Source organism: Cololabis saira, chromosome 6, assembly GCF_033807715.1.
Source record: "Cololabis saira isolate AMF1-May2022 chromosome 6, fColSai1.1, whole genome shotgun sequence".
Taxonomy (NCBI): Eukaryota; Metazoa; Chordata; class Actinopteri; order Beloniformes; family Belonidae; genus Cololabis; species Cololabis saira.
In genome coordinates, this window is record NC_084592.1 from 16,604,414 (window position 1) to 16,675,505 (window position 71,092).

General features: G+C 43.3%; 4 protein-coding genes across 4 annotated transcripts; 3 read left to right on the forward strand and 1 right to left on the reverse strand.

Annotated features, from left to right (window-relative positions):
* Positions 1–3,893: 3,893 nt before the first annotated feature.
* On the reverse strand, positions 3,894–12,356 carry LOC133445576 (immunoglobulin superfamily member 3-like). The gene is made up of 9 exons (XM_061722900.1): positions 12,224–12,356; positions 10,643–11,014; positions 10,094–10,528; positions 8,830–9,234; positions 8,400–8,750; positions 6,304–7,167; positions 5,254–5,667; positions 4,367–4,756; positions 3,894–4,287 (listed from the first exon to the last, which is right to left on the reverse strand). The coding sequence occupies exons 1-9, from the start codon at positions 12,354–12,356 to the stop codon at positions 4,091–4,093; spliced, it is 3,561 nt and encodes a 1,186-aa protein (XP_061578884.1). The 3' UTR covers positions 3,894–4,090.
* Positions 12,357–15,527: 3,171 nt separating this feature from the next.
* On the forward strand, positions 15,528–23,665 carry klhl6 (kelch-like family member 6). Its single transcript, XM_061724440.1, has 7 exons — positions 15,528–15,961; positions 16,042–16,207; positions 18,971–19,420; positions 19,515–19,752; positions 20,259–20,461; positions 20,589–20,802; positions 23,126–23,665. Exons 1-7 carry the CDS (start codon positions 15,705–15,707, stop codon positions 23,422–23,424), a joined length of 1,827 nt encoding a protein of 608 aa, XP_061580424.1. The 5' UTR covers positions 15,528–15,704; the 3' UTR covers positions 23,425–23,665.
* A 448-nt stretch (positions 23,666–24,113) lies between these two features.
* LOC133445578 (uncharacterized) lies at positions 24,114–45,447 on the forward strand. Its single transcript, XM_061722901.1, has 9 exons — positions 24,114–24,399; positions 29,855–30,151; positions 34,934–35,227; positions 35,511–35,603; positions 38,243–38,305; positions 38,415–38,552; positions 38,836–38,883; positions 43,431–43,462; positions 45,304–45,447. Exons 1-9 carry the CDS (start codon positions 24,351–24,353, stop codon positions 45,445–45,447), a joined length of 1,158 nt encoding a protein of 385 aa, XP_061578885.1. The 5' UTR covers positions 24,114–24,350.
* Positions 45,242–48,838, forward strand: LOC133446419 (serine/arginine repetitive matrix protein 1-like). The gene is made up of 3 exons (XM_061724441.1): positions 45,242–45,453; positions 46,012–46,164; positions 47,995–48,838. The coding sequence occupies exons 2-3, from the start codon at positions 46,047–46,049 to the stop codon at positions 48,465–48,467; spliced, it is 591 nt and encodes a 196-aa protein (XP_061580425.1). The 5' UTR covers positions 45,242–45,453; positions 46,012–46,046; the 3' UTR covers positions 48,468–48,838.
* Positions 48,839–71,092: the final 22,254 nt, after the last annotated feature.

Here is a 71,092-nt window from a genome sequence, read left to right on the forward strand (position 1 = left end):
AACTCATCACTGAATTGCATCCCGCTACGCCTTCACCTCAAGCCCTGAGGATCCCATTCTTTTTATTTTTGACTGGGTTTTACAGTCGAGGGTGACTTTAAATGACAGGACTGTGTTTTGGTTGTGCTTGTGACTCTCCGTGTGGCGAGGATCACATTTTCCCGTGATGACACAAGCACCATGCCAGCTATGAGCTGGCTCCTAAAAAATGCCTGCACAGTTTCGATATGTAGATATATTCCATCCCATCGAGGAGGCGCAGGAGGGTCACGGCATCAAGCTGATCATCAAATCAGATCTGGAATACGACCACACCGACAGAGATAACCGGCTGAAAACCTCCAGCCTCGTGCAGCCAAACATCCGTGGGTTTAGAGAAGAGGGGGATTATAGATGTGGCATTGTAAATCCCACTCTCCACATGCAACAGCTCTACTGACGAAATCAAAACTATTACTTTGTTCCTGCAATATGTTAATGTCGAGACTTCCTTTGGGAATATAGGACACCAGGGGGGGGGGGGGGTAGTTGCACGCTGCAAATACAGCCCTTCTTCAAATAAGCCCAGTAGTCCATAAATCTGGTTAAAATTGCCTTATTTTCAGCAAAATATCTTTGCCGGTGTGGTAAGAACAGTTGTCTTGGCTAGGATTAATAGAATAGACCTCTAGTTTTCTTGAAGCAAAGCTTTCTTTTTTGCTGTCTTAGGAATGAGTAGCCCCCCCCCACCCCCCCCACCGTCTCTGCTGCACAACCACGAGCATCGATTTGCCTAAGTCGGTGTTCTTTGTGTACTCTGATAAACAGTGCCATGGAAACACGAGGGAGTGTGGATCACAGTCAAGTCGAGACACAGACAGTCCAACAGCCTGCGAAGGGGCTCGTATGGTTCAAGAATAAAGGCAGCGCAACATCATCCGAGCGTTTCTCCCACGCTGGGAGGAGTGCAGCGAGATTAAGGTTCCTAAGTGTACTTTTAGTCCCTCACATCTCCCGGAGAAAGAAACACAAAGTCTTACTTAAAGTTATGCATAAATGTACCGTCATCAAACAAGAGCTTTCCTCTGTTTTTGAGTAATCTAGTGTCGTGGCCTCCAGTGAAGTAAAAGCTGCAACTGAAATCTGTTATAGTGTCTTAAACAGATAGGGTGTTAAACATTGATGCAGCAGAGAAACGAACACAGGGAAGGAAGCGTTCTGTTCTTAAGTGTGCTTTGCTGGATGTGCACCACGGTGACTCACAGCGGAGATGGAGAACCACACCTGAATTTACAAGCAGCACATTGCAGTCGGGAAGCGTCACCAATGAGCACAACATCTTCTTTTTTTTTTGTCACGTCGTGAAGAAATTCACAGCCAACTTGAGAAAGGATTGTTGCTTCATTACAATAGATATTCTCCTGGCCATTTTGACCTTTTCCCTCTGAGTGGAGGGTGGAGCGGATCAATGCAGTCTGCAGATTGTTAGGCTGTTAGGCTTCCTGATACAACAAGGACAACAAACTCCACATAGAACGACCCTCTTGCTGTCACCAAACAGTCAGTACGTTTATACGCACTTACAGAAAGTCGAAATGACCCTTTGTCAGCCTTCTGATTGGTCCCTGACTGACCAATCAGAAAAATCATCCTCTGTTGCAACATCCGGGTCAGAATATCTGGTTGGACAAAAAAGCCGTCTCTCTCATTCACATCAATGGAAAAAAATTGTTTTTAGTTGACTTGTATCAAAATTTAAATCACTGGATTATTTTTTCTTTACTTTGTATTAGTAAAAATGCCCGCCGATAGGGGGGGACAAACGGGTCTGTTGTCCCAGGTAGGGGGGGTAGGGGGGGGGGGGGGGGCCCAGAACCGAAAAAAGAAAACATTTTTTTTATTTTTTTTTTTTTATTCTCATTAAATTATGGAATCATTTTTCAAAATGTTTCAAAATATGCCTATTTGTGGAAAAATATGTAGTATTTGAGTTACATAAAAGCTTGTTATTTGTTTTCTTCCTAATTGTCCTTGTGGTCAAGAACCCCAACACAAAAATGGTTTGGCCGCTGATCAAAATTTGATGTTATCATTTAATTTAACCATTGGAATGGTCAAAATGGTCAAAATGGTCAAAATGTCGGTGTCGGACGTCCAGTGCTCAGAAAAGAAGAGAAAAGAGAAGAAGAGAAGAAGAAAATAGAGGCCTCAGAGATTCTCTACACAAATATTTTAAAAAGGGTGGTGACGGTGAAGCTGGAATTAATAAAGTCAGCGTAGAGCAAGGTAAGAAACAGCGCAGCCAACGTTTACCAACCTTGTAACTTAACCTAACTGGCTAGCTCTAATGTTAACGTCCATAAGCTTGTATAAAAACCTGAAGAGCAGAGGGAGAGGAAGAGGGAGAAGGAGAAGGAGAGATCCGGGCGCAGGGGGGCCCATCTTAGATTATTTTGTCCGGGGCCCCGGCAAGACTGTCAGCTGGCTTGCTTCGGAACACACTGCACACAGTGTAGTGAGGGTGCAGCGTATTTTTATCCCCAAACAAGCAGAAATCCGAATTGTGCTACCAAAACAAAGTCGGCTCAGCAGCAGGCTACAACCCATGGCTACAAACGTTTATTTATTCATCTTAAAATAGTTAACCGGGGCACTTGTAAAAGTGACACCTGCTACCCTTAGAGAATCAGAGGAATACATTTCATCCCAAATTACGACAAATGTCTGCTTTGGATAACGCTATATGGACAGCCTTCCTCTGTGCTATCCTAGCAAGGGCTTGACACAGGGTACATTTTTGCCTTAATCCGACCGATATCAAATTTTTAAAAGCCATGTAAACACCTTAGCCGGGCTGTAGTCGGACCGAACTGAAGCTCTTGAGATCGAGCTTTTAGTGCCAGATAATGCTCCTAATTAGAGTTATTCCGGCATATATATGCAACCCACGCTAAACCGAGCTAGTGACCGCCCCAGGACCCCCCCTTCTGGTAAGTGACGACACCACGAAAGCCAGATTATCAACACAGTAGGAGTAGAAGAACTAACCTGATCCACCCTGACGCAAAGGTGCGTGTGGCGCCACCAAGCGTCGCAAAGTCGAACACACCTCACTCAATAATCGATTGTCTTCTACGCATGTTTACTTGGATTTCTCTGAAACTCCAGTTTAATCCTTTGCTAGATTGTTGCCAATAGCTTGATTAAGATGTGCATGTAACTGCACTGAGTGCCAATTTTAATGAGATGAATATTCTAAACATTTGGAATTGGCTGCAAATATAGTTTTGGAGCGATGCCCTTTAACGGGCACAGAGCAGATATGTTGTGTACAAGCATATTATCTGGTGCTGCTCCGTCAGATATGGCTGTTGGCCGGGGGTTTTCTCCGTGTTTGGACTTCACGACGTCTCTTTGACCTTATCAGATGTTGTTTTTCTTCCAACGTGAAAGCCAAGCTCGCGTAATGAGGTCCCCAGTTTAAATTATCTCTCCTTATATAGAGGTGCTACTCAAAGTCATTGAAATGAGCATATATTTACACCCTGGCAGCAGAACTAATGTTTAGATTAGCGGTTTCTCAACCCCCCTGCAAGACTCCACCAGACAACGTGAGTCAGTCTGCGAGACGCCGGATCTCACCTCAGCAGATTTGCAGACCACGTCCTGTGCAGAAACCGCAGAGCACTTCCTTCGTGTTCACTGCAACTTTACTGACAGAAAAAAGGTACTGAGTTTTACCGCATTTCGTGCAAAGCTTGTGAACGGTTCCCTCCAAAGACGCAGCATGAACATAAAGATCTGCGACTGATCGTTAACTTTTCTGATTCAGCAACGAAACTGGAGAACTTATATAAACAAGTTTTAGCAGTAAAATAACAAGTTTGTTTGTAATTTCAAAGATTTAATGAGCTTCAATATTTCATAAAAGTAAAACTTATCCTTTTTTTTATTTTACATAATAAACAGAGTTGATAAAAAAGAAATGTTTACCTGAGACTAAAAAAGATATGTACAAGTGCATTTGTTTGTTGTTTTAAATACAATGAGACATTTTGCAGGTGTTGCGTGACGTAACAAAGACGGTTTCCTCTCTTCCGGTGTCGGGGCTTCAGTCTGCACTGGGTTTGGCCGTCAGAGGCTGTTCAGCCCAGAGATTTGAGTTTAATTTCTTCTCTCCTGAGTTTCTTCTCCTACACAACTTCACCAGGAGAAGGACTATGACCACAAGCGAGACAGCGACGACGGCTACAAGAACCAGGATCAAGGTGCTTTCCAAGCACTCCGAACCCGAGACGGCGTCCGATTCTGCAAACAACACAATTCAGCATCAGCAACTTCACAAGATTTGCAGATGAAAAGACTCGTTGCGTTGAGGCGTGCGTACCCTGCATGGAAACGACGACCGTCAAGTTTCCTGACTCTTCCACCGCGACCTTTCTCCACCCCCGCGACGGCGACGGCAGCCACTCCTCCACTTCACAGAAGTACAGGCCACTGTTTCCCGGTCCAGGCTTTGACAGCGTCAGGTTGAACAGGGTGGGTAGAGGGTGACCGAAGCTCAGCTCGCCCGCCCAAACCCGGGTCTGGAGGGTTGAGTTTCGGTAAAATGTGAACACAGGCTGCCGTGTGCTGATGGTGCTCCTCCGCCAAAACCACGTGACCTGGAATGTGGATTCACTGCTGGTTTGCTGGGTGATGCGACAGGGGACGGAGAAGTCCTGGGCCTTGCTCACGTTCAACTCCACCTCCTCCTTCGCAACGGACAGATTTGTGTCTGTAAGAAGGCACACGAGTAAAAACCAACAACCTTTTATGCTATGAAACTGACATTAAAGAAGACAAAGCATTCGGCCAGTCTCATTAGATTAAAGGGGGACACAGATTATGCAGAAGGAAATCAATAAACGGGGACGATAATGAGGCTTTGCAAAGTGCAGGACTTAAACGTGCTAAAAAAACTGATCTGTAAAAGAATGAGTCAGGAACCCACCGACCAAAATGTTGCACCAACTACCTGGAGGAGAAGTGGTTAGTCCGATGTTGCAACACAAAGGTTTACAGACATGTAAATACAAAGTCATACGATACTCTGACTAAACCGCTCCGCTGCAAAAGCTGAAGTCATCATTTTAGGAAGCGGGTTTATTTACTTTTCTGATGGTAAGATAGACCAGATTATGGATCCCTGGGAACCGAGCTGGAAGTGGTGGAGATGATTATCCAGAGAGCAGAACTTAAAACACACATGCAACTTGTCTAAATGAAAAGTACCTGCAACCTTGACAGTGAGCGTAACAGCGTTTCCACTCTCTGTGGCCTTTTGCTGCCAGACACCTTCGGTGCTCAGCTGGTGCTGCTCCACTTGGCACTGGTAGGCCCCCCCGTCCTCTTCCTGCACGTCCTGGATGCTGAGGCAGAAACTGCGCTGAGTCGGCCTGGAGAGGCGGAGCCGCCCCCGGAGCCCGCCGAGCTCCGGGTTGGCTGGGTAGCTCAGCAGGCCAGTGTGGTCCAGCTCGACCAGCGGCGCCCTGATGGCGGGGGAAGTGCGCGGCGTGTAGAGCCAGGTGACCTTGTAAAAGTAGGAACCGTCGGTGGCGCCCGACGCAATGTTGCACTTGTGCTGCACTTGGTCCCCCTCCTGGGCCGTCATCTGCGGGTCTGTCTTTTCTAAAAGGAAATCGTTTGCTGGAAAATGAGAGAAAAGTGCAAAAGAGTAAAGTCAGGAATGAAACAATATATTTTGTGTTAGAGACAATTTTGTATTGTGTTGTGCTCCCCATTTAATAACTTGTGTGGGTATGTGAATTGTTCTAGTGCCATCTTTGCACAGTAGGTGGTATATGGAGTTTGAGTATAGGTTTCAGAAAGTTGAGGCTAATCACGGGCAGGTGTGCTGGTTGCACACAGGTTTTTTACTTATGTTGTGACTTGACTTGATTAGACCCAAACAAACAAGAAAAAACCTCCAAGTCATTGAGGTTTACCGGTAACAGATGACGCGTCTTACCTTTGGTGTCGCATTGTTGCAGTTTTGGTCTTACAGCTTTACTGATTTCATGCAAGTTATAGCTTTATAAGTGCATGTAGTTCTCTGTATGGAAAGGAGCTTGTGTGTATAAATAAATACCTCTTTTTGAGCAACACACAGGATGTTTACGGACAATCATTCATTCAACTGACATGGAGACGCGTCATCTGGAGACGCGTCATCTGTTTCCGGTGAATCAGCGCCTCAGTGACTTGGAGGTTTTTTCTTGTTTGTTTGGGTCAAATCAAGTCAAGTCACAACAATTTGTAAAAGTAAAGTAAACATCCTCTCACCAGGCTCAGTGACGGCGAGCTGGGTCGTTGTTGTGGACCCGGTGGGGAGGGAAAACCAGTCCCCGCGCGGGTCCGGCAGCCACTCCACCACCCGGCACACGTACGACCCCGCGTCCGAGGTCCTCGCCCGCTGAATAGTCAGCAGGAACGCTGGCCCGTCGGTGCGGCGCACACTGACGCGCTGCCCGGAGCTCGGCCCGGAGCTCGGCCCGGTCTGGGGCCCAGAGGTCATGAACCCGTTCCGATCGGTGCTCACGATCGTCTCGTTCGCCGCCCCCCGATTGAGCAGCCAGGTGACGGCAAACAGAGATGAGGCGGAGGATTTGGAGACGACGGAGCAGTTTATCTGCACGTCAGCGTTGATGCTCTGCGTCATGGTGGGAGGGGAGGATAGCTGGAGCTTGCTCGCTAAGAGAGGGAGACGAAGGTTGGTGAGAAAAAAGAAAAACAAACCAGTTTTCTTCCAGAAAGGTTCCTGAACACCTCCGTTACCTGGGAGCTGCACCGTCACCGTCAGCTGGTTGGACGGCGGCAGTCTCCGGTACACTTCCTCCAGGAAGACGGAGACGCTGCACTGGTAGAGCCCCTCCTCCCTGGGGCTGATGCCGATGATCTGCAGATAGTAAATGAAAGCATCTCTGTGGCTTTCCACCTTGACCTGGTAGTGGTGCTGGTTTCCGGACCAGCTGATGGCACCATCGGCGTTCAGCGTCACGATGTTGCTCAGCGTGCCGGCGCCGCTCTTCCGGGTCCAGGCCAGGCTCATCGGCATGCGCGGCCCTTTCACCAGGCACATCAACTCCACGTTGTCGCCCACGGTCACCCAGGCCTTGCGACTCTTCAGGGACACTTTCACCAGGGATTCTGGGCCGCAAGATAATACAAGACACCTCAATACTGGCTGGAAGCAAGGGAAGTGGTTCTACTGGATAGACCGGACCAGAACTTCCCGTTCTCGTGGACTCGGTAACACATGCGGCCCGAGAGAGATTTTCATGCAGCCAGCGAGAAGTTTCCAACGCAAAAAAACGAAATGTTAATTTACTAAAAAGGAAGGCATAAATAATTGCCATGAATCGCAGCATATCCGATAATATATTTATTCTATAAATCCATCGTTATTCCACAAATAGAGCAGTTTTCGACATTTTTTTAGTTTTCTAGAATGCATTTTGCCGATTTTATTTCTTTGTAAACGGTCGTTTATTTTTATTAACTGACTACTATTATATATTTTCGCAGGAAAAATATCACTGCTAAAAAAGATGATAGAAGATATTTATTCTGAGAATTTCAGTTTTGAATACGAGGATAGTGACAAAGTAAAACAGTTAAAAAAGAAGTGCTCACTTTTTCGGCACACTGGCGTAAATATCCGCGCCAATTTTTAAAAATAAATACACTTAGACCCCGTCCACACGTAGCCGGGTATTTTTAAAAACGAATATTTCCCCCCTCCGTTTATAAAAAAATTTGCATCCACATTACATCATTTAAAAAAAAAACCCCTTCCACACATAACCGAAGATCTGCGTTTTCGACCACATTCATAAGCATTCTAACCTGTAGATCATCCGCTTCTCCGCGGGGTTCCGCGGCTCCGCGGGGCTCCGCGGTACTGTACTGGAAAAACTGTACTGGAAAAATCTCTAAATCACAAAGAAACACTCTCGGATTTAATAAAAAAATTTTGCTTTTAATTAAATTTCCTATAAAAAAGCGAAATATAAAAAAAAAACATACTTGTTTCTGTTTACAAAGATAAACAGAAACAAGTATGCTTTTTATTAAAAGAATCTTTTATAATTTGAAAAAAAAAATTTCAAGAAAAGATCCTGAAGAAATATATTTTACATAATTAGAGTGTAAACAAAGTGCATATTTCCTTTAAAATAAACTAAACTGATATTGGATTAGATAACAATAGTAAAAAAAAAAGAATTAGAAAAAAAAAATTTTGCACCGTTTTTGTTATTTTGAGCGTGCGGCCCGCGAGAAAAAAATTGGTCAAATCCGGCCCGCCAAGCAAAATGAGTTTGACACCCCTGCGGTAACATATAGGTTTCCAAATATGAGACACTTATGACGTCTCTTACCAACGGGAGTCACAGTCACAGTGGTCGATTGCGACTGGCTGTGGATCTTGTCGCTGGTTTCCCACTCGGACACGTCACACCAGTAGAGACCGGAATCAGTGGGCGTGGCCTCGTCAAGCTCTAAGACGAAGCTCTCCGACGTCGGGCGCATCGCTCTCGCTCGTCGGCTCGCATACTCGGCCTCCTTCGCCATGACGCCGTCCCGACTTAGGCTGATGATGCTGCTGGAGCCACGTCGCCAGGTGACTGAGACCTGACCTTTGACCCCGTCCACTCTGCAAGCGAGCCTTAGACGGTCCCCTTCGTTGACGGTCGGGTCAGCGTCCTGCATCGTGACTGACAGCCCGGTTTCTGAGGAGACGACAAGAGCCGAAAGGAAGTGAGAGATTGTTCCTAGGTAGTTTCGTCTCTGAGTGTGTCGTCAACGGACCTGAGGCTGAGACGGTGATCAGCTGGGACCCGGAGTCCTGCTCTTTTCTCTGAGTGAAGGCTCCGTCGGCGCCCTGGTCCTGAGGCCACACCCGGCACTTATACTCGCCCTGGTCCTGCATTTTGACCGGCTTCAGAACGAGGCGGTACTCCCTGCTCCCGGCCCGCGTGGCTCTGAGCTCGCCCTTCTTCTCCCGGTCGCTGTACTCGGACCCCACGCTCAGGATCCCCGTGGGGCCGACCCTGGCCAGCTCGGTGTCGCCCGAGAACCATGCCAACGAGAAGAACTTCTTCTCCAGGTCCTGCGTGTCAACGGTGCAGGACAGCGACAGCTCCTGCCCCTCCTGGAGCGCTGTCTGCTGCGCCAGGATCTTCACAGCCAGAGACGTGGTATCTGGCAACACTTCTACACACAAACCAGAGAGACGGATGTGTCAGATATGTGCCGACCCATATCAGAAGCAGAAACCGGCTGTTTCCAACTTCCAATCTAGGTTAACGAGGCTGACACCACCTCCACCTTTAAAACTAAACTTAAAACATTTCTGTTTAGTAAAGCCTATAGTTAGTGTTTAGTAAACCTCTAGCTGGTGTTGGTAAATCTCTAGGTAGTGTAAACTTTAGTGTGTCAGAGTCGCTCCTGTAGTTTCTTGTGCTGGCCCTCCCTTCTCTTCTCTTTTTTCTCTTTTGTTCACGATGCAGCATCCCCTGCCGGTGGCGAAGAGCATCTCTGAATGCAAAACACCGGATCCTGCAGTGTGGGAGTGAGAGGGGCATGGTAACGGCCCCTTTTGGGCGGGGGAGAAGGTTCGTCCCTCAAGACTCCTCTCCCTGGCCCTGTCCCTTTTCAACCTTTCCCCGACCCTGCACCCCAACCTGGGACTTGCTGATTGGGCCGGAGCTTCGGGAGCTGCGTGCTGGCCTGCGGTCCCCACCCCTGGTCATCCCGCTGCTGCTTCCACCTGCCTGCTGTGCTGTTGCCGTCCCTGACCCCCAGTCTGGCCCTCGGCAAGAGGGTCCCCTCTTATGAGCCTGGTCCTGCTCAAGGTTTCTTCCCTCCTAAAGGGGAGTTTTTCCTTGCCACTGTTTGGCTTAAGGTTTTTCTCGCACTAGGGGAGTTTTTATCTGCCATTGTTTATGTAATAACTGCTCAGGGGTCATGTTCTGGGTATGGGTCTTTGGAAAGCATCTAGAGACAACTTTTGTTGTATTAGACGCTATATAAATAAAATTGAATTGAATTGAATTGAAAAATTGTTTCTCACCTCTGGCTTCGACTGTCAGGGGAAAAACCTGCTCCGTGTCCTTCTGGGCGATCTTGTACCAGGAGCCATCGGGATCCTGGATCCACTCCTGCGCCTGGCAGTAGATCTCACCCTGGTCGGACTCCTGGAGCCGGGCCACCTTCAGCCTGTACGTGGCCTCTCCAATCTTATCCAGGCTGATGAGTCCGTCCTGGTACCGCTGAGCGAACGCCCGGCCCGGGCTCAGGGTGAAGTCCCGGTCCAGGGAGATGATGGGCTCGCCCTCGCCCTCGCCCTCGCCCGCCCCGTCCCTGCGGAGGTACCAGACGAAGGCCAGGTGGGTGTGCTGGATGGTGTTGGTTGAGGCCCGGCACGTCAGCCCCAGAGCTTCGCCTTCTTTACGGCTCAGCGAGGTGACGGAGTTGAGCAGCGAGACGCTCAGGGAGCCGTCGATCACTGCGCGCCGCCACGTCGGACAGAAACACAAGAAAGGTCACTTACTGAAGCAAATACAGTACGTGCAAACACACACAGGTTTGGTGACTGACGAAAGGAAGAGCGACGGGTTACCTTTAACTGCTGCCTTTGCAGTATAGATGCCGTTATACACGTTCTCTAAGTTGACCACAGAACACTCGTACATCCCTTCGTCATCTTTGAGCAGTCGTTGGATGTTGAAGAGGACTGAGTTTGGGTTCACGCGCGTTACGGAGATATCGTTGCTTTTCACGCGGTCTTTGTGGCTGGAGTAGCTGAAACCTGGGTTTGCTGTGCTGAAGATCTGAATTTCGAGATTTGGCATGGCGGGCTTCACCACGCGGAACTCAAACTGTTTCTCCGTGTCCTCGTTGTTGAAGCCACTCACGTTGCAGGAGATGTGGAGCGGAGAGCCCGCCGTGCGGTACAGAGGCCCGGCCTGGATCTCGGTGTGAACCACGGCGTCTGCCGGGTGACACAGACACAGAGGTTAGAGGTCAGCTTCCACTCATATTGGTTTATAAAATCAAATCTGCGTTGCTTCCTTGATTTCCTGCTCAATAAAATACAGATTGAGCAAATAAAAAGGTGCAGACTGCAGTGTAACAGGGAGTAAACATATATGTATCTTTTGTGCATTAAAATACTTTTTTTTTCTTTATTTATATATTTTTTTACTTATTTTGCACTTTATATAATGACCAGCACTTGCGATGAAGCACCTGTAATTTCATTGTATATGAAATATGAACAATGACAATAAAGAATCTTGAATCTTGAATATTGAATATAAACTACTGCAGATTTAAAGTAAAACAGAAACCAGTTTAATCTATCTATATGCAGGTAAATATAACTTCTTTCAATTTGGTTCTATTATTATAAACCCATTATTGTCCAATTAATTATCATTGTCCAATAAAATATGTACAATGACAATAAAGAATCTTGAATCTTGAATCCTGAATATAAACTACTGCAGGTTTAAAGTAAAACAGAAACCAGTTTAATCTATCTACAGTATATGCAGGTAAATATAACTACTTTCAATTTGGTTCTATTATTATAAACCCATTATTGTCTGATAAAGTCGAATTCATCATATTCCAGATCACTAATACAATTTGTTATGTTTTTACTCATTTTATACAAATGCTTCAATATTAAACCGGATAATAAAACAGATAGTTGTAAAAGTTGTAGAAGTTATAGAAGTTTGACAAACACATCAGCTCATGTGTTTATTTCCATGTTTATAGATGATATAACTAAAGATTAAAACAAACTAATCTATGTACATCTACGTCATGCCTCCTTTGATTTAAGGTCTGTTAAGATGAGATAGTTGTTATAAAAAAAACCCCAACTTTTTAGACTAGTTAGTTTCAGATCCAAAAACTGTCATAAAGCTCAGAAGAAGTGATGCAACTCTGAAGGCTGATTTATGGTTCCGCGTTACACGGACGCAGAGCCTTACGTACTCTACGCCGTAGGCTCTGCGTCGATTTAACGCGGGACCATAATTCAGGCTTGAGGTGAACATCCTCCATCCCCAACTTTCTTTCTTTCTAACTTCCTGCTCACATTTCGTGGAAAAGGATGACAACAAATCTGTTTTCTTAAAAAAGACAGAGGACGCAGATGAAATAGTTGCGGGGAGGTTTTCCCACTCACCGGAGGCCAGGAGCCCCGCGGCCGCCAGGAGCCAGCAGCTCCTCCAGCAGCTCATCCAGCAGCTCATCCACACGCAGCGCAGGGAGCAGCGCATCCTGGACACTGTCAGCGTGTTGTCGGCGCGCTGCCGCATTCACTCTGACTGAAAGTTGAAACTTCTACTTCTTCTTCCCGGAGCTGCTCAGGAAGAGGAAGTCTGTCGTTTACATCACTGTGAGTGTTGTCACCCAGCTGCGTGTGCTGGTGGTTTGTGGTCAGCTCCAGACGCACAAAACGCATCATCAGTCGCACTGATTTATCTAACCTCCATGGAGGTTAGATAAACACTTGTGTGACAGCTGCAACGGTGCAAGTGATATTCAAGCTGACTTTTTCTGTTTCTAAGGATTTGTTTCATTTTTTCCTCTTTGACCCGACTGGAAATACATCTACATAATCCGATCATACAGTAGTCGGCCGAAGAGCACGCGCATGGTTTGGGTTGCCAAGGTAACAGATTGGGTTCAAGAGTGATCGACAGACAGTGGTTGTGTGAAAAAAGGTGCAACAGCGCCGCTTAGTGGAGGAAGTGAAAACAACATCCTGCTTCTCCAGAGATGCACATCTATCTACACTACAGGACTGTCTCAGAAAATGAGAATATTGTGATAAAGTTCTTTATTTTCTGTAATTCAATTAAAAAAACAAAAATGGCATACATTCTGGATTCATTACAAATCAACTGAAATATTGCAAGCCTTTTATTATTTTAATATTGCTGATCATGGTTTACAGTTTAAGATTAAGATTCCCAGAATATTCAAATTTTTTGAGATAGGATATTTGAGTTTTCTTAAGCTGTAAGCCATGATCAGTAATATTAAAATAATAAAAGGCTTTCAATATTTCAGTTGATTTGTAATGAATACAGAATGTATGACGTTTTTGTAATTGCATTACAGAAAATCACAATATTCTAATTTTCTGAGACAGTCCTGTATCTATCTATCTATCTATCCATCCATCCATCCATCCATCCATCCATCCATCTATCTATCTATCTATCTATCTATCTATCTATCTATCTATCTATCTATCTATCTATCTATCTATCTATCTATCTATCTATCTATCTATCTATCTATCTATCTATCTATCTATCTATCTATCTATCTATCTATCTATCTATCTATCTATCTATCTATCTATCTATCTATCTATCTATCTATCTATCTATCTATCTAAAGTTAAAAATAAAGCTTCAGGCTCGAACAAGCAAGTGCTGGAAATCCAAAAGATAAATAGATACGGTTTTTTGCATTTTTCTAAAAAATAAATAAATACAAAAAAAGAGAAAACCAACAGTTTGGAAGTACAGAAATGAAGAAAATGAAGCGGTTCCTGTCCCCCCCACACACTTTCCAGGCATGTTTGAGGCCGAGAAATCACCGAGACAGAATGAGACTCTGGCGCCGAGGCTCCTCTCGCCCTCACAGAGGCACAAATGTAGGTGGGAGGAAGAATTACGGCTTTACAAATACAGCAAATCTTGTTATCAGCTCCACCAAATACTAGTAATTTCCCTGCAAAGCTTGTCCGTTTTCCTCTTCCATTAATCTCCCCATGACCCATCTCTATCTGGCGTGTATTGTTGTTGAAATTGGCTCCACCTACACCTAAAGAAATGCTGCAAAAATGCAAAAAAGAAGTTAAATCTTTTAAAGCTTTTGATGCAGATATTTTGCTTTATTTTTTCTTTAAATTACGTAAGTGTAATATTTAATGAGAAAATATGATAATACTGCAGATAAAACAACAGCAGTATCATCCTATCGTCTCTGAGTTTGATTCATACGACGTCAGTCTGAGGGTTCAACACGGGTGTGGGTGACGGCCCAGATCAGTGCCCCGGCTCTGGTGAGTGTGGGAGTGGGAACGTTGCACCTTTCATGCCCAAGGCAAGGCAAGTTTATTTGTATAGCACAATTCAACACAAGGTAATTCAAAGTGCTTTACATCAACATTAAAAGCGGCAAGACACAATTAAACAGTAAATAACAAATAAAATGATAAGAAAAGAGGTAAAATAATAAAAAGCACAAGTTGTTAAAAAGTAAGGGCAGTAGAATACAGCAGGTACACATCTCATTCTTACAATGGCAAGAATTACGTTTCTATACGGTCAAAATGTACAAAGACCGGGTCAAATACACTATTACAAAACTAATCTGTAACAATTCGTAAACCAATTTGACTATTCTATGTCACAATGCCTGTTTCCAGGTCTTATTTCTCCATGGCGTGTGTGTCTCAGATGTAAAGTATTTTTCTGCACTATAAGGCGCACCTTTTATTTTCTCAAAAACCGGCAGTGCGCCTTATAATGCAGTGCGCCTTATATATGATCATTACGGTAATTTCTGTTACTGTAGTCAGTAGGATTGTAGCTACTGTAGTTGGTGTCGCCGAAATAATGGCGCTAAAAACGTCAGGAATCGTTATAGACGTTCAAGACAACAGCAGCAACGCTGACTCGCATAATGGCGACTTTGAGGAGACGGAGCAAAGCATGTTTTTATTTTGTTAATAAAGTTTGACATACAGTACTTTTCTTCTTGGTTTTTTTTTTGCATTTGGTGTAGGATTTTGTAGCATTTCCTGTAGCACAGCTCCATCAGGTAGATACGTAACTCAACCCCAGCCACTATAGTATGGTATTTTACCATATATTTAGTGCGCCTTATATATGGAAAAAGTTTTAAAATATGTCATTCATTGACGGTGCCTTATAATGGGTGCACCTTATAGTGCGGAAAATACGGTAAGTCGCTTTGGATAAAAACGTCTGTTAAATGACAGTAGTATTTCACACAACTGACGAGAATTACATTTCTATACGGACAAAACGTACAAAGACCAGGTCAAATACAGTATTACAAAAGTAATCTGTGCCGATTCGTGCAGTGAATCAGACAAGAACTATGCCCTACATGGAAATTCAGCCTTTCAGGTCAGAGGTAAAGCTGCAGGCTCCTGAGAAACAAGCCTGCTCCTCACTACTAGCAGCAGGTCTGGCCCGCCGAGGCCTCGGTCAGAGCTGCACATGCGTCCGAGATCATGCACCCCTCGTAGGTTTCGGTCCTATTTAACCACTTCTGTCGAGGCCTGCAGTCTCGCTGCTTGTCATAAAAGTGGAAAACTGAATAATTCAGGGGAAATTTACTCAGCGCAAAGAGAGGAAGTGTTTAGAAACACTGCTAAATGCGCATGTTCCTTTCAGAGCAGGAATAGGAAGTCTAAAGAGGACAGGAAAAAGAAAAAAGAGAAACACATATCCCCGTCTCAAAGGAGCGTAACTGTTTTTTGGCGTTGCACCACAATGGTTTCTTTTCGTTCCCTTCGCCGCTGCAGGTGGTTGTGAAGCAGCAGCTGCTCGCTGCTCTTCCTCGACGGGAAGAAAACACACACCAGACTTTTACTGAAAGGACCTGCGGTGAGGAACATGAGCGACTCGCTGGAGAGGACCACAGAATGTCCTCTGCTGAACCTGGAAGACGGACCCGGCCCGAGCGAGGAGACGGGGAAGGCGGCGGACGGCGGGGAGCTTCCCTGGCAGGATGAAGGTCTACCTGTGGAGCTGCAGAGGGGGATGGAGAACCTGCGGGTGAACAGAGAGCTGACCGATGTCACGCTGTGCGTCCAGGGACACGATTTCCCCTGCCACAGAGCCGTCCTCGCCGCCGCCAGCCAGTACTTCAGGTGAGGGTTGGTTTTGACCCCCGTGACCCCGTTGTGACGGGGCTGCAGCTTTTATTGACCCCGGTACGTTCCTGCCACAGGGCCATGTTTCGCAGCGGCCTCAAGGAGAGCCACGAGGAGCGGGTGGAAATCAAAGGTCTGGACAGCGGGACGATGAGCTCCCTGCTGGAGTATACGTACACCAGCCGAGCCCTCCTCACCCAGGCCAACGTTCAGAGGGTGCTGGAGGCCGCCAGCCAGTTCCAGGTAAAACAACAACACATTAAACCAAGTTTAAAGACTTAATGGCACCTGTATACGAGCACAAACCTCATCTCTAGGTTAGAAGACATCGATCAGAACTGCAATTATGTGAAAAGGTTTTCTCCACAAGCAGCTGTCGAGTAAGAGCCGTTTGAAGTCAACGATTTTAATCTCACTTAAGCAGAAGTAGTCGGTTTAAGTCAGTTTCCGTCATCATGGTGAATGATTATGAACAAAAACTGAAATAAATAACAATGAGAGCTGCTAATTTACATCTTTTAACACCTTTTAATGTCTCCAAGGTTCTCATGTGACAGGGTTATCTGGATGGGTAAAAAGAAAAAAAAAAAAGAAATGAGCTGCTCGTAGAGGGAAGTGAAAGTTGGCCAGTTGTTTACACTCAGGATCAATTTTCCATAAGGCCTTAAATTAACTCGACAGCTGTGTCGGCCGGTGGCGGAGGCAGGTGTTTGTGTTGTTGTTCTGTTTTTTTGCAAAAAGCCAGTTAGGTGTTAGATTTAGAAGATAAAGAGATAAAGAGATCTGTTTTCAGTGCCTGGACCTGTTTTAACAAGAAAGTGAACTCAGAATAAAAAAAAAAAATGCTTCTTCTTTTTTTTATTTTAAAAAAAGGATATCTTAATAGAGTTTTCAGGTATATCCATGAAGACACTGGATAAAGATTTTTCTCCTTGCTGTTGGGATTCCTCGGTCACACTTGGCTAGCATCCCCAATCTTTCCGTCATAAACGTATTTTCAAAACTTGCGGCTTCTGAAGTCTGGTGGGTGAGACCGGTATTTTCCACTACAGTTACAACCATTTTCTACACAAAATCCCCCTTTTTTTCTTTTTATAGACAAGTGAAATCATGTCAGGCCCACTTGACATGGACTTTTAAAAAAAATCAGCGTCAGGCCTCAGGCAGCCCCGCTTCAAAAACAAGACACGGTTGTGTAGTTACGATGAGTGTGAGGGTTCAGGAACCGCCACCGTTGAGTGTACGGGTTCAGCCCAGCTCATAATGCAGCCCTGCTGTTTCTGCTTTACTGAAGCAAAGTATTAAAAGTTCCTGATGAAAAGAGCATCTTTCTGCATCTTTGAGACTGAAATAGAAAGAGCCCATTGGGTTTGTTGCAGGGATGGGTGTTGCCAAGGACCTCACGATACGATACACATCACGATACACATCACGATACACATCACGATACACATCACGATACTTGAGTCCCGATACGATTGTCCAATATCCAAATTCTACTATGTATTACGATGTTATACATAGTTCACTGAAAACTGTAAAATGCCTTATGCATCTTAAAATACGAATACATCAGATTATAGTGATGATTCAAACTGAATCAAAACAAAATAATTAAAGTTATCCATGTTGTTTTATTCTTAAGTATACAAGCTAAAGTTACAACATATTTGCATATGTTTTTGATATTATTTACATAATGACATGAACATGAACTATATTATTTAAGCCCATGTATACAATAAAGTCGTACTGGATTTATAACACATTTGAAAAAATGAATAAATAAATCAATATTCAAATTTTAAATATCGATATCGAATCGACCGGCAAAGTATCGCCATATATTGCCATATCGAAATTTTTGCCCACTCCTAGCTTGTTTTCAAAAAAACAACATCTTGTTACACTAGTTAGTCTCCGATCCAAAAACTGTCATTAAGCTCAGAAGAAGAAGTGAAGCAGCTCTGATGTGAACATCTTCCATCCGCAACTTTCTTCCTTTTTAACTTGTTGCTCTCATTTCGTAGAAGAGGATGACAACACATCTGTTTTTTTTAAAAAGACAGAGGACGCATTCCTTCCTTTTCCCTTTCGTTCCTTTCTGAGGTTCAAGAATGATGCAGATGTCACTTCCAAGTGTGCAGAATCTGTTGTTCTTTATTTCTATTGAAAAAAATGTGGACAAATCTCCAGGAGAAAAGTTTTAGAGCAACATCACTGTCTAGAAGTAAACACTGGCAGTTTTTACCTGCCAGTGTTTATGTTATGTTTATGTAATAATTGCTCGGGGGTCATGTTCTGGGTCTCTGGAAAGATTCTAGAGAGAACTTATGTTGTTAGAATGAATAAAATGGAATTCAATTGAATTCAATTGAAGTAATTTACCCTGTAATGTACATTTTGGGGTATGTAATTGTGGCAGGGTGGAGGAGCAGCCACTCAGCCGATTGGGCACACCTGTGCCCAATCAACCTCTCTACCCTGCCTGTCTACATAAGAAGTGGCTGCACACCAGCAAGAGGTCTGCTGGGAGAAGGTTCTGCTGGTGCACGTGTGGCGGTGTGATTGAATAAAGGAGTTCCTGCGCTAAACCGTGTGTCCTCTGTCCTGTCGGTCGGCCCCAGTGGCAACGAGCTTGCTACACTGCCTCTTGCTGGTGTGCAGCTACTTCTTATGTAGCCAGGCAGGGTGGAGAGGTTGATTGGGCACAGGTGTGCCCAATCAGCTGAGTGGCTGATCCTCCACCCTGCCACAGTAATATTGTTTTTTTGTGTTGGAATTCGTCCAAATATTTCTCAGGGCACCTGATGCATGTAGGGTATTCAAAAAAGTCTGCCTCTCATGTATATTTAAAAAAAAGGATTCAAAAGTTTAAATGACTTCTCAGCTTGTGCAGACACATCTTCTCTTCTCTATTCCAGCCGGCCAAACTTGAATTTCCAGCTCTGGATTATCTTTATTGGATAAATCAGTGCACGTCTTTTGTCTTCTGTTTTCCTTTAGTTCCTCCGTGTCGTAGATGCATGTGCCACTTTTCTGAGCAAAGCTTTGCATCTGGAAAGCTGCATCGGGATCCTGAACCTCGCCGACAGCCACGCCCTGCCAGCACTGAGGACCAGGACTCAGGACTACATCACCTCTCACTTCTCTCAGGTGATCCAGCTGGAGGACTTCCTGCAGCTGCCGGCCGAGTCCCTGGAGGCCATCCTGCAGAGGGACAGCCTGGACGTGAAGTGCGAGGAGTGTGTTTTTGAGGCGCTGATGCGCTGGGTGAGAGCCCAGCGGGACGAACGCTTCCCACTGCTGGCCAGGCTGCTCTCACACGTGCGACTGCCGCTGCTGGAGCCGGCGTACTTTGTTGAAAAAGTAGAGTCGGACGAGCTGATCCGCAGCTGCAGCGAGGCCTTCCCTTTTCTGCAGGAGGCCCGCACTTATCACCTCTCCGGTCGGGAGGTCAGTATGCGCGAGAGGGCCAGAAGTGACACATTTTTCCCTCAGTCGGTTGTCTTTTAGTCCGATAACTCCTGCATGATTCACCTGTCTCTAGGTGGTCTCAGAGCGAACCAAACCTCGCGAGCAGCACTTTCTCTCTGAGGTCTTCCTGATCATTGGAGGCTGCACCAAAGATGAGCGTTTCGTTTCCACTGTCACGTGTTTAGACCCGCTCCGACGCAGCCGGCTGGAGGTCGCCAGGCTGCCGATGACGGACATGGACGATGAGTCCCAAAGCAGAAAGTGGGTGGAGTTTGCTTGTATCACCTTCCACAATGAAGTTTACATATCCGGTAAGAGGATAAAGTCACGTTTGTCACAGACAGACTTACTAACATGTGTATCTGACATTCTGTAACTATGAGAAAAGTTAAATTGGCTGGCGGTCTGATGGTTCCCTCGTTTGCATCCTTTCCCTAAAGATCAGTCATACCTCGAGTCAATAAATTAAACTGGTGCCCTGGGTTGTTACGGTTTCTGAGTCGTGCAGGATTCAAATTAAATGTTTTAGTTGGTCATTTGAGGCAAGCGAACAGAAAAACAGGAAGATGTGACACAGTTTGAACAGACGAACGCTGTGGTTTTAGGTGTTTCACAACCCAGGAACTGACGTCTCAGCTTATCAACTGTTTTCAGAGTTCTGCACCCTGCAAAGAAAAGTCAGACTAGGTCATGGGATGTTACATCCTCAATCCCCTCCAGAGCAGAACCACAGACTCGATTAGGCATCAGTGTTTGCTAACGAAAGCTCGTCTGCAGGGAAGGTGCCAGTTGTTCTGAGATACCATTGTTGTCGTAGGGGGTAAGGAGACGCAACATGATGTTTGGAAGTACAACGGGGCCCTGGACAAGTGGATCCAGATCGAGCCCCTGTCCACTGGCCGCTGGAGACACAAGATGGCGGTTCACAGCGGGAAGGTGTACGCCATTGGCGGATTTGATGGGGTTCAGAGACACACAAGTGTGGAGGCTTATGATCCCTTTCACAATCGCTGGACGCAGGTTATTCTTCATTCATTTATTTTGATATATGAATTTTGATTCAACTTTCTGTTTCTCATTTTAATGTTACGTCTCATCACTCAGATATAATCACATAAATACCTTTTATTCGATGTATTCACTGCAGGTAACGCCTCTTGCGATGGGCGTCAGCTCCTTTGCCGCCGCCAACTTCGACAGATGGATCTACGTGATTGGTGGAGGTCCGAATGGAAAACTGGCCACCGATAAAGTCCAGTGCTGGGAACCCGGGACCGACAGCTGGGAGCTGCGGGCGCCAATTCCCACGGAAACTAAGTGCACTAACGCTGTAACGTTCAAAGACTCCATCTACATAGTTGGTAAGTTGGAACATGCAGAAACTGTAAATTTAAAAATAACTGTAGATTTTTTTTTTTTGAATTTTATGCATCCAATGTTTTCCTGGAAAACTGTTGAAAACAGATCAATAAAAGAGTGAGAAATAAGAAAAGAAAAAGCACCAAAAATTAAATATCTTTGTTTTTATGTTAATTGGCATCAGGTTAGTAATATAACTAGGTGTTTAAAGATAATCACAAGGACAATAGTAGTCGAGATCAGGTACTGTAGGTGTGAGATGAGATGAGATGAGATGAGATGAGATGAGATGAGATGGTCCTTATGGTCATTGCCACTTCTTTATCCAAAGGTACAACAGAATTGAAGGTGCTGTTGACTCAAGGAGGTATACATAAAAATGAACATAAAGTTAAGACCAATAAATAGTAAAGTAAAAATGTAAACTGAGAATTGCACAGATAAAGAATATATACAGACACAAATTCACTTTCATTGCATTTAGAGCCAAGGTTGCCTTCAGGTAAAAGCTTTTGTTTTTAGGCGGCTTGTACTGGTTCTCATAGTCTTGTATCTCTTGCTTGATGGCAAAAGCTGGAAGTGGCCCCGGGTGTGAATCGGCGCGTTTCCACGAGCAGGAGTTCAGGGTAAATCTGCCAGACAGAAACCCTTCACAGGCCTGACCGTCTCCTCAGCCCCTTCAGCCGGCGTGTCTCCATGACACTTAGCCGTCTTCCACCAAACCGGTTCCAGAGCTGGTTCTGGGCAAGTGCTGGTGCTGGTTCACAACTCGTTCAAGTTGGTGCTACCTTGGAACCAGTTTTTCTGGCCAGGAGCCAGTTAGTTGTCCGTGGAAACAGAAAGCCCTGTTTTTTTAAAACATACACTGCGGTCGTAGTGATTGAGATTAATCGCTACAACACCCCTTCCACCAGAACTCTTTATTGATGTAAAAAATTAACTGATGTATGGTCACGTGATTTAAGTTCAGGGCTGAACGTAATTTCCTGCTTTTGGAAAACCCAATCAGCAGACACCCCCCACCAGGTAGCCACTCGAGGCCGAAAAACGTCCCTCTCCTACTACAGGGCCGTTTTTGGCCCCCGCAAATGTTCCTGAAGACCACATTACAGGGCTGTTCCTGGTAATGGAAACACTTACAAACATAGTCAAGTAATTTAAGAATCTGTCCTTATATCATTAGAAAATCGCAAAGAATTTTTGGATGTTGTTACTGACAATACCATACACGTATTGATTGATAGTTCACAATACTGTTCTTTAAAACATAACATTACATAACAACATGAGAAAGCTAGACAAGAGCCAACATCAATGAGGACGTCGTTGCAGATGGGATGGGTAACACTCCTTTGGTGCACACATTGCATATTTTTTAGGGAAGGTCTTGCATATTTCAGCAAGACAGCGCAATGCTACATTCTGCACATACTGTAACACCATTTCTCTGTAATTGTCCAGGCCTTCTTGTAATCAAGACCACTGATACAAACATCCATCCATCCATCCATCCATCCATCCATCCATCCATCCATCCATCCATCCATCCATCCATCCATCCATCCATCCATCCATCCATCCATCCATCCATCCATCCATCCATCCATCCATCCATCGGGTGGGGAGTGGGGTGCACCCTGGACATGTCACGTATGCATCAAAGCTCCCAATCAAAACATTTGACACATTAATAACAAAAATAAACAAAAAAAGGGCCCTGAACTAACTAACTAAAACTGAAATAAATGTGAAAATATACAACTAAAGTATCTGGAGGTAAGTGGAAGAGGAGATTATACAGAGGACAACACCAGAGAACCAAGTCTGGGCCCTTATTCTGTCACAGATGGTGAGGGTTGGGATTATGATTTAAAAAATAATAATAATTAAAAACAATACTTTGGCCTGCACAAAACAACATGTAAAGTAAAATTCTAGCATCTCATGATTTCTGGGCCTAAAAACCGTGCTTCAAACCCAAGGTTTTTTTGGTTTATATATATATATATATATATATATATATATATATATATATATATATATATATATATATATGTATATATATATATATATATATATATATATATATATATATACATATATATAATAGGATCTATTTTATTTAAAAATTTGAATCTTCATTTGTGGTTTCGGTACAACATATGAGGATTTATTTCTTTATTTTTTTACTGACAGAATAGTATAGGCCCTAGTGTTACAAACATGAAGGCATCGAGAATAGAGTCTTTTATTTCTGTGAATGGTTCGATGTTGGAAATGATAAAATAATTATAAATCACTGACAAATCTTCCTTGTGGTTCCAGGTGGGGCCATGCATGCCATGTACTGCTACTCCCCCCACTCCGACTCCTGGTCTCTCGTGACCCGTCTGGGCGAGAGGGCGAGTTGCGCCATCGCCGCTTGCAACAACAAACTTTTCATCACAGGAGGAAGAGATAACAAGAACCAAGTGATCTCCACAGTCATGTGCTGGGACGTCGCCAGAGCGACGTTGACGGAGGAGTGTGTTCTGCCCATGGGCGTGTCACACCACGGCAGCGTGACCCTCATGAAGTCCTACACACACATACACAGAATAACACTTCCGTCAGAGTCTCAGTGACAGGTTACACCCTTTACGAACTGTGGCTGGTATAAAAATGATGCAGGAAGCTTGCGCACACGTGCATATACATGCTTGAACTTGTCCCTAAACTTTGCACTCAATCCTTGAGCCATATTTTTATTTTTTTTTTGTAACTGTTCTTATTGAATAAAAGGTTTTCAAATCCTGCAAGATTTTCAAAATAAAGGTACAATAGAAATGAATAAGTCAATAAATAAATAAAACAGAAGAAAGAAAATCATTATAACTGTGATATTTAACGATGCATACAGGAAAATAATCAAATATGTGTTTCCAAACCATCGGATTTGATAAGTGTGTTTTTCTAAAGTTCTACTTTAAATGATGGACACACCGCCAACTCATAAACATCTGGATTGAAATAGTTTATATTTGCTATTTGAATGTTGTGGTTTCCACTTATTTGGTTTCAAAATGTTTCCTCAGACATTTTATGCTTTTTACACAGCAACTGAAGATGATTAGTATAAAAATAAACAATCACTGGGATGTGATGAACATGCAGGCCGTGCAGGTTTCAAATCCGTGTTTCAAACATGAACAAATTGATTTATTCTGCCTCTTTTTTTTAAACGACTGAGCTTCAACAAGCATTATGATTGGATGTGTGACAACAGCGCCCCCGTGCGGCCAGTCAGGAAAACTCCACATTCTAGTTGAACACCTGCAGCTCAGGTAGGCGCTGCCTACGTCACTGTCTGATACGGGCTGAAACCAAAACTCCTCTCTGCGCTGGTTTCCATGTCGGATCAAGTATTCTCCATAGTTTAGTTTCAAGCCCTTTTCCAGACTCGCTGTAGGAAAACTAGGATGATTTTGGACTTGTTCCGCGGTCGTTTACTCACTAATCCCGGCAGGAAGAGTTGATCTGAAGTCACGAAGAGAAAGCAAGTTCCCACGACATGATTCGTGGTTATTTCCTCGTTTTCTCGGTCTTGTCCTCCTATCAAGGTGAGTTTTTCTGTAGAAAAACCTTTTTTTTAAAGAAAAAAACAAGCTTTTTAGTGTTTATTGTATGTAAGTGAATGTTATTATGGAGGAAAGGTCCTGGCACGCAGCCAGTGGGAGGAGCAGCACATTCCCCTGCTGCTGCAGGTACAAGGTCGAGCCAGTTCATTCTGTCTGATTTGGAGTTTTTAAACTTCCTAGACGGAATGCAACTGTGACATAAATGTGAAAACAGTCATGCAAAGAGAGGAGAATGTGTAATTAATGAGCATAAACTCTAAATACGTCATTATCTGCTCTATTTAAATATGTGAGTAAATGTGTGCAGGTGTTCCACCTGCTGAGGTAAACTGGTAACTGTGTTTAGTAGACTGGTAGTCAAGACCGCCTAAGACCAAGACTAGTTCAGCTCAAGACTGAGACCAAAAACAAACCTAGTTATTTATTTCCTGATCCTGCGTGATCGTAGAACATCATCCTGGTTCAGCTAGTTTCCATATGAGGTTGTATTCAACTACAGCACAATAACAGAGAGACGTGGATGATGATGTTGAACTCTCTATAAATGTTTTCATCCATCAGCTGAGATCAGATATTTGTGGCGACTGCACTACCGCTATTTCTACACTATTGGAGGATTGAATCCAGTGCTTTTAAGGATTGACACGACTATTAACTAGTCCCAAAATCCTCTAACAGAATAACCAGCCTCCAACACCCCCCTCCACCCCCAAGGAATGAATAGTAAATATTACTGATTTAAATTGGACTTAATTTGAAGATGAAACGTGAATTTAAAATATTAAAGTTACGCACAATTATCAACTTGCATATTTACCATTATAGTAGCCAAATTACACCGTATATCAGCATCACTGAAATGGTCCTGATGCTTAATCAATCACAACGATATGCAAAAATTATTCAAAGGCCAATGATGCCATATTTATTTAAACAAGGCCATTATAAACACAATACTGTAATTAAATACAGACACATGCATATGCACCAAAACATTAAATCAAATGCAAAATACAAGTCAGAATTAGAATCAGAATCAGAAAGAAGTTTATTGCCAAGTAGTACACTCACAAGGAATTTGTTGTGGTGATTTGGTGCAATACAAAAGAACAAATAATATTAAGTGAGATATGAAATATAAAGTAAAAAGAAAAGATGAACATCATGTTGGTTTTAAACTGCCGGTGTCACGGGTGGGGTTGTTTAGGACCCAGATGCAGGAGAGCGAGAGGCAGGAGTTCCAAAAAACAGGGTTTATTTCACAGAAACCAAAAACCAAAGCGCTGCTTAGCAGGACCAAAAATTCAGAACTAGGATCAAAAACTAAACACATGGAAACACGGAGGGAGCAAACAGTACGGAATGACCAGGAGCAAGGGAAAGACAAGACCAGATATACACAAGGGGGTAAGACACAGGTGTGAACAATCAGGGCAGATGGAAGACAGCGGGGCAGAACAGAAACAGAAACTGACACAAAGCTGACAGCCGGAGTAATGAGTCTTCACAGAGGTGACCCAGGATGTGCGTTAATGTGAAGCATAAGGTCAGAAGTGGGGTCTTTATGTTAATCATGTAACGTAGAGTGGGGGGGCAGTCTGTGGTAGACGGGGGACAGGGGGGTCCGGGGCCTTGATGACGAGGCCAGCTGCAGTCGGGAAGAAACTGTTTTTATGGCGTGAGGTTTTGGTCCTGATGGACCGCAGCCTCCTGCCAGAGGGAAGAGTCTGGAACAGTTTGTGTCCGGGGTGGGAGGGGTCTGCCGCCATCTTTCCTGCCATCTTTCCTGCACGCTTCAGGGTCCTGGAGAGATGGGAGATTGCAGCCAATCACCTTCTCTGCATAGCGGCTGATACGCTGCTGCAGTGTACAGTTTACAAAACTGTACATTAACAAGAGGCAGAACTGCTGATCACAAGATTCTGTCACCTTGGTGTGCAATGACCTGGCGAAACCGAGAAACCCGAGACGAGACCGAGACCGTAGACTGTCGAGGCCGTGACAAGACCAAGACCACAAAAAAGTGGGCTTGAGACCAAGAGCACTCTTGAGAACTACAAGTCTAGCGTTTAGTAGCAAACGTACAGGATTCGTTGACATTAATACAATAAACATGCTGTTACTGCAAGAACTCATCAGAATCAGAAATACATTTACTGCCAAGTAGTTTAACACATACAAGGAATTTGTTGTGGTGATTGGTGCAATACAAAAGAACAAATAATATTAAAAGAAACAATGTACAACATGTTGGTTTTAAAGGGCCGAGGTCAGATCAAGAGACATTTCTGAGAGACATTTCAGACATTTCTGAGAAGGGGAGCAGTTTTTCCGGCTGGTTTTGGGGTGTTGTTAAGCGCTACTTCAGGTTTCAGCAGAAATGGCTTTATCTTGATCAAGGAACTAGTGAATAATCTTGATAGTAGCTGTTGTAAACACTATTTTATCTTTAGACCTGCTGTAAACAAAGGCAGGGCCTCCTTTTATACACAACCACACCTGGGACATGTTTTCCAGTCATTTATCTGTCTGTTTTTGCTCTGAGCTTCAAAATGAATGAAAATTAAAGCAGGTTTAAGTCCATGCCTCCAGTTGTACAAGATCAATACCCGTGTTTTGCAGGACAGGACTCTATCATACTCCTCCAGCCACCCGTCTGCTTAGTCGGGCAGTAAAGTGTCCAGAGCTGATCCCATAGTGACCCCGATTCCTCAGTGAAATCTGCTGGGATCTCGTGGGCTTGTAGGATGTTAAATATTAGTGAGATAAGTTAATATTCATGAGCAAGTTGTGTTTGGGAGGCCCCTGCTGCAACTTCAGGCTCAGTTTATCGTGGACAGGTCACGGACGGCAAACAGTAAGTGGGATGAAAGAGCAGCTGCATCGGTCTCTGGATGTTTTTAAAAAGCATACACTGTTTATATCAGTTTTAACACTAAAAGTTGAGAATAAACAAGTGAGTTTGTGCAATAAAATTGTACCTGCTTAATATAAGTATCCTACTAAACTACACACTTGTAGATAAATACGATGAGCCACCATGAAGATGTAGGACATACCCCCAAAATACTGATCAATGTCAATGTCAATGTCAATTTTATTTATAAAGCACATTTAAAAACGACCGAGGTCGACCAAAGTGCTGTACAGCATACACGAAAATAAAACAATACCAAAAGAAAAACACAGTACACAGTGTAGAAACAATAAAATCACTAACATACTAAAATGATCAATGTTTACTCAGTGTTTATTTCCATGTTTGGTTAACTTACTAATGAAAAATAACCATTTTAATTGTCTACATCAAAAGTTTGGTGAAAGTTATTAGCAGCTTTTCCTCTGAAAGTTCCCCGAACACGTGAAGGTTACTGGAGGAACTTGCGAGGAGGGCTCAGGCCACTCAAACACTCGGCTGAGAGACCGTTTCCTCCCCTCCTGACTGCCAGTGGCGGAACACAAAGTGGACGTGACTTCTCGCGCTCCTTTCAGGTTGAGTTTTTATGTGAACAAAGTCCCGAATGTGACCCGGCGGCTAAACCGGACCCACCAGATCTCCTCGTGCCAAGCAGGAGTGACCTCTGTGACTGGCTGTCATCCAGGGACTCGCAGGACCTTAGTTACCTCCGTTGAGCAGTGATATCACCATGGCAACGGTGAAGAAATGAGCCTGAACCCTGGGCAGAAGATAGAGGATGCTCATGTTTACTGTCATGTCTACTGTCTAAACCAGGGGTCTCCAACCCTGCTCCTGGAGAGCACCTATCCAGCATGTTTTAGGTGTCTCCCTGCATGAACACACGTGATTCTAATCAATGGTCGTCATTAACTTGTCATCAAGGTCTGGACCGTTCTGTTGTTGACACAGCTCCTTGTATCATTGTGTGCTGAAGCAGGGAAACATCTAAAACATGCTGGATAGGTGCTCTCCAGGACCAGGGTTGGAGAGCCCTGGTCTAAACATTTCATTATGACGAGAACAGATGTGTCTCTGGAATTGGCCTGTGTTGAAAAAATCGATTTTCTGATTCTAAATCGATTCTCATATTAATTACTAAAAATCGATTCGTATGTCTAAAGATCGATTTTTTTTTTTTAATTTTTTTTTCATCATTACATTACAACTTTTGGTATTTTTTTGTTTATGCCCAAAAAAGGAATTATTTGTTGGACACGAGAATAACTGGTACCATGTTTTTGCCTTTAAATATGTTTAAAGGTATGAAAACATACAATTTTTTAGTTATAATGCATAAATTGTATATATATTTCTTTGCTTTATATACAGTCTTGGGGATACATTTGCATAAAATGCTAAAAACCAAATTCTCAAAAATGGGAAGAAATTAAACCGATTTCATACTGATTTCTGTTTGCTGCCCTGGATCTGTTTGGTAATTCTGACCCACATGATGTTTCTGAAAGCAGTTCTACCAGCATTCTGGGAGGTGATTGGTCCTTACAGCATCATTAGCTGCCAATACTTGCTGTTGAATCTCAATATAATACTAGTATTAATATGTTGTATAACTACACAGTCATATAATTCATGCAACAGCTGAAAAAACAGTTTTAATAACACTAACCCAAATCAATATCGGAATGGAATCGAATCGGATTGAATCAAAGCGTGATAATGGATTCTGAATCTTAAGAATCGGAATCAAATCGATTCTTGACATTTGAATCCATCCCCAGCCCTACTCTGGAAACTACTCGGGGACAGAATCTGGTAAGACCAAAGCTGCTGGTCAAGAGTGCAACATTTCCCCATCTTAGGACGGGATAAGAGTGAAAAATGTTGACTAGAACCCCTGGATGTTTGCAAAGATTGTTTCTGGACAAGATGCTTCACCCAAGATTGTTGTGAGGAGCCTTCATTAAGGTGACATTAAAGGTTCGGGGGGAGTCTGCTGCCGCTGTAGCTTTAGGACCGAGACAGAGTGATCTTCTAGAAGCCCAGATTTTAATCTTATGGTGGGAATTTATGGTCGATGCCCATTCAGGGGAATCACTCAGAAAACTGGGCTGAAAACCCACAACTGACTTGGTTACTAGGAACTACTTACATAGGAACTAAAAGGCCCCTCGGTAAATAAAAGCTCAATTAAATTTTATTTATATAGCATCTATTACAACAGAAGTTATCTTTAGGCATTTTCCAGAGACCCAGAGCATGACCCCCGAGCAATTATTACATAAACATAACATAAACAGTGGCAGGTAAAAAACTCCCGTAGTGAGAGAAAAACCTTAAGCCAAAAAGTTGCAAGGAAAAACTCCCCAGCTACACTTGTGATCAGTCTTGATGAAGGTATTTATGGGCACTGCTCAGATCTACTTGTACTTGTACTTGTCATCGTTGTATCCAGAAGCATTAAGAACAAGAAATAAAATCCTCTCTAATTTGTCTGATGTCTGTATTCTGTTCGTCTAGTGGCCGCGGAGCCTCCTACGTACGCACTCCTGGGACAAGCCGCCAACATTGACCCGAACTTAAGAAAGCAACCTGATGAAATTCTGTGGAAGCACAATGGCGACAAAGTGGTGGAGTTTACCGGCATGGAGCAGCTGGAGTTCGGCTCGTACCAGGGACGGGTCACCCTCCACTGGGATTCTGCAGAGGTGGAAATCAGAGAGCTGAGCTCTGACGACAGCGGCCTGTACGTCCTGGAGGCTTTCCACCGGAAGCATAAATTCATGGAAACCTTTAAATTTACTTTACAGGTCATAGGTAAGTTTGTTTCTTTTACTCTTTTACTTTTTTTTACTAACGTCTAGATTCTTTAGCTGGGAATTGATGCGTTACTATAGCAACAACAGCTGCAAAGAGTTTGCTGCTGAAACGTCAACGTGTGGGTTGGTTGATGATGCTGATGCTGCTGATGAGGCTGCTGATAATGTTCTTCCCATTTAATGTTCTTCCCTCAGGTGTTAATTTTACCTTACGGGTGGTATATTTTGCAGTTTTTTTGGTTATTTTTTTGTACTCTGTCTTCAAAGCGGCACAAATATTCACCATTTAAGAATCATTCTGGTTTGAATACCATCATGATGACGTGTTTATTGAACTTCGAGGAAATAAAAGAGGGTTTATCAGTACTAAACCCGTTTTATTTACCATTTACATTTCTGGTAGCTGTTTTTACTAGTATTCCTCACCAGTGAATTCAGAGTTCCAGCAGGAAGCTGCATTGCCATCCAGTCCAGGCCACGTTGCAGACGGAGGTGTATCTGGTTGCGCTCCGCTGTGCTATCAAGGGTGAAGGGATTTTCCTGCAGGGGCCTGGTTCTGTTGATGGGTGGAACGCGTCCGGGAATGTTTCACCTGAAGCATGAAGCCTGCTCTCCTGCTTTGTCAACACGGACGAGCAGGTTGCTGGTGTTTCCAGTAATACAATACAAAAGAGCAAATAATATTAAAGGAAAAAATGTACAAGTTGGTTCTAAAGTGCCGGAGTAATGAGTGTGTAGGAAAAAAATTTGCATGAGGTGATCTGGGATGTGTGTTGATGTGACTTGTATATTGACCTAAGAAAGAATATCTAATTATAAATGAGAGAGCAAGAGATGTCAATAAATACAGGGGAAATTGACTGAAGAGAAAAGAAAATTATTGCAAAACGAAGCAGCCAAAACATAAAGGTTTAAGGCTCACATGGGGAAAATATGGCTCGAGGGTTGGATGTAGTGAGTAAGTAAGGAAGTTTATTTATATACAGTAGCATCTTTCACAGACAACGGAATGTCACAAGATGCTTCACAAAAAACAAAACAACATCAATAATAACACAAATAAAACATGATGCTTTTTTTTACTCCATATTTGCTTACTGAATGAGCCACAAAGGAGAAGACAAAACATGTAAAAAAAGTGGAGTTGTCATACAAATATGTATAATTTCTATGAATACAATAGACCACATATTTCAACATATTTTGTTATTGTGTGCGTTTCTCTTCAGAATCAGAATCAGAATCAGAAAGAAGTTTATTGCCAAGTAGTTTAACAAACGCAAGGAATTTGTTGTGGTGATTGGTGCAATACAAAAGAGCAGATAATATTATATGTGGTGGAGACAGTGCTGGGGGGGGGGGGTGGCGGTGGGTTTTTCCTAAAGTCCACTGTCATCTCCACAGTCTTGAGCGGTTCAGGTGGTTCTGACTGCACCAGAGGACCAGCTGTTCCATCTCCTGTCTGTAGACGGACCCGTCACCCTCCCGGATCAGGCCGGTGACGGTGGTGTCATCCGCATATTTCAGGAGTTTCACAGAAGAGTCCCCTGAGGTGCAGTCGTTGGTGTAGAGGAATCCTGCCTGAGAAGAGTCCTCGGGTTAAGGATCCGCTGACTTCTGACACAACCCCCGAGGAGGAATGGCTTTTCATTCCTCCGTTGTTTTTGTAACTTACGTTGTAGTTATTTTAAAAATGAAAGCAAGTGAAGAGGTGAAAACTGCCCCCGCGCAGGCTCCAAGTCATTTGCTGCATACGCTTACTTTCAAAGATCATGAATAAAACATCCGTCAGATCATTTTTTTTTCCAAAGTTTTGTTGACACCAGGAGTAAAACATCAGAGTTTCCCGTCAGATGATCTTCAATAAGAAAGCAGCTTTATCTTTTAATATGTCACCTATCATCCTCCGGGTTGGTGGACTTTGATCTTCAGTTCAAAAGCCGAACACACAACAAATGTACATTTGGGGCCAGAGTGGAAATAACTAAAATAGTTTTTAATACAGTAAAAGAATGTAAAAAAATACTATGTTATCTCTGTTGAATTTATTGATTTTGTTGTCATCTCGCTTAAATGTTGTTTTTTTTGTCTAATATTTACAGTAGATATGAGAAGTCAAAAGTGCATTTTTTCATATTTAAATAACCGTTAGTATAAAAAGATAAAAGCCAGATGTGTTACATCTTTAATGCATTATTCCAACAAACATTAGCTGAAACATCCGTAGAAGCATCGCATCCCTTTATTACAGCCTCACAGTTTTAATTGTTTTGCATGACAAGTCGGGTTTACTGCAACCCGTGATCACCAGCCTCTGAAAACTGAGCAACCGGCTGCACCTGAACTTTCTGGTTGTTTCGGTCAGCTAGAGAAATATGCTGCCTGTTTCGGCCCCTTTGAGTTATTTATTCATCCTGGTGCTTGAAAACTTGGTGAACTGATGACATTCTGTTACAAAATCGACAACAGAATGTCAAGTTTCATTACAATTTTAAATCTGCTAACGCCATCATGTTTGTCTGAACTTCCCAGCACTTAGATCAGTGTCTCCCAACCTGGGGTCTGGGCCCCCTCTGGGGGGGAGCCAGAGATCTCTGGGGGGGTGCGAAACTTTGTCTGCTTTGAGGATATGCAGTTGTAAAAATGATATTTGCGCACGTTAAATAAATAAAAAATCATAACACACCTAATGGAATACTGTAATCCAAGTCTGTATAAACCCACTTAGTATTTTAAAATGACCAAAATATATTTCAAAGTTATTTAGCAGGATAAAAACTTAATAACTTATTATTATATCATTATTCAACATTTAATCATACTACTACTCCGACAGGTTGTTAAAGGAAAAAAGGAAAAAATGTTTGCTCTCATATTAAAAGAGACATTTTTCAGAAATTATTTTATGTCCTTGCAATTATTTTCTGTGCGAATTTTATACATTGGTGACACAAAATGAAGGTGAGAAAGACAAAGTCATATGTGCAGGGTAAACCAAAGAGAAATGTTTCACAAAAAACATAATTATTGTTCATTTTTCCAATTAAAGATTTGTAATGAATCACTTTACTCTTTTGGTGCCAGTATGTACGGGTCGGGGGGCCCGGCTGGTCTTAGAGACAAGTAGGGGGAGGGACAAGGAAACAAGGTTGGGAACCACTGACTTAGATGACCCAGACGGTTCTCTTATACCCCTTTTCCACCAAACCGGTTCCAGGGCTGGTTCTGGGCCAGTGCTGAGTTTGGAACCGAGCTTTCTGTTTCCACTGACAAAGAACTGGCTCCTGGGCCAGAAAAAGCGGTTCCAAGGTAGCACCAACTCTTTGCTGGTTTAGAGGAAAGAACCGCTTACGTAAGCGGAGGGGGCAGAGTTATTAAGACCAACGGCAATAGCAAGACTGCGAGATGGTGACATTTTTAAATAAGTGATTAATTAATCTGGATGCAGCAAAGCAGCAGTGCTCTGAGGAGGAGACAACCTGTGTTATAGAGATATGGTCCATGGTGCTACGTGGAACAAGTCTGTATTAGAGCAAATACGTGGTTGGGGCGCCAACGCAAACGCAGCGGCGTAACTGACGTTTGCAGCAACGTGATGACTTGGCTCCCCTTAGCACCCGAGCTGTGGAAAATCAAACCGGTTCTCAGCTGGTTTGCAAGTTGAACGAGTTGTGAAACCAGCACCAGCCCTGGAACCAGTTTGGTGGAAAAGGGGTAATAGTTCCCACATCCAGACTGGTAAACGGAGGTGACCGGTTGCCTTTTCGGAAGCGGACCCGGTTCTCTTGAGCAAAACTGGAGCAGCTCCAACTGCTGCATCTAAATCTCTGCTGAAAAGCCACTTTTACTCGCTGGGTGTAGCTTCAGATACGAGTGCACGCCATTAACCTGCAGGCCGAGCTCCGAATGTCAAGTAATTTTCCCCTATCCATCCGTCTTCTATCACTTCTCTTGTGTCTGGTCGCGGGGGCAGTACCCCTACCAGGAAAACTTATGGCGCTTTTACACTAGTCCCTACTCAGCCCGACTCGCCTTGCCCTCGTTTCTTTTCAATACCCATATCAGACGGGGTTGGAGCGAAGCTGCTGTGACGTTTGTAGCCTTGAGCAGACATGGACTGAGAAAGCTCCTGGTATACTTTTTCATTCCTCTTGCTCTCTCTGGATATTTTCCTCAGCCACCAAGTTTAAGAAGGTCTCCACTTCGGAATTTGACCACGGAACAGATTTCTGCGCTGCCATTGTTCTTCAAAAAAAATGAACAAGAAGCCGCGAGTCGCTCTTGAAATTATGTCACATCCTGACTCATTGGTCAACCGCCTGACCAATCGGTGGCATGTAGTGCGATGACGTCAGATACAGCCCTAGAACCTCGGCAGAGTAGTTACAGAAAAAGTATCTACTCGGCACAGCTAGACCCCTAGTGGAAAGGCACCAAACTGAGTGGAGGCGAGCTGAGTCGGGCTGAGTAGGTACTAGTGGAAAAGCGCCATTAGTGTTACCTCTCCCCGGCCACTTTGTCCATCTAATCTTGGTGGATCCCAGTACGTCCCCAGGCCGGCCAAGATGTACAATCCCTCCAGCGTGTCCTGGGTCTCCTCCCAGTGGGATGTCGCTGGAAAACCTTGCCTAGACCAGCTGCGTCCTCTGACTCCTCGCTGTAGTTGTTTTGGGGTTAGGGTTAGGGTTAACCTTTTTATGTCCACTGTACTTTTGTCTCCTTGATCTGCTGTTTCCCTTTAAATCCGAGTGAAATAAAAATACATTTCCTGTTAATTCAGACAGAGTCCAGAAGCCAACCATAACCTGTGAGATGAACGCGGACGCGAGCTCAGAGGAATCTGCAAAGACGGCCACGCTGACGTGCTCTGCAGAGCCGCAGCAGCAGTCTGGCTCCCTGCTGAAGTTCAACTGGACCTCGCTTGGAAAGCAGACGCAGCAGATCCAGCACCAGCACCGCCCAAGCCTGACCATAGCCCTCGGGGACGAGCGCGACCGTGAAGTGTACAACTGCAGCGTGAGCAATCCCCTCAGTGAAGACTCTGCAGCGTTCACGGCTGGGGACTGCTACCCTGGTAAGACTCAGATAATAACCCATATTTGTCAGAGATGTCGTGGAAGCTGACAGTTTTAACCAAACGTACCATGGAAGTTAATCTATATTAACCAACGGCCACGAGGTTGATAAAACAACAAGAGCTCCACTGCGTGGGAAACCTGAACTGTTGAATGATGCATAAACAATCATAGTTAAACAGATCCATTTGGAATCATTGTCCTGTAGGTATTTGTATTTTTCACTGTTCGTGTGTTTGACTGCTAAAAACCTCCTTTATGTGTGTTTCTGTTCATGCACAGGCATTTCAACGGGACTGGTTGCTGGTATTTGTTGTGGCGTTTTAATATTCATACTCCTGGGTCTTTTGGTCCTCTGGATACTCAGGTCTAAAGGTACAGTTACAAAATAATCTCACCTGTCCTTAAATACGAATGTTTTTGTCCTAAAACGTTAGAAATGAACCCCGCGATAAGCCAGCCAGGACTGGCAGACAGAAGGTGGCACATGGACTTCCTCCTTCTATAAGAGCTTGACGTAGCGTTCTCCCCTCAAGTTATCCGGTAATTAGGGTATTTTAACGTGTTAACCAAGGGTCGGGAGAATAATAGACCCCAAACTGTTTGTGATCATTACAAATAAAAAAATAAATAATTTCCCATATCCATGGGCCGTAACAGCTGTTTCTCTAAAATCATAACTAATGTCGTTACTTCTTGGCATTGTGTGCTTTTCTATGATCACACGTGTGTTAGATTAGCGGCAGCTGCCTTTACGATCCTTTTAGAAGCAGTCTGCCGTTTTTAAACTTTAAAAACACTTTCTGCATCTTTTTATTAGTTCTTGTTCACTTGACGAGTATGGAGGATTTTTTGTGCCAAAATTAAATAAATAAATACATCATTAATTAATTAAATTGGGAATTAAATATATCATTAATTAATTAAATGTGTCATTAATTAATTAAAATTAGAATGAAATATGTCATTAATTAATTAAAATAAAATTCATTTTAAGTAAAAATATATATTTATTGTTTCAGCATTTAATTAATTAATGACACATTTAATTAATGATTTCGTGTTGCGTGTGAATCATGAAATGTAAAACTGCATTTAATTAATTAATGACACATTTAATTAATGATTTCGTGTTGCTGAATCATGAAATGTAAATGTAAAACTGTCAGTTTCACTCGTCAAACTCAGTGGGCGGAGCTAACGCAAATCTAGTGGAATCCACTGCTTTGGTCTGTACGGAGCCCTAGGTGACATGGAAATTATTATTGCTATCTCGTGCGCACGACTTTTTATCTCGCACGTGCAACTTACTGTATCTCGTGGGCACGACTTATTATCTCATGCCATTCACTTCAACATATACAGCTATTGATGCCAAGCATTTATCTAGTCGTCGAAGTCCGATCTCGGGAAACTGGCTTCACAAACGACGTTTTAAAAGTGGAACTATTTCCAGAGGCGGAGTTGACACAAAGTGCTTCGACATTGTCACGTGAGCGTGCTGGACCAATCAGAGTGGCCGCTGGTCCAAGATCGCTGCCTACAGTGCTGATTTTATTTGTAGAAATAAGCTTTAAATTGCACTAAAATGACTACAAACAATGTTATATGTAAACGAAAATTAATCTGAATTATAAACCTAAGAGACCTGCTGAAACAGTGATAATTCTGTCATTAGATAGAACATTAGACAGTGATGATTCTGCCATAGGGGTTCTCCCTAATGATGGAAATATAATACCCATATGCTCAAAACCTATGTTAAACCTGCAATAATAACATGTTTTCTATTTTCTATTTTAATAGAGTTGTATTATAGTTATTATATATATATATATATATATATATATATATATATATATATATATATATATATATATAGTTATATATATTATATAGTTATTATATATTATTATAGTTATAATATTTCTGGTTTGTTTTGTTAACTCTGAGCTTTGTTGGTTGGTTTGTTAGTTTGCTGGTGGTTTTGTTCTGAACACTTTTCTCTGTTTCTCATTTTGCTGGGACGTCGGGTCCCTCCGAGACACGGCGGTATGCGTTCATTGTTATGTCTAAAAATGATGCGCAGTGCCGACCCAATCAGAAACGGTACAGATATTTTGGGATTTTTTAATATATATAAAGAAAATACATGACTTCACACAATACATGCGCTGGGTGACGCCTCCGCTCCGACGTCGTTGCTACGGCAACCCGTCAGATCAGTCAATGATGTGGCCCAGTCTGAACAGAGCCAGATCCGATTTGGACACTTGCTAAAAACAGTGTGGACAGTCAGCCCTGAAAATCGGATATGAGAAGGAATCAGATATGAATCAGATTTGCCTGCAGTCTGAACGTGGCCCTAGTTTATCGGAATGTGTCCCGAAGCCCTGCAACAATCCATTATGTGGATTCGATTTGCCTTGACTTGATGTGCAGGGGAACCAATCAGGTGTTTGGAATCCGCCCACTGAGTTTGACGAGTGAAACTGACAGTTTTACATTTACATTTCATGATTCAGAAACACGAAATCATTAATTAAATGTGTCATTAATTAATTAAATGCAGTTTTACATTTCATGATTCACACACAACACGAAATCATTAATTAAATGTGTCATTAATTAATTAAATGCTGAAACAATAAATATATATTTTTACTTAAAATGAATTGTATTTTGATTAATTAATGACATATTTCATTCTAATTTTAATTAATTAATCACACATTTAATTAATTAATGATATATTTCATTCCCAATTTAATTAATTAATGATGTATTTATTTATTTAATTTTGGCACAAAAAATCCTCCATAGACGAGGAAGCTGAGTGATGTGTTGATATTTATCTCCAGCTTATTTTGAGACCTGGTAACGGTGGGTGGGAGGAGTTCAGTTTCGTGTGCTCACTTGATCTTTGCACTGCTGAACTTCACCAAACAAGCTGCTGCTGTTGTTTGTGATGAAGAAGATGAAACTGAATCATGTTTGTGTTTTCTCGCTTCCAGGATGCTTTTCAAGAGGAAACGAGAGCGATGTGGAAAAGCAGCCGAGTGACTCTGAAACAGGAGGCACGACGATGGATTTTCTTCTGAAGCATTTTTAGAACGGAATATTTGTGATGAAACAACGACCGAACGACCGTTAATTATTTTCCATTTGACTGTTTTTCCATGTCAGAAGCTGCAGAAAGCGCGCTGTTGCGCTTCGACCGGGCGCCTACGCTGCCTTCCCATCAGCGACTGCCATCTGCCAGCCATTCTGACCCGAGGAACAGAAAGTCTGTACACGATGGCGCGGCGCAGGGTGATGGGAATGGTAAAGTCTCACGGGCTCTAAGTTTTATAGAAACATTCCTTTTGGAAGAAATGTGAAAAATTGAAAAAAATTCTGTTTTCCATAATTAGCAGAAAAATCACTTTGCAATGATGATACAAGTTCAGTAATCCATGTCTCTTAAGTTGCAACTGAAACTATTAATATGAATCAAAAGTCCGTCTTTAATTTGTGCCTCTTCCTTAAATTCAACAACGTTGTTCTTTTAATCACTTGCGTCTTCTATAATTGTGTTGCATTTAATTTTGTGGGTTTTTTTTTGCAGCTTTCATGAATGAGTTAAAACAAAGCATCAAACGCCGAAACTCAGCAGGTAATTTTTGTTTCTCTTGGTACATACTGTACGTACACACATACGTACATACATACATACATACATACATACATACATACATACATACATACATACATACATACATACATACATACATACATACATACATACGTACGCAAAAAGAAATTCAGATGTACAAAACTGTGCATACGCCCAAATCCACGCAGGTTTCTTCAATCAGCGTGGATTTGAGCGCACATGCGGGAGCACAACACTCCGCCCTGTCTCCTCCCTCAAATACATATATTTGAATATGATAATGAAGATAATTATCCATTAAAAAACGCTCATCCTAACAAGGAACTTGCAAAAACAAATAAAAAAAAAACATCGGCTGTGAGCTGGAGACAGTCCTGTCAAAAGTTGAGGCCTGGAAAAAATAATTTATTTGGGGGCATTTCTTCCGATTTAAGCTGCAATGCGTTAACTTACGGGTAATGTTGTTCTTTGCTTTGTGTTGCGTTCCGTGAATCCGTTTGGTTTTATTATGATCGTACGGGTTTGTAATTGTTTATGGGCAGCGTTAGTGCATCATTACACTCTCCTTTTCTTGTTTGTATTTTAAGAACCGACACCAGAACTTGGTGGGACGAAAAACGGCTCCTCGTTCAGCTTTACTGTCACGCGTATTATATACTGACGGATTAACCTCCATCACCGGAGAAACACTTTCTGATATACTGACGGATGAACCTCCATCACCGGAGAAACACTTTCTGCAGTCCTGCAGCACCTGCAGCTGACTTGGTATCGGACTCTGAAAGTTGCCTAAACATTCAATAAAAACTTTATTCATCATTGCTGAGTCACATCAGTTCGTACCAACCAACCTTTCCGTGACATCTTAGTTTTATTTTAAAAGACACCTTTACACAACCGGTTCTTCGCTGCAAAATGTATTTTAATGTTTTTCTGTCCAGACACAGTTATGGGATGTTTTAGGATCTGGCTTTAATCTCCAGTAGTCGTCCCATACGGTTGTCATGGTGACAGAGAGATGTCCGACCTGAAAGCATCATGCTGGTCTGAACCGGAGCAGCTGGTCCAGTTCAGGGCAGAGATCCAGAAGGATCCTCTTGGTACCTGAACCAGCTGATGGTCCAGTCTTACTCCTGGACCAGCAGATCGGTGTGATCTGATGCATCAGCAGGTTCCTCTAACGGAGCCAAAGCTCCATCAGGATTTGCAGGTTCCATCGTTGAGCTCCCGGCTTGATTGTTGCAGCTCCACTCGTGTGTAACTTATCTGGTGATGTGGGGACTGTCGTGTCCTTCACGTGGTCGTGAACTTATTGTTGACGTCACGTTTCCTCATATTCTGCACTTCACTGCATCACCAGTGAGTGTCACCAACGGACAAAATCTCAGAAAAGTGCGTACGCCAGCCTTGGTGTGTGCGTGAAACACAGCAACTTTCTACGTTCAAATCATTCTTTGTATATCCAACCGTGAGCGTAAAATGTGGCGTACACATGTTTTTTGTGCGCCGCATGTTTTGTACATGAGGCCCCAGGCATGTAGAGTCCTTCCGTTCACCTCTTCTGTGTCGCACAAAGACATGGTGGTTGGAACCAAAGATCTCAAATTTGGACTCATCAGAGCAAAGCACAGATTGCCATTAGTATGTATGCGATTTCCAATGGTCTAATTTCCATTCCTTGAGTTCTTTAGCCGAAACAAGTCTCTTCTGGTTGTTGCCTGTCCTTAGCAGTGGTTTCCTAGCAACTATTCTACCACGAAAGCCTGATTCACACAGTCTCCTCTGAACAGTTGAGCTGCTGTTAACCTGCCATTTCTGAGGCTGGTGACCTGGATGAACTTATCCTCTGCAGCAGAGGTGACTCTTGGTCTTCCTTTCCGGCCCTCATGTGAGCCAGTTTCTTTGTCGCGCTTGATGGTTTTTGTGACTGCACTTGGGGGACAGTTTCAAAGTTTTCCCAATTTTTCGGACTGACTGACCTTCATTTCTTAAAGTAATGATGGTCACTCTTTTTTCTTTAGTTAGCTGCTTTTTTACTTGCCATAATACAAATCCTAACAGTCTATTCAGTAGGACTATCAGCTGTGCATCCGCCTGACTCCTGCACAACACAACTGATGGTCCCAACCCCATTTATAAGGCAAAAAATCCACTTATTAAAGCACACCTGTGAATGAAAACCATTTCAGGTGACTATCTCTTGAAGCTCATCAAGAGAATGCCAAGAGAAACAGTAATCACAGCAAAAGGTGGCTACTTTGAAGAACCTAGAATATAAGTCATATTTTCAGTTGTTTCACACTTTTTTGTTAAGTATATAATTCCACATGTGTTAACTCATAGTGTTGATGCCTTCAGTGTGAAACTACAATTTTCATAGGTCATGAAAATAAAGACAACTCTTGAAGTAGAATAAGAAGGTGTGTCCAAACTTTTGGACACACACACACAGACACACACACACACACACACACACACACATACATACTTGCATACTTTCATACGTACATACATTGTCACTGGGATTATGCACTATGAGTATGTTAGATACTTTAACAGCCACTTGAGCCCAAACGATCATTTCGGTTGGTGGTTTTCACAGATAAGATCAGATAAGACTTTCGTCAATGATCTGCTTCTCTTCTGGTATCTCTTAATAGTTTATGGCATCACGCTGAAGTTCTGTCTTTGTTTCTTTTTAAAGGTCTCATTGTCGGGTGAAACTCTGGCGGTGAAAGCAAGCGTATTTATTTCTCTTTAAGCGACTCATTGTGGTTCTGACACGCCGTAAACAGAAAGCCTCGACCTTCCCGCTCACCGACTTCCACCCAGCGTCACTGTTTATTGGCCCCATCTCAGATTAATCTCCGAGCACAGCTCGGTTATCAGCGGGCCGCTGAGAGATCAGCTGTTCTGAATTCAGAGGAGATCGTGGATCACGACCCGGTCCACCAGTCCTCCTTAAATCCTCATCTATCTCCATCTGAACCCGGCTCCACAAAATAAATAACTACAACCGAGTTCATCATCAGCTACGCTAAAATGATCACATGATGGATTCTGTCCTTGATTAACTTCGACTTTCCCGCCCTAACAAAGACGGATGGTTCCGTTGTTACTTCCTTCGGTGATACGGCGCTTTAATTATTGCGGCTCAAGAGGTTTCGGTAGAAAACAAACCGCTCCATCGAGAGAAAAAGCTCAAAATAACTCAACTGGGAGCAAACGCACTCAAAAACTTTCATGTTGGTTTTGTCTTGTCTTGTCAACATGTTCCACATGATTTATCAGTTGAAAACAGTAGGTGGAATTAAACTGTCTATAAAGAGCAGCCCTGTTTCTTTCTCTCTTTTTATTTGGAGAGCAGAAATGATACTGGTCAGTATTCTGACCTTGTGGTTGTTCCTTATGGACCAAAAGACCAAAACTGACATAATTAAAGATAAAAGCAGAAATACTGTTCTGTTTATCCTTTTCCTTATACGTGCATTTGTTGTTTTTACATTCCTTCCTCTCATATTTTTACTTTACCTGATGCAGCTGGTGCAGCTCCTTTGCTATTGCTCAATAAACAGGAAGGGGCAGGATCGGGTCAAAATGAAGACTGTTGCGTAACCGGCGGTGACACACTGGGATAAACATACACACCCCTCACATTCCTTAAACTGTAGTATGATGCTGCTCTCACTTCCTTTTTGTTTACTCAATCAGCTTCACTGAGGACTGAATATTGTCTAATGGGTGAATTTCTAAAATAATCTATTAATGTTATGTGGTGTAAGGTTAGGTCAGGGGTCGGCAACCCAAAATGTTGAAAGAGCCATATTGGACCAAAAACAAATATGTCTGGAGCCGCAAAAAATTAAAAGTCTTGTACGAGCCTTAGAATGAAGGCAAATGGCGAAAGGCAAAATGTCGAGAAAAAAGTCAAAGTTTCAAGAAAAAAGTCGAAATGTCGAGGAAAAGGTCGAAAAGTCCAGATTAATGTTGAAGTACAATCTCAAGAAAAAAATTGTCGAAATGTCGAGAAAAAAATCGAAATGTTGATAAAAAAGTCGAAATGTCGAGATTAAAAAGGAAAGGAAAATGGAAGAAAAAAAGAGAAAAAAAGGAAAAAAGAAGAAAAAAAGAAAAAAGCAGGAAAAAAGGAAAAACCAAAAAAAGAAGAAAAAAAGAAAAAAAAGAGAAAAAAAGAAGAAAAAAAGGAAAAAAAAGGTAAAACATTTTTGAAAAAGCTCCAGGGAGCCACTAGGGCGGCACTAAAGAGCCGCATGCGGCTCTAGTCTAGAGCCGCGGGTTGCCGACCCCTGGGTTAGGTCAATGGGACATAAAAAAAAACAACTAAGAAGCTAGTGTACAGTATATTGACTATAAATCTGGACATTATTATTATTAGTTTTAGTCTTTAGGTTGCTCAATAGTTTTAATTTTGGCCCCATCTTTCTCCTTCCTGTTTATTGACCAATAGTAGAGGAGCTGGACCAGGAAGGACTCAAAATACATATTTCTGCTTTTATTTTTAATTACGTCAGTTTTGTCCTCCTTAGTTCCTCAGGCGTTGTACCGAAGCCCGGCACTGGTGAGAGGTTCTTCTTCTGCAGCCTCATGGCAGGTTGCTGCTATGTGGCGTGAATAACAACACAAGTGCAGGTTAAAACAAGTTGTATGTCTCCTCATTTTTACTGTGAAAGCCCTTCAGAGTCTATTCACTAAAACCAACTTACTGTCTGTTCTTTTACAGTTAAGAGCCACTGCAACATTTGAGCTTAAATCCCTTTCAGTGTTTCTGTGAGCAAATTTTTTCATCGCCATAGCAACCAGTGATTTTTCACAGTGACAAGGATCAGAGCACAGAAAACTCTCCGGCTGAAGAAAATACTTTTTTGAGCTTTGTGCAGGTTTAAGGGTGTTTTTTAAAAGGTTTTCTCGAGTCTAAATGGATCAAAGAGAGAGACCTGGATCAGAAGCAGGATTTCATGGATCTTCTCTCGCTGATTTCTGGGTTTAATTCAAGTAATTCTGGTTTCTGTTGCGGCCTCACTGACGTCTGAAGAGACGCATCGTTTTCATCACAGAGTTTGACCTCCTGCTCTTGTTTTTAGGCTCATTTGAACCTCAGAATCACTGGAACTGTTAATCTTGAAGATGCAACATAGATGTCATGTTTAAGTTTAACATTAAGCCGTTTTATAGTGTTAAACAGGACCGCCCCTCCCTAAACGCAGAACACGCGCTGTGCGTACGGCCTCATCTTCCAACGGGGGCCACATTTTGTGCGAGGGGACGCATTTGCACGGTAACGCATGTGCACTACCGGGAGGAGAGAAAAGAGACCTCTAATCTGATCGCGCAATGATTGCCAGCACTCGACATCTGATCAATCAGAGGGGTGCGCCTGCAGGAAGGCTCTTGCAGAGCTACAGAAAGTGAGATTTCAACATGTCGTTCAAAAGACATCACGAATCAGGAGCGCGAGAAGAAAAAAAGGCAAAACATGAGGAAACAATGAGGATGTTATTGAAATAAAACATTTTAGCACAAACACCTACTGTAAGTTGCCACTCATTAGATAGGAATCTCTGTCTAGACTGGAGAATTGTTTTTGATGAACATTTATTGAACGCCTAGTTAACGCCCTCTGCATTCATCTCTGTTGAAAAAGAATTGTCACATGACCAGTTGGTCGTATATAAGCTATAATTTCCAGCCAATATATAACATATTGGTTATAGTTTTTTATCAATTTATGTTGTGAAGAAGTTTGACTATTTTTAAGGAGATGAACGTGCGTCTGTAAAAGGCACACATGCGTGTTTAGTTCTGATTTCAGACCTAGACCTGCATTGAGGCGTTTTGTGGTGGTTTTGGGGTTTTGAGGTGGTGGAAGTAACTTTTCTTTTGATGAGTAATCAATCGCTATTTGTGACTCGGATTTGTTTATTTTAGTTTATAAAGTTTTTATTTAATATTTATTTTTTGCAGGCTGATTTAAAAAAATGTTTTTGATTCATACAGTCAAACTACTTTATCTATATAGTTTTACAGTTTCACACCATAAAACTGCTTAATGTTGAACTTAAACATGACATCTATGTACATTTGTTATGATTGATAAAGGTTGTCAAGTTAAATGGTGTGTTATATAATCATTTCGTACCAAGGATACATTTGGGATGGAGACAGGTGTGAGGCTTCCAAATAGCATGTCGCTTAGGGCCCCAATTCAGTCAGGGTTTAATTAAGTCCTTTTCCTTTCTACTGAATGTAATTTCTTTATTGTAAAAGGATCATTTAAAACGTTGTGACAAAGAAATGCAAATAACAAACGAGAACGTTGTCGGCTTTAAACCCTGGAGTAAGGCGATTCTGTCCAGACGAAGCACTGAATTTAAGGTGAGCTAACTTTTCGCTTTGTTTCAGAGTCAGAAAAGACGAGAGAGGATGACGGGGATGCAGAGCTCGAGTCTGAAGACGTGGCTCTGCTCCCTGCTGCTCATCCACCCTCGACCCGGAACTCCCCGACCCCTCCAGCAGACGCTGAGCACCAAGAGAACAGCAGCTTAGATGAAGGTACTGAAGAGCCAACGGAGAGAGTTTCTTTCAATGCAATGTCAGAGAGACGCCGCCCCTCATGCCTGAAACACGCAGAGGCGCTCCCTGCTGCTCCGTTATTTTATTTGGTGATAGAGCTCTTTAATTATTGCGGCTCAAGAGGTTTCGGTAGAAAACAAACCGCTCCATCAAGAGACAAAGGTCAAAATAACTCAACTGGGAGCAAACACACTCAAAAACATTCATGTTGGTTATGTTTTGTCTTGTCAACATGTTCCACATGATTTATTAGTTGAAAACAGTAGGTGGAATTAAACTGTCTATGAAGAACAGCCCTGTTTCTTTCTCTATTTTTATTTGGAGAGCAGAAAGGACACTGGTCAGTTTTCTGACCTGTCCGCACTGTCACCAAACCCGCATGGCGGGAGGTCAAGTCCTGTTTCACTCTCAACTTCGTGGTTGTTCCTTATGGAGGACCAAAACTGACAATTAATGAAAAATAAAATCAGAAGTAAAGCGATTCTGTCCAGACGAAGTGCTGGGTTTAAGGTGAACTTTCTTCTCGCTTTGTTTCAGAGTCAGATAAGACGAGAGAGGACGAGGCAGAGCACATGTCTGAAGTCGATGCTCTGCTCCCTGCTGCTCATCCACCCTCGACCCGGAACTCCCCGACCCCTCCAGCAGACGACGACGCCGCTGAGCGCCGAGAGAACAGCAGCTCAGATGAAGGTACTGAAGAACCAACGGAGAGAGTTTCTTTCAGATCTGACTCGGCCTGCTCCGAGGAAGCCAATGGAGCTGGCAACGATGTCGGAGAGACGCCGTCCCTCATGCCTGAAAAACGCAAAGGCACTCCTTGCTGCTCCGCTTTCTTTGGTGATACGGCGCTTTAATTATTGCGGCTCAAGAGGTTTCGGTAGAAAACAAACCGCTCCATCAAGAGAAAAAGGTCAAAATAACTCAACTGGGAGCAAACACACTCAAAAACATTCATGTTGGTTATGTTTTGTCTTGTCAACATGTTCCACATGATTTATCAGTTGAAAACAGTAGGTGGATGTAGCACGGCGAGTGCTACGGGGCCCGACCGACAGGATAGAGAGGACACGGAGTTTAGTGCAGAACCCTTTTATTCCCAAAACACACTCTCACACGTGCCCAAGAACCTTCTCCCACAGCAGCAGCTTCCCAGTGTCCGCAGCAGCTCCTCCGTCTCTCCCTTATAAGGCTGGCAGGATGGAGAGGTTGACGGGCCACACCTGTGTCCCGTCAGCCTGAGTGGCTGCAGCTCCTCCACCCTGCCACAGTGGAGTTAAACTGTCTATGAAGAACAGCCCTGTTTCTTTCTCTCTTTTTATTTGGAGAGCAGAAAGGACACTGGTCAGTTTTCTGACCCATCCGCACCGTCACCAAAGCCGCATGGTGGGAGGTCAAGTCCTGTTTCACTCTCAACCTCGTGGTTGTTCCTTATGGAGGACCAAAACTGACAATTAATGAAAAATAAAATCAGAAGTAAAGCGAATCTGTCTAGACGAAGCGCTGAGTTTAAGGTAGGGATGCCCCGATACCGATACTGGTATCGGTATCTGGGCCGATACTGCCCTCATATACTCGTACCCGTACTCGCAAAAATCCTCCGATACCACGCACCGATACTTGTAGTTACTGGTTAGCGCCACTAGGGGGAGATGTTGAGCCGCCCCGCGGCTCCCCGGGTCAGTCTGCAGCCATCTGTTCCGTGTTTCAGTTTGTTCTATCTTCCTTAATTATACAAACTGGACAGTTGAGTATTACCCTTACTCACAGTGAACTTTATTAAACACTCCACGTAACTCACAGTACAACATAAACAATCCCATTGTTACATTCCGTTAGCCGTTAGCCACGCTAGCCAGATTAGCCACATTAGCCGATTAGCCACGTTAGCCGCGCCGACAGCCCGAAGTCTGTCTTGCTTCTGTCGTCGTCCCTTATTGTCGTCGTCCCTTATTTTGAAATATGTCCACCCTGCTGACGTCCCGCTGCATTAATTGTCACTATCTTGCCTGAAACGGCACCACTCTCCTACCACCACCACGCACCACGCCGGTTAGCCGCCTAGCCTAGCGGCTAACTGGACTGTAAGAATGGGACTGTAATGGGATTGTTTATGTTCTTCTTCTTTTGTTTTATTGGCGGATCGCAACCAACTTTAAGGTGCATACCGCCACCTACTGTACAAGAGTGTGTAACATAATTTCATTTAGCCTGTTTTTTAAATTCTATTTGATTGTTTGTTGTTTCACACGGACGGCTTCAGGTGAATGCACTATGCTCAGTTGATTTACCTGCGATGAGACTAAAGCGCGGAGGAAAGACCGGCCAGCTGAGTTTTGTTTCAAATTGAATTTCTGTCGCAAATAAAACCTGTCTTCTAATTCATTGCATTTTTCATTGCATTTTTAGCCTAGTTATTTTTGTGGTAGAAGTATCGGATCGGTACTCGGTATCGGCGAGTACACAAATTAAAATACTCGTACTCCCTAGTTTAAGGTGAACTTTCTTCTCGCTTTGTTTCAGAGTCAGATAAGACGAGAGAGGACCAGGCAGAGCTCGTGTCTGAAGGCGATGCTCTGCTCCCTCCTGCTCATCCACCCTCGACCCGGAACTCCCCGACCCCTCCAGCAGACGACGACGCTGCTGAGCGCCGAGAGAACAGCTGCTTAGATGAAGGTACTGAAGAGCCAACGGAGAGAATTTCTTTCAGATCTGACTCGGCCTGCTCCGAGGAAGCAAATGGAGCTGGCAGCGATGTCGGAGAGACGCCGTCCCTTATGCCTGAACCCAAACACGCAGAGACGGTAACGCCTCACGAGATGCTCAAGCCCCAGGAAACAGAGATGCACTCGAGAGGACACTCTGCAGGAAACGGACCGCAGGTTTCTGAGGAAGAACCAGATGAACTGTCCACCCGCCCCCCACCCCCCCAAAAACCAGCCCGGGTGACAGCAACAACCACACCCCCCAAGAGTTTCCTCATGCTGCACAAGTAGAGGAGGACGAAGAGGACAAGACCAGACACATCAGCCATTCAGAAGAGTTGGACAAAAGCAAAGCTGCCGAGGACAACCGCCTCCGCCCAGGAGACAAAACGATCAAAGACGAGCGCGTCGGCGGAGATAAAGAGCAGGTGAACTGACGAGAGAAGACGTATATAATGGAGGGTTTACGTTGAGGATGTTCAGTCTAAATGAAGACAAACGTTTGCATGAGTCGGCACAAAAACACCGGAGGGAGGTGGAGGCTGAAAGAGGTGGCCGTCGCTTCAAACCGCGACTTTCTTCTTCTTCTGTTCCTGCTGGGAACGACGTGAATGTCTGAACAACATAGACGGTAGTTGAGCGATGGACCACCGACCATAGACATAACACTCGTTTTCATTTGTTTCATTTAACAGTTTCTATTGTTTGTAAATGAATGTTTTTTTTTCATGTTTTTCCAATTTTAAGTTTTGATTTTAAACATGAACAAGTTCTACATGTAGTTATTATCGAACTAATGTACTTATTATAAAACAATTCCCTTTGATAGTATAAAAGACTACACTTGAACACTAACGCCAGAAACTCCAAACCCTTCAGATCAAGATAGTTTAACACTTAAAAGGACTTATTTTTCCTAACAAGCTCCAGAGTCAGGTTGAGGTTAATAAAGAAAGTGTGTTGATCTTGTTTGTTTGTAATAATACATACATACATGCATACTTGCATGCATGTATACTTGCATACATACATATGCATGTACAGTATGCATGCATGTTGAAAGATAGTATATATAAATATAAATATATATATTTCCTTTGGTGATATTTTGTTAGTTTTTGCACTGACCAGTAAAAGTCTGTGAACTCAAACGTGTTTTCCTTTCTGTCTTTTCTCATGTGGCGTCTTATGTCGGTAAAGACGAAAAGGGGAATCAAGTTCATGTCAAAATAAGTGTAACTGCAGTCCTGAGCCAGTAGGGGGCAGTGTTTATCTGGCTCTGGTCGCTGGTGGATTCCTGAGCTTTCAATGTGAAAAATGTCTTTTATGACATTGTACTGAACCGGGTTGAAGGATATTAGTTTCCATAAAGAAGAGCAGATAAAAAATATGGAAGAATTCAATATTGAAATGTGGCTTCGTAGGAATGTTTTACTGAACATTTTTCAAAGTCTGGAGCATTTATTTGCGAGATGTCGCTCTGTCGCACTGCTGAATGTTGTATAACTGCAATGCGAAGGATTATCTGGGTCTGATCGATGCGTTTGGTGGACGGCACCGACACCCGGGTTGCACAACGCTCTGCTAATTTACGGTCGCTCCTGTTTGAACGTGAAACCAGTGGAAGAAACCTCAGAGCAGGTTCGCCCTCGGCCCCTCGGCCCGTTGGCCGGACCACAAAGCTGGAGCACATTTGGAAGTTCACCCTCCCGGGCCGTGCGAGAGAGAGTCATGCATGATTAGTTTAACCTCCGAGCCCCTCAGAAGTCTGTGATCTGCTACCACCTGCCCCCTGGGTGCGCAGAATGAACGCTATCGTATTTCTGTGCTCTCGACAAATACCCTGGCTTTATTAGAGCATTGAATTATTTGTGGGGACGGGGGCTCGGCCCTGTCGGACGACGGCCTCCGTGGAGGGGTTAAATCGGGATTTGTTATTGTGGGGCGGGGGTGAGGGGGAGCTCTGTGGGTTATGAGCTGCAATGGAAGCTCATATGCTGTTGAACCACTTGACTGCATAAAACAAGATGACGCCTCCTTCTGGCCTGATTCTAGTCATGGTGCAGAGTTGATAATGAAAATCTGTAAGTGTACACTTCCCTCCATTTGCATCAAAAAAATATAGAACAATATGACACTGAAAAGTTTTGTTTTCAACCCTACAAATGCAAAAATCTGATGAAACCAAAGCTCATCATCTTCAGCTCCGCCCACTCTTATCATGTTGCATTCAGGACATTTTAATGGAAGCGTGAGACCATTTTTAAAAGAAGGAATGGGTGGAAGAGAAGTTGAGTGGTTGAGATTCTACGACTTCCTCCTCAAAATCCAGCCGTGCAAAAGTCGTAATCTGTAAACGCGTGGTTGAAACGGGAGCTGTTGTACTGTATCCCTCTATCTTCACCAAAGCATCTTACACATGTGAAGATATCAGGAAACTTTTGAAACAAGTAAAGTCATGGCAAGGAATTAGTCCGGTGAACGTAGAGAAACAACAGCCTCTTTTTCTTCCCCTCCACTTTTACAACTTAGTGTTTTTTTTATTACTTTATTCTGTGACTTGCACCGTTGGCCTCATAAACACAACACCTGAGCCGGGGAGGAGGTTGGAGTGGCGTGTGGACGAAGCAGAGAGAGATCAACGACTCGCTCCACTTACCGGTGCAGCAACATCCCGAGACCCAATCCTCCACGATCTGACTCTCTCTGGCTGTTTTCCTCAACACGAGTACATCTTTGGTTTGTCACCGTTTATGCAACGGCAGCATTCCCACACCAGCCGGACCCAGGAGGGTGATATTTTTAAGACACAGGCAGAATTATACTCTCTCTCCAGGTTGTTTATTTCCCTTTTGGCCTTGTTGCAACAGAAGAGAGAGAGGAGGAAGAAAGACGAACGGGCCCCTTTCCAGAGCTGCCTTTTATACCAGGCTGATTAGCATGCTGGGTTGTTTAAATTGCCTCCTGGAGGGTTGACGTGAAATCGAACAATATCCTCTGGCTTTGGAGGCTCTGGCCCCATGGCTTCTCATTTATTTTTATGCAGAGTTAGGACAGAGCCCTGGCACAGCGCTGGCGAGGAAGCCAAGCCCAGGGAGGCCGGGTCTGGGTAGGTCAGGAGGACAAATCAATTAATATCCGCTCAATAAAAGTTCCTGGCTCTTCCTGGGCCATTCTTCACGGTGACAGTGCAACCTGGGCGCCATCATAATGATGTGGCTAAGCTGTTAAATGTGGTTGAGACATTGTAATGAAATAATAATCCTTTTTTTTTCTTCTTCCCATCAGTGTAAAACAAAAAATTTGAAGAAAAAAACTCTTGATTTGGCCTGGGATCCTGCTTCCAACGAATTAATGGCCGAGCATTGCTCATCGCCGTTGTTATTATGCTTTATTAAAGACTTCCCCTTTGGGAGATGATGTTTATGAGTCAGCTCGGCCCCGAGTCAGCCTCCGCGCTTTTATTTTTCTGCTAACATTTTGGTCGTCATGTAAAAATTCAAGTGCGCCCACGGCAGAGCGATTATTACACCCACGGCGGTCGCCAGGACAATGGAAACACTCACTAATATGCTACTTTTATACTCTAACTACCGCAGAAGGGACTGATAAAATCAGACTGAGCGTTCTTTGCGTCCCCTCTGAATCAGGACAACCTCAGCTGTCGGGTAGCGCTCTAACAACCCCACACGTGTGATGGGGTTTTAATAGATGCAACTTTGTTTTGGGTTGAGGAAAATATGATCGGATCATGGAGAGGAACTCAGTTGTTGTCATCGCCAGAATAATTTAAGGATGCTGATGTCTGAGCGGCGCACCGTCGCTGCCAGGTTCATCACATATGGCGCTTTTCCACAAGTACCTACTCAGCCCGACTCAACTCAACTTGCCCTCGTTTCTTTTCCCATACCCGGATCAGAAGTAGGCGGGGTTGGAGCGAAAACTGCTGTGACGTACTCGATTGTGCGACACAAACGAAAAAGTAAGACGGCAAAGACGGAGAACATGCATGAGTTGATATATCCGCTGCTTGGCTTGTATTCAATATAAAATTAAAACAACGGAGGGAGACATTTTGTCTGGCTACATAAATGTATCTTTAATATCTCCTGGGTACAAAAAGGGAAAGGGAAAAGGGAAAAAAAGGGAAAAAGGGAAGAAAAAAAAAAAAACAACGGAGGAAGAGAAGGCATCAAGCCGCGAGTCATTCTTGAAATGATGTCACATCCTAACGCAGACGTCTGACTCCAACCGACCAATCGGTGGCGTGTAGTGTGATGACGTTAGATCAGTGGTTCCCAAACTGGGGTGGGCGCGGTGAGGTTGGAAGGTAGATTAATTTAATTTTTTTTTTTTTTTTTTTTTAAGATTATTTATTTCTTTAAAATTTTTCCTTCAACACATATGTGCAGTGAGAGAGAGACAGGAAATAGGGGGAAGAGAGAAGGGGAATGACATGAAGTAATGGTCTGGCCAGCGGGAATCTAACCGGGGACCTGCTGCTTCAGGTCCCACAACTACCCGGTGCTTCTGAGATAGATGCATGTGGTATCTCTCACCTGCAACCCCGGTTTGAGAGGATCTGTAACATGAAACAAGCCCACCCCACTTACTGAAAAGGTGTGGGGATTAAAACTGGCATTTTTGCAGAGCAATTGTTGAAATTTTGATTATTTGTTCAGCTGTTGCTGCTGTTTTTCAAAAATATGTTGAAAGTAATGCATACTGTATTGTACAGTAAAAAGGAAAAAAAAAAGAAATGTGTTGCACACATGAAGCAAGCCCACTCACATCACTGAAAAGATGTGGGGATTAAAGGTGTAATTTTTGTAGAGTAAATGTTCAGCTTTTGGCTCCTGTTTGTATTGTTGTTGTTTCAATCTCTGTGAGCTGGTCAGGTTGAAAATCTATTTTTACAGAGATGGACAGTTTTTTCGCACATAATGTTCAATATATGAAATAAATTGCAGTCGCATTTGAATGCAAAAGATGTGTGAGTCTGTGTTGGGGTCGGGGGGGGGGCTCGAAAATTCTGTTATCTACAAAAGGGGGGCCTGGCAAAAAATGTTTGGGAACCACTGCGTTAGATACAGCCCGACTCAGCCGCTTAGAACCTTGGCAGAGTAGTTACAGAAAAAGTATCTACTCGGCACAGTTAGAACCCTAGTGGAAAAGCGCCAAACTGAGGCGAGATGAGTCGAGTTGCGCTGAGTAGGCGCTAGTGGAAAAGTGCCATTAGTGACCACAATAAAGACGTGGAACCTCCAGGCTGCACCAAGGTGAGGCAGACACGATGGCGTGAGTCTGATAGCGGATTCCTCCTTACAGTAAATCTGATTAAAGAGGCTCTTCTTGCGGCCTGGCAGGAGTGGGATGCTTGGCCTTGTTGGGTTTCATCGCCTGCGTGTTCTCTCCGTCACACATTCTGGCCATTATTTCCCAATGATTCATCAATAGCCGAGTCAGTAAGTAAATATTTTCTCCCGGGTTGGTCAGGGGGGAATCTTTGGGAATCGCTTGCCTCCACGGTTTGTCTCAAGCATCTGTTCTTTTGAGACGGGGGAAAAATAACATGTCAACATTTTATCTAAACAGCATGTGCACACAGAGGAGCATTACACAGAGCTCGCGTTGCACCGGCATAATGTCTTTAGACAAGACAAGAGACGTTTAAAGAAGCATAGCTCTATTATCGGGGGGGGGGGCGCGTAAACTGTTGTCAGGGACCAAAACGGTGTAAATCAAAGCAGTTCTGAGGTAGAACGGCTTTACGGCTAAATGGGAAGCAATGTCAACACCGGCCTCTGGCAAGACTCAGAAATGTCACTGCACTTAAGTGGTATTGTGCATCGGGTCCCTGCAGACATAACCGAGGCAGTTTGAACAATGCACGTGCACGAAAAGTGCATTAAAAGGCCTGTGTGACCGGAAAGCAGCAACTGGACAATGATGCCCGTGCAAACAGTAATACATATATGAAGTTAAAACACCTTTATTTATTTTCACGTAAGTGCAATTACATTTTTGAGTCTATTTACTTCGTTGTAGCTCCTATAATAACATTAATTGCTGCAAACACATTGTTCTAAAGTCAAAACTGTTTAAAGTCGTGCTGTTTTGGTCCTTAATGACCCATTACACAACTTACCATCTAATGACAGACTCCAGAATGATCCTCCGTGTTTAAAGTTTAATACACAGATAATTCATTGTTCCAAAGAATGCTAATGCGTCTAGAGAGGGAGGCTCGGATGTGTGAGGAGGGTTGGGTAGCCTGCATCAAATAAATCTGTCATCAACCCCGAGGCTTTGGCACATGCCAGCAGGTGGGTGGTTCTGCATTTTTAGAAATGCAGTTGTACATTCTTGTCGCTATAAAACCCAAATCGCAGCATCCAGCTTCCCATAAAAGGCCGGATTGTGATGCTTCATCCATCAAAACAAGTGGATGTCAGCATTTCTATCGCGAGCGCTGTTGCATCTCGAGTTTGACGAGGCTCCCGCGGAGCGAAGACGTTTCTTCAAGCGGGTGATGACAAATGTAAACGTTGACTCACGCGTTTTATTCCCTTGTAACCTGGAGCCGTCATCGGCATCTGCCGTCACGCTCGTTTCTCTGCTCGTTTCTCTGCAACACGCAGCTCCACGCGAGGCCGTTTCTGTCCAAGATAAGATGACTTTTCAAAGAAAAACACATTTTTAAAGTCTTCCGTCACCGCGGGATCGAGGAGAACGGCGCGCGTCTGGAAACGCGTCCTTTCAGCACCATGGACAGACAGCTGTATGGCAAACCAGAAGGACCCAAAAACATGTCACATTTTGGATTTTATAATATTTTCCGCCGCTGTCCCACCAGCCCAACCGGGGTCCAGTATATTACATTTTAGGACAGATTTACAAGAAATCTAAAATAACTACCTGTCAACCACTTATGGCGCTTACATTACTGTAGTACCTACTCAGTCCGACTCGACTCAACTCGCTTTGCCCTCGTTTCTTTTCAATACTCAGATCAGATATACGCGGGTTGGAGCGAAGCTGCTGTGACGTATTTGATTGTGTGGTCTGAACAAAGAAGACAACAACACCAAAGATGTAGAACCTGGAGGAGATGATATATATGCTGCTGGGTCTATGGCTTGTGTGCGATACAAAGTTAAAAAATGAGAGTGAAAGAAACTTCAAGCAGCAACGCTTTTTTTTTTAAATTTTGTTTGTCTCTGCGCTGCTGAAAAGTCTGTTGGTAGCCACGAGCAGCTATGAAGTGACAGAGCTCCTGGTGGATCTGGTCGTTCCTTATCGCCCGTCTAGATCCCTTTTTAATTCTCTCCTCAGCCACCAGATTTATTAACATCTGCACCTCAGAGTTGGATCATGAAACAGACTTCTGCGTTGCCATTGAATAAAATGAACTAGAATCCGCCGTCAGAGTCGTTGATTCGCTGATGTCACATCCTGACTCAGACGTCTGATTCCCAACCCCCCCGACCAATCGGTGGGGTTGGCCTGTAGTGACGATGTCAGATACAGCCCGACTCGGCAGCTTAGAACCTCGGCAGAGTAGTTACAGAAAAGTATCTACAGTACTCGGCAAGTTAGACCCGCCTCAACCCCCTAGTGGAAAAGCGCAAAACCGAGGTGAGGCAGGTTAAGTCAGGCTGAGTAGGTACTAGTGTAAAAGCGCCATTACAAACTACAATTAAAGCTGCAAGCAGCGATGAACGGGCCCTCGCACCCTTGTGCACGTTCAGGCTGCAGTGGAAACGCTTGTATGACTTGCATGTAGATTCTTCAGGCCTGGACATTTAGCAGATGACACCAGCCACGACTCATATATCAAACCATTCAAAAATGATTGCAGAAAATCGGAACTATCACATATCGACCAATCAGAAGAAGGGACAGGTCTAATTTGCACCAATTAAGGTGAAGCAGTCAATACCGAGTCAGATGACACCACCCACAACTCTTTATGTCAAACCATTCAAAAGTTATGGCAGAAAGTAGGAACTATCAAATATGGACCAATCAGATGAAGGGGGGGGGTGCGCTTTTTGGCGTCTAGCGTCACCATGGTAACGCTTTTGACTGAGAAAAGTAATGTGCATCGTCGCAGGAGGGAGACGCACATTTTGATGTATAACACACCTGGGTGCACGTTGCGGTTCGGGCGAAGAAACGGCTGAAGGAATGGCATAAATTGCGGCAAAAATACACAATTAATTCAAAATGGCCGACTTCCTGTTTGTTTTCGGCCATGGCGCCAAGAGACTTTTCTTTAAGTTGTGACATGATACAGGTGTGTACCGATTTTCGTGCATGTACGTCAAACCGTATTGTGGGGCTTGAGACACAAAGTTTTCTAGGGGGCGCTGTTGAGCCATTAGGCCACGCCCATTAATGCACCATGAAATATCAAATTTTTCGCCAGGCCTGGTTTGCGTGCAAAATTTGGTGACTTTTGGGGCACGTTTAGGGGGCAAAAAGGCCCTCATTTCGTCAGAAAAATAAAAACGAGAAAAAAAAATTCCTACAGATGCAATAGGGCCTTCGCACTGTCAGTGCTCGGGCCCTAATTATGTGGATTGAAGCACATTTAATTATTTTAAATATTTTCAGTATACACATTAATTGTCTTCAAGTGAAACATTTACATGTTCTTTTAAGTTGTCATTTTCACTCATGAGGCTCTCTGGCATTCACTGACTGACGCATTTCTGTATCTGTATCTCCTCTTTAGGAAAGTAAATTTGGTTTCCCATTTTTAGAGATATTTACACAAAGTCTTCTATTTTTGGGCAGAAATGCCTTCTCTCTCGTTTATTTATGTTATAAAACTGGAAACATCCTTGAAAATACTAATACAGGGGGACGGCGGGAAAAGAGGGGTAAAATACGGTTGTTTCCCGGCCAAAACGGGAGACTTTACAGGTATAGCCAAAAAGCGGGCATGAGCTGATCACCCTGCCAAACAACATTGCGTAAAAAATGCAGTTATGATCACAAAACCCGCCGTAAAAAGCATTAAAAGTTTAACATGGATCAGTTTATTCTGGATGAAAGAAAAAAACAATCTCTGCATAGAGACCCAAGCAGACAGGCTGACAAACGAATAGAGCAGCTATCATTGCAAAGGAGATCTGCGATGAATTGATGTGTCTGCATTGGCTCCTAACAGTTCACTTTTATGGAGCTTTTCCACTAGTACCTACTCAGCCCGGCTCGGCTCGCCTCCACTCGGTTTGGTGCTTTCCCACTAGAGGTCTAACGTGCCGAGTAGATACTTTTTCTGTAACTACTCTGCCGAGGTTCTAAGCGGCTGAGTCGTATCTGACGTCATCACACTACAGGCCACCGATTGGTCGGGGGGTTGGAGTCAGACGTCTGAGTCAGGAGGCGGAAATCAGCGAAAAAGCGACTCTGACGGCGGCTTCTTGTTCATTTTAGTGGACAAGCAATGGGAGCGCAAAAGTCTGTTTGGTGATCCAACTCTGAGGTGCAGATGTTCATAAACCTGGTGGCTGGGGAGAGAATTAAAAAAGGATCTAGACGGGCAATAAGGAACAACCAGATCTACCAGGAGCTCTGTCACTTCATAGCTGCTTGCGGCTCCAGCTGAACTTTTCAGCAGCGTAGAGACAAACAAATCAAATACGTCACAGCAGCTTCACTCCAACTCTCCTGCTTCTGCTCCAGGTGCTGAATTGTTATGGAATAGAAACCAGGCTGAGTTGAGTCAAGCCGAGTAGGTACTAGTGGAAAAGTGCCTTTAGTGGGTGGAAAAATCTAGGGGGAGGGATCTTAAGTTTGAACGAAAACAGGGTATTTTACGTGCGTCATAGTTGTACAAAACGCCGGTTTTAACGTTGAGTTCAATGAACGTCGCTTTTACGCCACTCGTATAAAACAGCGCTTTTTTACGGCGGGTTTTGTGCTCATAACTGCGTTTATTTACGTTGTTTTGTTCAGCAGGGCGTTCATTTCATGCACGCTTTTTGGCCCTTTTGGCTAGCTATAGTGCGGCGGCGCACTTTGTTTTTGTTTTCAGTTGTCATGCCTTTTTCTGCAGAAACTCATCAGCTTGCTCGGCTTTGAGCTTTTTGTCAGCTCTTTATTCAAACAAGCTGCCTGTCAACGTGCCGTGCTGACGTCGACTGAGCTCGTTGCACTTGCGAAAAAAAAAAACCTGACACAATTCTCCTGGGGGGGGCGAGATGGAAAACACTTGCAGCAGCACAGCGCCTGCTTTGTGTCTTCTGATGGGAAGATTAAAGCCGAGCAGAATCCACCGTCCTCGGCTGTGGGTGGGTTAATGGCGAAGACCACCGGGGGGGGGCGGGGGGCAATGTCATCAGATCACATTATCACTGATCTCCCCGCTCTGGTCTTTGCTGTCTCGGCTCTGCCCTGAGCTGTCAGGAGCATTTCCCACGGCTCGCTGCCGCCTCTCATTTCGTGGCTGCAGATAAGGAACCTCGGCGGCTTCAGACTAACGGACCGCACCGGAGAGAGCAGAGACGGGCCTCTCTCCTTGTTAAGATAGCACTTAAATCCAACTATGTGGTTAGCTCAAGTCTTGACCTCTTGTCAGTAATGGGAAGAAATGATGAGTTGGACGTGCAGCTTGGGCCAATCACGGTTGAGGTGGATTTGTCATGTGGGTTGTTTGCATTAAAGGCCCAGCTTTGGTCTAGAAATGGAAAAGAAAGCCTTCAATCAGCAGGATGTGTGACTGAATTTGAGTCTACATTAGTGCATTTGCAGAACTTATCTCAATGCTGCAGTTACTTGGTGTTCAGCTTCACGCAGAGTTTCATTTTAAATCACAAACCTACTTTACCATTACAGTCATTCCTTGGAAAATATATCCTTTTTTCTTGTCGACTGGTGTTATGTCTATAGAGTCTGCACAGAGTTGTTGGGATTAAAACAAACAAACTAGAGGCAAAACAAAGGAAATGGTCTTAGTTTCTGTCCAGGATGGGAAGCTGCAGCCGTGTGTGACGTAAACATCAGAAAACAGGATTCTGGGTATCTCTATTTAAAGATCGACAGCACTCAGAAAAATATACTTATAGTTAAAGATAATATGAAGATGTGTTTAAATGTTGGCTGGAACAATTCTGCCAAATTATTATTGATTAGATTCTGTGAAAAATGGAAAAGTCCTACTTACAGTAGGTATTGTCAAGGTTTGACATTCCCCCCAGTCTTTCAGTTTCTGTCTTGCCCCACCTGCATGTGTCCCATCCGCCCTGATTGTCTGCACCTGTGTCTCGTTGTGTCTCGTTATCCCCTGTGTATATCGGTCCGTACTGTTTTAATTCCTCTATGTTTCCTGCCACGTTTTTCCTGCTCAAGTTTTTTTGATCCCTGTTTTGTTACTTTTGATCCTGCCAAGCAGCGCTTTGTTTTTGGTTTTGTGGAATAAATCCTGGTTTTTGCAACTCCTGCCTCCTGCTCTCCTGCGTTTGGGTCCACATCAAACTCCAGTCGTGACAGGTATTTACTGGTTTTGTTGATTTTAGTAAAATACCATACATTCAGGAAGCTATTAAAAAGAGTATTTTTCATCGGTCAGCCTGACACATGAAATAACACTCATAAAATCTTTTTTTTTTATTAAAAGTGAAAAACATCCCAAATTTTGTATTTAACAGTTTCTAAATAGTAATTTGTTGGTATGATTATGATCACATAAGGTCATTTTTTTTATTTACTTATTTATTGTCTTTATAAAACCTTTTTTTTTCATTTTGAAGAGGCTAAGAGGTCTTAATGTATGGTATTATAAGTGAATCGTAACGTTTTGTTATGAAGACTTACAGTATCATTAGATGTTTAAAAATATTACTAATATGTAGTGATATTTGCTCTGGGATCGAGCGCTTGGACACAGGTTGTAGTGTAATAGATGCCATGTAAACAAAACTGACATGAATAGTTGTGACAAGAGGCTTAAAAACAAACAAACAAAACAGGAAGTAGTAATCCTCTGGAAAAAAAAACATTTGGTTTCAGGGTTCTGAGATTGTTTCCTTTCCCTCACATCGGTGCTACATGATGTCACAGGACGCCCAACGTCCTAGGAGCTTTCGCAGAAATGCACAACTGAGCAGCGAGGACGGAGGGCGGTTCCGTCCCGGTGGACCCGGTACAACTTCTGACTTTTTGCTTTTGTTTCCTAGATGTCTCCATAGAAGTGTGTTTTCGGTTGCGAGGGAAAGTTGGCCCCGCCGTGGCTGACTGGATGCAGTGTGTTTTTGTGGGCCAGCAACAACGCAAATGTATTTACTTCTCTCGAAACACTTCACGGAGGACTGTTTTATGAAGGCAGCCCGGTTCGCTGCTGGATTTGTAGTAAGACTAAAGACTAAGGTTGAAGCTCATGAGCCTGAAGTAGTTAGTTTTTCCGGCTTCTGGTGCATTTTAGTGTAAACACCGTGGGAACAGTGATTATAGTTTTATTTTTATTTTATTGGCCTTTATTCATCCCACAAGGGGAAATTATTCTCTTAACTCATCTTTAGTTGGACTAGGAGCAGTGGGCTGCTATTTTTGTAGCACCCGGGCAGCAGTTAGGGGTAGGTGCCTTGCTCAGGGGCCCAAAGTGGTTAACCATGGTTGAAATCCGTAGACTTGAACCTGAAGCCTTTAAGCCCATCTCTGCAACCACTAGGCTACTACCCCCATAGTTCTCATAGTTACTGATAAAAAAATAATAATTTCAATGGGTCTAGAACAGCGGTAAAAAAATGAAAAGTCTTGTATAAGCCTTAGAATGAAGGCAGCACATGCTGCATGTATCTATATTAGTTATAACTGGGGGAAGATTTTTTTTTTTCATTATGCACTTTGAGAAAAAAGTCGAAATGTCGAGAAAAAAGTCAAAATTTCGAGAAAAAAAGTTGAAATGTCAAGATTAATGTTGAAGTACAATCTTGAGAAAAAAGTCAAAATGACGAGAAAAAACTCGAAATCTTGAGAAAAAAGTCAAAAATGTCGAGATTAAAAAAGAAAGAAAAAAGGAAGAAAAAAAGAGAAAAAAGGAAAAAAAGAGAAAGAAGGAAAAAAAGGTCAAACATTTTTTTAAAAGCTCCAGGAGCCACTAGGGCGGCGCTAAAGAGCTGCATGCGGCTCTAGAGCCACGGGTTGCCGACCCCTGGACTAGAAACTTGGAAACTGTTGAGGTGTTGAGGACGTGATTCTGACCAGCAGCGGGAGTTGTGTGTGTTCATGGGTCATTAGCTCCGCCCATCAGCACGCCTCCATGAATTCAGCCAATCAGAAAACATGTACTCACTAAACCTCGTTTTCAGGAAGAATTTCTCCATTTTTGTCATTCAGCAATAACTACCGTATTTTGCGGACCATTAAGTGCACCGGGTTATAAGGAGCATGATAAAAACGTATATAAAGCGAAATAAAACAGTCTGGTAACTTTATTCAACTCATTTACAAAATCTCAGAATATCGTTAAGTTGTAAATAAAACAGATAAATACTTTCACATTTAAAATCATTCGTCTTCCACGAATCTACCCATAAAAAGTGTACTACCCTGCTCCACACTTTCAAGGCCATCCAAACCTCGCCCCCCCCCATACCTCTCTGACCTCCTCCACATCAACACTCCCTCTCCCTCTCCCCCGACATCAGGAACATTAACTCGCTATCAATCTTCAAATCCCATCTAAAAACACACCTGTTCAAACTGGCCTACTCACTTTAACTCCCCACCAAGGCTACTGCTGATTCCTGATTTGATTTCTGATTTGATTGCATTTATATTGTCCTTTTTGGTCTTTTAATCGATGTTGTAAAGGTGACCTTGAGTGGCCTTAAAGGCGCCCCATAATAAATCTAATGTATTATTATTATTGTTATTATTATTACTACGTCCTGTTCTCTGATTGGTTCATCGTTGGCAGCGATAGCAGACACCTGAAGTTAGTGTGAGGTTGGAACAAGGTTGTATTCCAACATTTTATTTCAACTGGATTATAATATAGATTTGAAAATTGGGATTACACTAAAAAGATCGTGGCTAATGACAGTAAGGTAACGTTGACTAAATGTTGGATGATGGTTGCTTGCCAGCACTACTTAGTTAGTTATCTACCGTTGTCTGACATTGCAACCCGTAACCAACCAAGGACCGACTTTAATGTGTCTGAACGGTCCGATCATCAGTCAAGCAGAGCGGCTTCATCGCTGCCAAAGTCGCTCTAAAACATTTTGACAAATTTTTGAGATTTTTGACATAAAACTGGTTGAAGATCAGAATGCACAACAATATTTATTATACATAAGGCTAAACGGATTATAGGGCGCACTGACGATTTTCGAGAAAATTTAGAGGATTTTAAGTGCGCCTTATAGTGTGGAAGATATGGTGCAGTCGTTTGGACCCATCGTGGTTACAAAGTTACTCTAGACCAGGGGGTGTCAAATGTGCGGCCCGAGAGAGATTTTCATGCGGCCCGCGAGAAATTTCCAACGCAAAAAAACGAAATGTTAATTTACTAAAAAGGAAGGCATAAATAATTGCCATGAATCGCAGCATATCCGATAATATATTTCTTCTACAACTCCATCGTTATTCCACAAAGAGAGCAGTTTTCGACATTTTTTTTGTTTTCTAGAATGCATTTGCCGATTTCATTTCTTTGTAGACGGTCGTTTATTTTTATTAACTGACTACTATTATATATTTTCGCAGGAAAAATATCACTGCTAAAAAAGATGATAGAAGATATTTATTCTGAGAATTTCAGTTTTGAATATGAGGATAGTGACAAAGTAAAACAGTTAAAAGAGAAGTGCTGTTTTTTTCAGCACACTGGCATAAATATCTGCGCCAATTTTTAAAAATAAATACACTTAATTGTACTGGAAAAATCGATAAATCACAAAGAAACACTCTGTAAAATGATATTAAAAGTATCTTACATAATATCTTACATAAAAAGATCCTGAAGAAATATATTTTACATAATTAGAGTGTAAACAAAGTGCATATTTCCATTAAAATTAACTTAACTGATATTGGATAAGATAACAATAATAAAAAAAAAAAGAATTAGAGAAAAACATTTCTGCACCGTTTTTGTTATTTTGAGCATTCTGGTCAGTACTTTGACTGTCATCCCAGACTGACCCAGAACTGTTGAGATCCCACCTCTGGGGAGTGCAGGTCACTGTTCTTCCTCTCCTTAATCATGGCAGGAATCTGAGTCTCGTGCAGCATGTTTGGACTGATTGAAGAGACGTCCATCGCCACACGGCGGCAATCAGAGTGGATAAAAACTAGAGATTTTACTGGAGATAGTTCCAGTTAAGTTTTATGCTGCTCCATAACTGTAATCGGCCTGTAAAATGTGTCCTCCCAGAAGACAGGCAGTGATTTAGATGCTATTTTACACATATGAAGGGCAACCACCAATGAGGCGCTTGTCAGTCAAGACGTCGCACACACGCAGTGAGTCATGATGGATTTCAGCGAAAAATAGCAAAAATAGCAAATGTATAACGTGCTTTTCTTTTGCAAAAGGAGTATTGGGAAATGTTGCGGTAACTTAATATTTGAGAAAAAAATGAAATGTTACCAAAACAAGATGTTCAACACTCTATCTGTTTCTGTTGTGGTTGCTGTGGAGTCTGAATATCTCCACAATGCTCTCCATATGTCTGGCAACATCTGTCGGCCCTCTTATTTAGACGTGCCAGTGCTGTTCCAGCCTGATGCCTTGTTTTACTTTACACGTCTGTTGCAGAGTCGAAGATCCCGGAGGAATCCACAACGGCGTTGAGAGGGGGAACTGTGTCGATGGTTCAGCCTCCACCGGCATCGCAGACCTTATTTACGTCGAGTCCGTGTGACTGGTCTTGTTTTTGTCAGTCTGTTTCAATTTTAGTTTTAGTCTAGTGTTTGCGTCAAGCTAACATTTTAGTTTTTATTAGTTTTAGTCACTTTCATGTCAAGTTTCAGTCGACTAAAAGTCTGAGCATTTTAGTCTTATTTTAGTCAGAATTGTCCAGGACCATTTAAGTCTCGTTTTAGTCAAAGATTTATTTAGCCAAACCCATTTTACAAGGCCAGGCAAGGCAAGGCAAGGCAAGGCAAGGCAAGGCAAGGCAAGGCAAGGCAAGGCAAGGCAAGGCAAGGCAAGGCAAGTTTATTCGTATAGCACGGGGATCAGCAACCCGCGGCTCTGGAGCCGCATGCGGCTCTTTAGCGCCGCCCTAGTGGCTCCTTGGAGTTTTTTCAAAAATGTTTGAAAATGGAAATCGATGGGGGAGGGAAATATATTTTTTGTGTTAATGTGGTTTCTGTAGGAGGACAAACATGACACAAACATTCTAAATGTTTTCCAATGCTGTAAAAATGTGTAGAATAAATATTATATTTCAACTTTTCTGTTAACAAAGATTTCAACATTAATCTCAACGTTTCGACTTCTTTCACGAAATTTCGACTTTTTTCTCAACATTTCGACTTTTTTAATGTCAATTTTTTTCTCAAAATTGAACTTCAACTTTAATCTCGACATTTCGACTTTTTTCTCGACATTTAGACTTTTTTTCTCAACATTTCGACTTTTTTCTTGACATTTCGAAAATCTTCCCCCAGTTATAACTAATAGAGATACATGCAGCATGTAAGGCTTATACATACAAGACTTTTAATTTTTTGCGGCCAATATGGTTCTTTCAACATTTTGGGTTGCTGACGCCTGGTATAGCACAATTCAACACAAGGTAATTCAAAGTGCTTTACATCAACATTAAAAGCAGCAAGACACAATTAAACAGTAAATAACAAATAAAATGAAATAAAATGATAACAAAAGAGGTAAAATAATAAAAAGCACAAGTTGTTAAAAAGTAAGGGCAGTAGAGTACAGCAGGTAAGTATTTAATTTAATAGTACGCTTCAGTGAACAGTAATGTTTTAACCCTGATTTAAAGGAGCTGACAGTTTGAGCAGACCTCAGGTCTACAGGAAGTTTGTTCCACCAGTGAGGAGCAGAGGTCAAACAAGGTTATCTTAATATTATATTGTTACCTTATAGACTACATAATACATAATACATTCATTCCAGATACAGAAGACTCTAAATTGAGTTTACAACGTATTTATTTTTCCGCATTTCTCCCCGTCTTTTTCGACGACACATTGGGTTTTCTATTCCATGTCTATGTAGGAAAGTGTATCCAAAGATGGTTCTTCTTCTTCTCCAGCCCCAGAGAAGATCCCCGCGTGGCCGGTCATCTGGCCCCTTTCTCTATGTAACTTTGTTTTTAATTGACGTGAACCTAGAGCTCTGCGTTAACGGCATCAGCCTCTAACTCTGCAGCTGCATCTTCTGGATCTGATTCCCCGCTGCGGGCGACTGGGATTGAGGACGTGACGTCACCCAGCAGAACTAAACCAGAGGAAACTACTGAAAACATGGAGATTAAGGATCTTTGTTTGAACATTTCGTCTTGTTTTGGTCAACGAAAATGAAGGCCCCTGTTTATCAGAGTTTTTATTTTGTAATCTACATTTCAGTCTCGTTTTTATTCATCTACGATATTGCATAATTATCGTTATCGTCACATGACCAGCATTTTCGTTGCGTCTAATCTCGTTTTCCACAGGTGATAAAGGTTCGTTGACGCTGATATTTAGTCATAATTTTCGTTTACAAAAGCAACTTTACAGCGTTACTGTACTGGAAAGAGAGGGTTCCAGCCAAGTTTCCCTAATTGACCTACCAAACTCCGATCTGCAGGGTCTGTACCCACTTTTAAGAGCAAGCTAAAGACTCAGCTCCTTAAGGAGCACTTCTGCATCTAGTAAGATGCATGGACTTACGACAAGATGGTGTCTTCTTAGACGTAAATTTCTTCCTGAGACCCTGCGTTCTCATATGAGGACATTACATTTCTGCTGTTCTGCGCCATGATACTTCATTTGTACGAACATTGACCCATTGTCCTCATCCGGGACCCCCGACTGCACCATCTAGTGGTCTTATAATGAAATTACACTAATTTGGGAAAAAATGAAAGTCTTCTATGGCAGATCCCGACAGAAATATGGACAAGGTAAAAATCCTAACCTAAATTTATGATTGAAACTAGTATATTTATGCACAATAATGTCTGCAGCTTCACATGGCATGCTTTTTTGATATATTTGAGCAATAGCAAGCTACAACGTCTGTAAACATGAAGTACTCGTTTGAGGATATCAGGTCTATCTTCACTGCAAACACGTAAATTCTTTCCAAGAACATTTGTCTTTATTTCTTGCCCAAATGTCCAATTTCTAGTCAAAATAAGTCTCATTACACTTAAAATACTTGTTTTTAGATTTCCATTTGTTTAAAGCACATTTTCACTAGAAATAAGTAGAATAATCTGCCAGTGGAGCAAGTTTTTATTTCCTTGTAATAGGAAATAAACAATTGAAAATGATATATAAATATAAATGATATAGAGACATAACATAATATCCATGTTTTTACTCTGTAGCACTTTATTTCATTCAAAATGAGTATATTGCAAATAAAATGTATCATATTTTTATTATTAGAACCTGACCAGGATGTGCACGGACGCAGGGCAGGACCAAGAAAGGGAAATAGAGTTGTGGTGGTTTTTGAGATAACTACTTATTGTAGCTAAAATTTCATTTTTAGGTTATTTGGGTCCTCCTGATCCCAAATAGCAAGGAAAAAATGTATATGCAAAAATAAACCCATTGCCCTCATGTGAGGCCATTGGATTTGACATAGTTCAACAGCACATAGAAAGCAAAAATTTAATTTCAACAAAAATTAGGTCCTACTGATCCCAAATAGTAAGGAGACATAAAAAATGCACATCAAACAAAAGCCCGGGTCTCAGTAGGTTAAAAAGAAAAACATATATATTCTAGCACTCTCATGGCAGCACTTGTGTCCAACTGGACTCTCAGCAGTCTGACCAGCACTGATCCAGCTGTACCCTCCATGTGATTTTGTGCTTGTGTTGTTCTCTCATAATAAGTCGCTTTGGATAAAAGCGTCTGCTAAATGACAGTAGTATAGTATAATTGTTTATTTGTGCCTATTCAGCTTGATGGCAGCATGTCACTTCTGTTTTAACGGCTGGCGAGGGACGGATTCATGTGGACGGCGCCGCAGATTGTGGTGATTTCCCGAAAAAGTCCATGCGTAAGCATAAGAGGGACTGTCATTGCATGGACGTAAATGGTTGTTTCTTGTGTTTCTGTGCACACGGATGCCTGTGCTTGCACATTCCTGCCCCGGTGTGCACGTGGCCTGGGATCTGGCGCGTTGGCCCTGCACCCGCGGTGGGCCTCTCCCAGCCAGATGGATGGTCTCAGCCAGTGTCAGCGAGGTGACAGCTGGCGGGCTTTGGCCCGGCCTCTGCTGGACGAGGGTCTGGATCCTGTCCTCCGACGGCTCCCGACAGCTCCCGATGGGTCTCCCACCCCCTGCCCTTCACCCTCGCGCCGGCTTGCATCATGGAAACTCCCGCTTTACAGTACCAGAGGAGTAAACGACTCCCGCAGCGGGGTTTCATGAAAGGAAAAAAAAACGATATGAACCCGGGTTTAGATGACGCCTGAACCCATAAACGCTCCCGAATGAAGTTGCACCCGACGCGTGATTGAATAATTAGACCTTTTTTTTCGATGGCTGTAAAATATGTTTTATAGAGGAAAAGAGTAATAGCTGCGGTAGGACAACATGTCATGCGTCGGATTGAAAAGCAATGAGAACTTATGTACCATGTCAGAAACCTCGTTAGGTTGGCTACACACGCTGTCACCAAATCTTTCATGAAAGTCGTAAATCAGACTAAGCTGTTGCTACTCGTTTCACCTCTCACAACGCCGGGCTCTCGCCATCTTGTTAGGGACTTTGTAATGAGTACAAGTTGTTTTTAGGTTTTTTTTTCGGCTTCCATCGAGCCGGCTGCAGGTTTTATCGGGACGGAGATGGGGTTATGATAAACCAAGCTTGTGTTAATGAGATAGCTCTGCAGGGATGAGGGGGAACACACACGGAGCGACTCGGGAGACGTCTGCCGGCCTCCCGAAAGGTAATTCCCTTAAATGAAAAGCAGACGCGGCGTTAGTCATTGTTGCATCAAGGGGGAGAGGATGAATAGTGATGGGATTGTGTTTCAACACACCTCCCGCCATGTGCTCTTATTATGGGGCTGGGATGAGTAGAGGCCGAGGTGCCGCGTTCAGACGCTCCCCGCTGATGTTTTTCTTTTCTTTTTTTTACCCAATTATCCAGGACTGAGGTGACTTGTGTTACACTAGCTGTGTCACACCGCGCTGGAATGGACGCTTCATCCTATCAAGGACTTTTCGTTTTTCAGATTAAGAGCGGCTCCCGCTCCCGACCAAGGACGCCAGCGGGACCTGAAGCTCCCTACATCTGGGAGGCATTAGAGACACATGGAAGAGGCTCATTTGAGGTTCTTGTTAGCTCACCTGGCGCTTTAAGTGGGACCATTAATAGTGGGCTACTTAAAATATGAACCCCGCTCCGCACATGTCTGTTGTACGAGGGAGAGACGCAGCATCCCACCGGCGTGTCAGCTCCAGCCTCGCACCGGCCATCACTATCAAAGTGGCCCAAGATGGGATTCTGAGCGAAATAAGCTTTCCAGATGTCGGTCGAATCCAACACCTCCGCAGGCCGCTGTCCGGCCATAAATCACGGGCCTCACGTGACAGGAGGCCGATCAGGGGATGCGGCCCGATGCACATGTTACATGCTTGATTCATGAGCTCACCACGGATATCTGCGGAGCACGAGCAAAACAATTAGCCCTCACCTTGAAGCCCGAGTCCGCGAGGCCTCGTGAACGGGGTTCGCTATCCCCTTTATAAGCTACTAAAGGTGCAGCTCCAAGCCTCTGGGACGGCAGAGTTTTGTAGGACTGATTTTGGTTTAATGTGGTATTCTTGGATGAAAGTGCACCACGAGTCACTGGACGGCGCTCCAAACAGTCGGCGGTTTTTAGTAAGTGAGCCCCGGCCCCACGACCGTCGGGCTGAACAGATGTCTGATAAAAAGCCGTGCTCTCATCCATCTAATGTAAATGTGCCGCGTGACAAAAGCTGTTATTAATCTCAGTAAAGCACCGGGAAATGTTTTCCTTCCACCGCCCGGGCCAGAACAGCGTCCCAGCGAGGAGAAGCACGCCCTTAACAATAAAAAAGTATTTATTCATAAACATTCACAAAGTTTAATTTGTCGGTCCTGCTCCGCTGTCATGTTTAATGAGCGTCTCAATCGCGAGGCTGCGTCCCGCTCTTATTCCACGGACCTAAACCCAGATACAGAACAAATCACACGAACCCAAGGTGGTTATATTTCATTCTACGTTTCCTCTCCAACTGTGATTCGATTGCAGAGGCCTCTGGGAAATCATGTCATTTTAAATCTTTCTCTTCCCTGAAAGAATGTCGCCTCCATCTCACTTTTCGTCGACTTTTATAAAGGCCACTGGCAGGTCTGAAGTCTTTTAATGTGCAATCCATCTGTTGCTTGCATCATATGCGGGAAATGAGCCGATCCGTGATACGTACCTTCAGCGGGGAAGGTGATCCGACGCGTTGAGGAGAATGATCAATCTGGAGTTAAAGTTTATCTTTCCCGGAATTTCTCTCTTCTTTTTTTTTTTTTTTTTTGTCTTTCTGAAACGACTGGATCAGAAACAGGTATAAAGCTGTTGGTTTCCACTGATCCGTTACTCACACGCTATTACACATTTCCCTCGTAGCTCCCCGCCCTTCACATGTAATGATGTGTGAATTTGAGGTTTAAGCGTGCAAGTATTTTCACACCCAAATTTGAACCCCCTCCGCAATAAAGAACCTCTGGATCATATTTTGCGCGCCAGTTCAAGTCAATAAATACGACTTGGGAGGTTGGTTGTTGTATTTAGACCTACAATTAAAAGGTCAGATTTTTTAATAACGCCTCACTTCAATGTGCAAACTATTACAGGAGTCCTCTTATTTCAAAGCACTTCTGTTAAGTCATAATGAGGTTTGAAAGCTGATGCAAGCAACACAAGGTTTCCTAGGCAACGGCGAGAGGCTTGACACTGGTGTCTCCGGAGGGCCGCGTCCTCTCTGCCAGCAACAAAACCCCACGGCGGCTGCACTTACCGCCATAAGATCATCCGGTTATTTATTCTACACAAATGACTTGCACGTGTTCGCCGCCGCCTTGCCCTCAAGGTTAAGGCACTCATCCGAGCCCGAGGAGCGCTGGGAAGAGTCGGCAAGGGTGATAGATCTACCCCTCGGTCCCGCAGCCGCTCGTTCCCCGTCCGCACCTCCTCGGCGAGGTCCAGACGCCCGGATAAATGAGTTCCAGGGGTGTCCGCGTGAAATTCTTCATGGCCCTGCTTGCGATCACGCCTTTTAGATCCGGATTAAAATGGAATGAGGAATAACTCGGGGGAACGCTTTCACATGGCGAAAAATTACCATCAACGTCATTCGATGGAGCTGAGCTGTCTGATGTGATGGGAAGTGAGGAAGATGATGACTGGTGGTTGTTTCCATATCAAAGGAGAGGTCCCGGTCTTGGGATCGCTGCACGTCATTACCATGTGACGACTGGCCCGTTTGATATATGGGGACTCTAATCAACGGAAGTAATCCCACAGCTCTACGAAGGTCCTGTCACCAAGTTTGCAAACTGGAGCGGTCGGGGCTGTGCAGTCGAGATGGCGCTGACGTGGCCCAGACCCACATTAGGCCCCGTCTCAGCGCCCAGCACGGAGGAACCTGAAGCTAGGGTTGTAGAAAAAGCCTCCGGCAAACGGAGGTGAATCTGAATCCCATCGGCAGCCTCGTGCGTCAGCTCCCATCCAAGCGCCTGG

Excerpts from the sequence above, each read along its gene's own strand:
- LOC133446419 (XM_061724441.1), top strand. The coding sequence starts at position 46,047 with ATGTCTGAAGTCGATGCTCTGCTCCCTGCTGCTCATCCACCCTCGACC. Across the intron at positions 46,165-47,994 it reads GAACAGCAGCTCAGATGAAG|AGTCAGATAAGACGAGAGAG; the intron begins GTACTGAAGAAC and ends GCTTTGTTTCAG.
- LOC133445578 (XM_061722901.1), top strand. The coding sequence starts at position 24,351 with ATGATTCGTGGTTATTTCCTCGTTTTCTCGGTCTTGTCCTCCTATCAA. Across the intron at positions 38,884-43,430 it reads CAAACGCCGAAACTCAGCAG|TTCCTCAGGCGTTGTACCGA; the intron begins GTAATTTTTGTT and ends TGTCCTCCTTAG. Across the intron at positions 43,463-45,303 it reads TGTACCGAAGCCCGGCACTG|AGTCAGAAAAGACGAGAGAG; the intron begins GTGAGAGGTTCT and ends GCTTTGTTTCAG.
- klhl6 (XM_061724440.1), top strand. The coding sequence starts at position 15,705 with ATGAGCGACTCGCTGGAGAGGACCACAGAATGTCCTCTGCTGAACCTG. Across the intron at positions 19,421-19,514 it reads ATCACCTCTCCGGTCGGGAG|GTGGTCTCAGAGCGAACCAA; the intron begins GTCAGTATGCGC and ends ACCTGTCTCTAG. Across the intron at positions 19,753-20,258 it reads CAATGAAGTTTACATATCCG|GGGGTAAGGAGACGCAACAT; the intron begins GTAAGAGGATAA and ends TTGTTGTCGTAG.
- LOC133445576 (XM_061722900.1), bottom strand. The coding sequence starts at position 12,356 with ATGCGGCAGCGCGCCGACAACACGCTGACAGTGTCCAGGATGCGCTGC. Across the intron at positions 5,668-6,303 it reads GCTCGCCGTCACTGAGCCTG|CAAACGATTTCCTTTTAGAA; the intron begins GTGAGAGGATGT and ends CTCATTTTCCAG. Across the intron at positions 4,757-5,253 it reads GCTCACTGTCAAGGTTGCAG|ACACAAATCTGTCCGTTGCG; the intron begins GTACTTTTCATT and ends GCCTTCTTACAG.